We start from the raw sequence: 65975 nt of genomic DNA on the forward strand, positions 1-65975 counted from the left end.
AGCTGTTGGGACACCAAACGCGATGTGTTTGCCCTACTGCAATGCTTCCCTCCAGTATATCCTTTTCCTACACACCCCATCCTGCACGGACTTGGAGTTTAGGTTTTGCAGCCAGCTCAGTCCCCATGATTTACCCCAGCCCCGGCAAGCGCTGCGCCCGAGAACCTGCAGGTCGAAAGCACACGCTCGCATCTGTGAGACAGGCACGGCGAACTTCAGAGACAAGCACATGTCCCCGAAGCCTGTGGAGGGGATTTTTTGTGGTATTCACAGACTGTTTCATGTGTCAATACGAGAGGAGCGTAATTACCAGCTGAGAAACTGCAGGAAATAAGCCAAGGTTGAGTGAACGAAATGGAAAATAAAGAGAAGCGCAGAGGACACACACATTTTAAAACTATTACGGAGGTATGTATTCACGTGCTCGTGGGAGCCTGGGAATATATAAGAGCTCATGACTGCGAAGGAATGAATTCAAGGACCAGTCTATGGGGAGTATTTTTTTTCTCTGTGACTTCAAACTTCTCTCGGAGCTCGCAGAGTTTTAGTCAGCTGGCATGCAACAGAGGTACAACTTCCCCAAGGAAACTCTTCCTCGGTTTGCGCTGGAAAGGCTGCTGGGAGAGTCCGGGAGACAGAAGGCTGCAAGCAGAGGCGAAACCTCCTCCTCCTCCTCCTCCAGCCACAGAGCAGGTACGTGGAGAAGCGTGCGAAACCGGGAGCTTGCTGGAAAGTTGAGCTTTCGACTGCGGGAGAGACGGGGACTCCGGTGACTTAGAGCTGCAGCCTTTAAAAATAACATAGATGAGGAAGGTACTGTATAAATAAAATATATTGTGTTTATGAATAGGCTGAGGAACGGACTAAACACACGGTATAGATGGCTCTGTCCACACAGCTGTATATTTAATCCATCAGGGACTTGCACTGCAGCGAGTTAGATTCTTTACGTTAAGGAGGCACCGGTTAGTTTATAACAATACAGTTGTCATATGCCTGCTTTGTTATTATTCTCCGTGTTTATGGTAATGGAAGATGGGGAGATGGTTTTTTGTTTTTCTTTCTTCACAGGACTTTAGTCTATTTATGGTGTTACTGCATCATAGCGCTCTGAACCAGGAGTGCTGCAGAGATCAGCACTGTGTGCCAGTTAAATGCTGCTCGCCCAGCTCTCCGACACTGAATCCTAATATAGCCCTGGGCAAATCACACAGTCCCCGGGTAAAGTGGGCAAAATGCTGTTTAGCTCGTCTGCTCTTCTATCAGTGCTGACATTGAACTCTCCCTGCTGGAGCACGAGGTGTGAGATGGCAGGGTTATTTTTCTACTCTTAAGAGCATAACAGCTTGAATGTCACCTTGGGTGAATGATGACTTACTGTAGTGTTTTGCTGCATCCGGACTGTCATCACGAGGAATTAATGTTTAGACAATATTTGGAAATAGTAAAGTTTTAGAAAATCTTAGTTTATATAAAAGTCACAGATAATTTTCTAAAGCCAAACTCTGTTGTATTTTTGATATAAGTACAAATATGTTTCCCTTAAATAGAAGCCAAAGTTTGGCTTTCCTCAACAGTGGAAATCTGGTTTTTTACTAAGATGTAATCATCTCAACTTGAAAATCATCTAATTATTCTAAAATGCTGAAATTAGTTTTCAGTAACAAAAATTCACAATCAGTGATCTCTTTTTAAAGCAGATGGCTACAGCTTAGTGACTGTATCAGTGCTTGGCCTTTTACTAATACCATGATGGATGGATTAAAGGAGGGACATCAGTATTGTGCAAGTCAAATCTATCAGAAATAATTTTTCTCACTTCATTTTATCAATTGAGTACACCTTTTCTCAAACACTGACTCCACTGTCAGTAAAAGAAAAATTGCTGAATTAAAAGCCAATTTTTCTCTCTTTTTGCTGTGCTTAGATTACCACTGGTGAGAAAAGATTCTGATTTGGTTCCTGGATTTGAGTTTCTCCAGGAATTTTGTTCTCCAGGGAGAGTATTTCATGTTTGCAGAGACAGGAGTTGGACTTGATGATCCTTGTGGGTCCCTTCCAACTCAGGACATTCTGTGATTCTATGATTCTGTGTTCAGATAGTTTAATCTGCAAATGCCAGTTTACGTCAGTTTTTGCTGACGGAAGTGTTTTCATTTTCCCATCTGCTGCTGTCCCTTCGCCCAGCCCCTCGCTCACAAAGTCTCCATGCTGGTGGGTTTCGTGCAATTCTTATTCATTTACATTTTCTCTTCTGGAAAGAAGAGAGAGGAGTAGGAAAAAAGGCGAATAAAGTAAGGGAACAGGTTAAACCCTGTGTGTCCAATTAATTGGAAGGGTTAATTTTTGGTGGGGAAATGCTGTTGGCTGCACACCTGATAGAGAAGCACATGGAGAGAGAACAGAGAGAGAGAGAGAGAAAGAAGGAAGGCAGCAGCTTCAAAAGACAGGAGAAAAGCCATGCTGGGGTTACAGGAGATGTAGGAGTCCTTATTTTGATGTGTGGACTCGACACCAGAGGGGCAGGAGGCTGCATCTGCCCATGAGAGACCAAGCACAGTGCAGACAGCATGAGCAAACCAAACCAGGAGAAACAGCTCCTGGAGTTGTTTTAGGGTCTCATGAGCTGGAGTTGTGCCTCCTTCTCAAGGGCTGTGGCTGAGGATGGCATGGGCTATTTATTTTTTAATAGGGTTAATACTAATGTTGTCTCCAGCTCCCTGGTGGGATGAATCACCAAGGAGCTATTCCAGTTGAAAGGGAGCAATACTTGTCCCACTCCTGCCCTTGCAGTTCAGACCCACTTTCTAAGCCGGGAGCTTGTTTTCTTTACTTCTCTGGAGATTTTGATTCATGCAGCTCGACACAGGACTCAACCCAAAAGCAGTGCCTTAGAAAGCAGCAGCGTTATGGATGGACAGACTCCAAAAGGTCTGGAGGTTCAAGACACATAATCGTTAAGACATATTCTGTTTATCTAAAACCCTTGGGAAACTCCAGCAGATTACGGATCAGCTCGTGAGAGCCAGAGGCTGGATTTGCTTTTCCTTCTTGCTCTAGGCCAGTCTGGAAAGAGGCTTTGGAGGCTTTGGAGGAGAGGAGAGGTCTGATGAGGTGCCCACCAGCCCTAATCCCCACGCCGGATTCGGTTGATGTGGGATGAAATCTAGCTGATGTTAGCAGAAACGGAGCGGGCAGAGATTGCTGAGGAGACCACAGGAAAATCAGGAAGGGCCTGATTTCACAGAGTCATAGGTGCAAACCCTTTGGCGTCAGTGGGATGGGACAGCCCTTGCTATTTTTGCAGGTGGACAAAAGAGCTTGATTCTCCAATTTGCCCATGGAGATGACCCAATCTGTCCGATGAAGGAGACACTTTCTCTGCAGACGTGGCTACCAAGTGCATAGCATGATAATGTTTCAACACCACTTGAAGGTATAAACTGCTGGGTAGCCCAAAGCATGAAAATATTGAAAATGGGAAGTCAGCCAAATGCTTAAGGGTCTTTGAAACTATTTGCTGTCAGATACCCTTTAGGAAAGGGCAAAGATGGTAAGGACACCGCCGATCTTTCCCAGTGTGGTTGGTGTGCCTCTAAGGCTGTGGTTTTAATGAAGCAATGTCCTGAGCAGCAGAATCAGTGCATGCCCTTCCCTCCTGCTTTGGCATTTGTTTCTGTCCAGGCTCTTCTTCACAGTTCAGCTGGCACAGCTGCTTGGCCACTTGGTAAAACAGCTTGAGGAACAGAGCTGGCTTTTTAAAAAGCACCACCAACAAAAATCCTGCTATTTTTACTCCTGCAAATTCAAACTTCCCAAAGTGTTCTGAACAACCAGGTGTAGGAAAATGTGAAGCTGCAGTCATCCAGGGCACTTGCTACTCTTCATTACAGGCATGATATTTGTATTCTACCTCCAAATCAAATCAAAATATCCTATTTAAAAAAAAAAAAAAAAGTATTTTTCTTTTCTTTAAGACCTCAAATTTTTGAGGTTTTCCTTGTGAAAGTGTCTGTGTGTTGCAAGTGCTATTGCATGCTGCTGACGAGGCGAAGTCTAAACTCAGAGCATCCAAAAGGCATTTAAACCTCTGGACACCAGTGCGGTCCCCAGCTTCAACATGAGTTTCCTGCTTATCCCAAGGGGATTGCAGATGGAGGCCTTGGCTCTAGGGAGAGTGCCAAAAGGATCAAGTGAAAAGCAGCGCTGCAGCCAGGTCTGACCAAGGGAAGCTCAAGACACTTATGTGCTTGGGGGAAGGTGATCAAAACTAGTCTGAGAGCCCAGTCAAGGGGAATCTGTCCAGGGTTGTGATAATCTTCCTGGCAGACCGTTCTCCTGAGAGCTAAATGTGGATTTTTCTGTCCATTGCACATAATTATGCCCTCTCCTGCCCTCACGCATACTGCTACCTCTTCATAGCATTTATGCCTCTCATTTCAGCCTGCAACGCAAAGCAGATGAGATGTAAGAGCCCAGCTCTTTGGTGTATTATTTCAACCATGGGAAAAGAGTGTTGCAACAGTTCAGGCTTGTGAGGTTGGGAGACAGTAACGAGGAAATGTATGTAAAGGCGGGTTTTCCAGTAGCAGGTCTTAATTAGCAAAAGGAAGTGAGGAAATCAGCAATGAGACAGCTTCGCCAGCCCTAGGGGGCAGCACAAAATAATAAATAAAAAGCTGAACTCCCAAGCAATCTGAAATCATCTGCTGCAGGACAAAAACACCCCTTTTGCAATGGGAATTTTTCCTAGCAGGTCTGGTAGATTCAGCACTATGTACTTGCTGCCAAAATTTCAGCAGCTCATCTGGATGTTCGGACCCCTCTACCTTTATCAAGGTCCCTAATTCCTGCTTTGTGCCATGAAAACTCTTCAAGTCAGGTGTGTTGTAGCTGACACTGGACCCCTGTCCTGCCAGCAGACTGCTATCACACCCTGATCAGCAGGACCACTACAAAGAGAAAGAGTTATTTCTTCCAGGACAGGTTTCTAGATTCTGGGCTTTTATATTTATCAGCCATGAATTTGAAACCTTTAATCCTCAAGTACTGTTTTCCTAACGATGCAGAGAGTGATTTAGGTGGAGGGGTAGGAGGCTGCAGCCCTCCAGGAATGTAACTTGTGGACACAAAACCCTAAAGTAAACACTCTGCCTTGCACCACACACGCAGCTAAACAATGGCATCAGCAACGATAAGTCACTTATTTCCCTGAGCAAACCCGTGGCCCGATCCTGACAGTTTCTCTGGCAAAAATCTCCCTTGTTTCTCAACGCCTGCCCCGAGCAAGGGCTTCAGGATGTCGCACAGTAGCTGACTCCGTCTGGAGCACAGCGGTGGCTAGGACCCAGCAAGAGCCCGGAGAGGAGTCCGGAGGAAGACAAGCAACATAATTTAAAGCAGACGCTGTCCTAAATGAGGTTATTTCTCTGAAAATGCCTTCATTATGAAGTTACAAGTGAGCCTTTTGGCATCCCGAATGGGTGAACGTGAAGCTGAAGAACAATTTCATCGGTACCAGGACTGAGCTGGTTTTGAAGAGCTGGATATGCCTTTTAAAGACATGATAAGCTGTGTTTGGGGATGCAAGAAACCCTTGAAACAAGGTAAATGTGGAATATTCACTCTTTTTAACCCTGGAGGCTCTAACACGGCAGCAAAAAGTCTTGTGTGAAAAAGGATCAGACCCTGGGGAGTCTGGTTTGTGTTTCGTGTATTCTCTCATATTTAACCTCTCTTTGGCACAGGAGGACATATCTGTTAATTGTCTAAGCAGTAACAAAAACTACCTTTGGGGGAAATTTGGAAGGTGCTGCTGTTGTTAGCTACTAGCAACATCTATGAAGCTATTTCAGGGTTAATATTGTAATAGAGATGCAGAAAAATATTGTTCTGGAGTGGGAACTGGGCAAACTTGGATTAAACCCTGGTTCTTTCTTCCATGGTTTCGAATGTGTCTTGGGGCAAATCACAGCTCTTCTCTGCCTTTGCCCTCCCATCTGTTAAATGGACATGCTGACGTGGTTTGGGTACCGTGTTTTTTTCTAGATGCTAAATTGTTTGACCCACTTAATAAGATTTCTTGGAGCTGTTACTCAGTGAAATCAGCTGTGGATGGGGCTGGGTAATTTTGAAGTACCCTGATGGAAAGCTGTGACGCTGAATACAGTTCGGAGCTCAGTCCTGCTCTGAGGTACGCTGGGATTTTTATCACAGCTGCCAGTGGGAGCAAACTGGCACCGAGCACAAAGCTGCTTCAATTCTGGGAAAGCCTCAGAGCACTAAAAGCTCCTTTAGGTCAAGTTGCTGTTACTGCTGCTCCTGGACTGTTTTTGTAAGCTGTGGCTAGAGACATGAATGCCAGTGCCAGAAGGCAGGGTTTAGTGGTGATGCCCTCCGACACCAGGGCAATGGGCGTCCTGTGAGCCCTGAGCTCTGCACTGGGAGAGGGTGGTGGGCATCTGAGACATGTCCAGAGGGCAGAGAGGAGGGGGACCAGTGCTGTGTCACGCTAGGTGACGCTAAGTGTTGTCCAGAGTAAAGCTAGGCAGGGAAAAGCTCTTCAGCTGAACTGAATATCACCTTGGTAAGGCAATCCCCATGAGCAAGGAGGTTGTGCCGTACCATGAGGAGTGTCTTGCCCTCCTCTGGACAGAGTCCATGTGGTCTCATATTGGAAGAGACCACCACATCCTAGGGCTTCAGGGTGTGACAGCCACCTTAGAAACACTTTGAGGGACAGCGTCCTTGCTTACTACAGGTCTGTCTTACACAGCAAGCAATTAAATCAGGTTTTTGTGTTCAAATACATCAATTTCCCTGTTGCTTTATAAACTTATAATTTAGGAAGTTTCAAAGCATGTTAAGACCCCAGATTGTGTCAGGTTTATCATTCAAGACCATTTTTTGAACTGGCAGTGTGACAAGAGAAGACATCGCAGAGCACACAGGATGAACGCGGTCCATCAGGGTGGTGCCCTGTTGTGGATAATATCCATGGAGATTCTGTCGGCTTAATTAATTGTATTTAAACAGAAACAATTTCCATTTGTGGGCTCTGAGTAAAGCCTTGTAATCATTGGTATGTTTATCTTCTCTCTCCGTTCCAGCAAACTAATACCCAAACGATAAAACTCATTTTCTCCTCCTTAGAGGAGACACCCAATCCTCTAAGCCTGGGGAATGAGGAACAGAGGGGGAATGACAAAGACATTATAGATGGTGGTATCAGCAATTCCTCCTTCCATAGGAAGATTTCAGTGTATTATTTTGCAAACAATAATTAAAAGAGTTGAGAATGAACATCCTTGGTCTTGTTTTAGAGCGGGGAAACATAGTTCTGATCCTGCTGCTGAGCCCGAAAGACAAACTCCAAGCTCTTTCACCTTGGGGTCCCAGATCATCATCCATCACTAGTTGTTTCCTTGAACTGGAAGGAATGTGCAATCTGAAAACAGAGTATCTGTGGCCTAAGCCTCCCCCAGTTTCTCTCTTCCTAGTACACAACTCTTTTCTCTGGTTGGAAAGTGGAGGGATGGGCAGGTTCCCATAGTGAACCTGTTGACATTGCTCTTCAACAGTTGCCATTGCTGCATGGGAGTGTGGCCATCAGCTGCATCCATCAAACAGTGACTGAGCAGAGGGATCTCCACTAGCTGGGAGTGATCCCACCTATTTTGTTTCCAGCCTCCTGATGCTCTGCGGGTGGAAGCCGCTGAGTAATGGTACATTGATGCCGGTTTTTGGCGGCATATGTGCATGGGATTGGCGGGTGTTTGGAGCTTGCCAGATGCAGGCTTGCTCCTGGAAAGACTTAAGAACAGTGCTAGCTAAGCACTGCTGCATGGTTTCCAGTTGGGAGCTGGCGTGTGTCTCACTGGCTCTGGATGCGAGCAGGACCAGCCCAGATCTGCCTGCAAGAAGCCATACAAATATAGGCAGATTCAGCATGTTTGCAACAGAGGCTGTCATAAAGAAGTGATATCTGGCACTCACATCAGTGGTGACCGCAGCCAGAGACTTCATTAGTGTCCATCTAGAAACAAGCCGTTTGAAGGACGAATGCTTTCCCTTGGCTTCGTTTGCATTTTTCTCCCATTGCCCAGTGACAGGCCTCCCAGTGTTGTTTGCTCCTTTTGCAGTTATTTCTATGCTCTTTTTCTGGAGTGCTTTCCAAACAGTTAAACTCTGATGAATCCTTCATTTCACACAAATCCATTACATTTTATATCTGTCTCTTTGTAAGGCATCTGCTTTCAAATGTATTTAAAAGCCTGCCCATACCTGGGATTTATAAAATGGAAAACTAACATTTGGACAAAAAGTTCTCAGTCCATTCTTTAAGCTGTTTATTTTAACAAATCTGGATGAGTGTGTAAAAGCCCTTTGACACTCTGGGATGAGAGGAGTGGAAAGTGTTGTGGATGGAAACTGTTCCCAATGCTTATTGTTTCTGAGTGGCACCTGTTCTCTTTGCTCAGGACTTGGCACCCCAAAACTCCAGTCCAGTTGAAAGTACCTGAGCTGCCTCTCTGGGGAGAGTGATGGTAACTCAGTCTTCAGTGGTTGTCTTTCTCCATGATGCCAGAGACACTGCCCAGCTTGAGCATCTGGACTTCATTGGGTGGCCTGGGTATCATTTAGGCAGCAGCTGAAATCACACCGGGGCAATCCCATGAAATGCCTTGGACCTTCCTTTCAAGTCCTCATGAAAATCTCTCTTTTTCCCACCAGGCTCAAAGGGATGCAAAAGTACATAGGTAGCTCGTAAGTCGTGTAGACTCAGAGATGGGTTAATTTATCGCACTGCATGTGTGCTTCTCCATGTTAGGTGATGATCTGGCACCAGCTTTCCCATGCGTCGACCACTGGTGTCACATTTGAAATCTGACTGTAATTACTTTTACCTGCAGAACCATGAAACTGTACATCATCTTCTTCCTGGCAGTGGTGAACAGAGGGACCTCTAACTATCAGCCCACAGAGGGGATGTCCTGTGAAACGGTAAGACTGTCTCCCTACTCAGGCCCCTTGAGATCCTGGATGAGGTTGGGACCCCCTTGTTACAGGCACTGCACAAATAGCTATGGTCTCTGAGAAGGGAGATGCCCCCAGGACCAGGCTCTCTGTGATGGCAGAGGTGGGCTTTGCTGGGTTAGTGGATGCTCAGCCAGCCATTCTCAGGCTATGTCCATGTTGTAGTGAGAGCGCATAAAAAGGGGGGGGAGAAAGAAGGGTCATTATCTCTGTTTTTTTCTAAGGGGGAGCTGGTTAAAAGAAATCTGACCTGATTTCCTCAAGACTGTACAGGGGTTCTGTGGCTGAGACAGTGAAAGAACTTAGACCTGGAATCAACTACTTTATATCAGGCCCGAGTTCTTTGTGCTTTAAACAAAGCATCTTCTGTGAAATACATCTATATCAGCCCTTTTGTAAGGGAGACTGACCTCCTCTGCTCTGACACAGCATTGCTGCCAGGGGAGTTGTACCTGACTTCTGCTGGAGGTAAAAGAATTGACAAAACCTCTCGCTTCAGTACAAAATTTGGTCCTTGAATTTTTGCAAGTATCTGATACAATATTATAAATGTTATTCATAGCTGAACTTGCTCCCTTCCTTATCCAAGTGCTTTTGACTGTAACAGGCCATTTAAAAATACTTCTTTTTTTTTTTTTAACATTGAAGCTGTTCAGCACAAATCCTCAAGAATTTCCAAAATAGGGAAAAAAATAATTTGCTAGCTGTACACATTTCCCTTATGGGACTCATTCCATTCCTGCCCACCCTGCTGTATTGCTGCACTTCCTGAATTCCAGAGAAATTAAGACCTAGTATATATAAAAAGATCTTGGGAAGGTGACTGGGAAGCTCAGTTCATTGGCTGGAGAGGGAAGACTGATGAAGCCACTGTAAACATGACAGCTTGAGTCCCATGTATCATATCCACGTGAAGGCTGGGCGAGACATGCAATAATGCAAGCAGATTCACCCTGTCCTGTTTCTTGATGGGTCAGAGATCAGGCTGATTGCTGAGAAGTAAACACATGCTTTCCACCACTCCACTGTAAATTGCTTTTATCAAGCTTACAACCCAAGGATCTACACAACAAGGCTGGGATAAATTCAGCCCCGACAGAAAACACACTGCAGTCAGGGGCTGGGATGCTCATCTGGTATAAATTAACAGCTCAGCATTGCTAATGTCGATGGAGCTTTGCTCGTCTTCCTTCGCTGGACGTTTGGTCCAATGGAAGGAGGAGGGTGTAAATCCAAACACAGGGGATTACATCCAAATCTTTAAGCTTGAAGAAGAGGGAGCTACCGGATTAGCTGATGGGTCCATCAGGAGTCCCACTTACTTCACATGAAGATTTTTCATCACAGCCTCACTGTTTTACATGGTACTTGCCCTGTGGTGACACCTTTAGAATGCCAAAGGCTCAGAAATGAAATCCCAGATTTGCTGAAAGAGGAATGAATTAGAAACCTGTGCCCCTCTCTGACTCACCACTGGTGCTCCTGTTGTTGAACCAAAGTCTTGTAAAAGAGGTTTTAGGAAGTAAACAGTCCCTATCAGACCCCAACATGGGAGTGAGCTGCAGTGATTATACAAGTTACTGCACATCTGCCCATTTGAGAGACAACAAAGCATAGCTTAAATGTCAGGAGGTTCTTCCTAACTCATATTGACATCCAAGGAGAGGGGTTTCCACTTGTTCATGTTTTACCTCCCAAAGAAAGATGTTTCTGCTAATTCATAACTAGGAAAGGTGGAGCTTTCAAATAATTCATATAAGAGAAGGGTTTCCAGCAAATTATATATTACCTTGCATGGAGGTTGTGCAAGAACGCATGCGTATCTGGGTATCACAAATCAGTCGATACGTGGTAGCTGGGAAAACAATAGCTAAGATTTTGTTGTGTAGCTGAGCCTCTACCTGGGAAGCTCTTCTAGAGAATGGACATGGACATCGTGCAAGTGCAAGCTGATGCCAAGTGGCTCCAGCCCAGATTCTTTGGTTCAAACACTCATGAGTTGATACAGGACAACACAGGTAGATACTTGGATCCAGTTGCTTTCTTTGTAGGGCTCTTACTAAGGTGGGTGACAACTTCCACCCAGCACTGAGCACTGAAGAATCGGAGTCAGAATCCAAGCAATGCTCAACTTTTGAGCTGTTGGGTCATTTTTTCACCAGCACCTGAATGAGACCAGACACCAAAGGACCAAGTGCTCCCCACCCTGCAATACTTCTTGCCAATGGACTTCAAACAAATCAGTGGCAGCATCGGCAGAGGTGTTGAAGTCAGAACGTGAGACTGCCAAAAACCTCTTTTCCAGCCTCAGGCTGCCAACCAATTGGGCTACGGGGTGGGAGGAGGGGAGATACACATGCAAACAGATGCTGTTTGCTCCATCCCACCGAGACATGTTTCATCTTTTCTTCCTAGTGCCGATGAGAATAAAATTCATGCAGTTTGAGCCTTGGGGAAGAAAAGATGGTGCAGAACAGACTAGATAAGAAATTCAGCAAGGATCAAAATAGTCGGTGAAAAAGACTGAAAGTTAAAAAAAATGGGAGGGGAAATATTATAGGAACAAATGTCAGAGAGTGGGAGGCATAGATTTTATTAGTCCCTTTTATCACTGGGAGGGTTCAATGGATGCAGATTAAAGGCCCAATCCTGCAAGATACATGGTGAACTGGGACTAACCTCTCCCCCATTGACTTCAGTGAAAACCAGCCGACTGATGCCGACGTGAGTTGGATCGGGACTTTGCTACTGTGCTGGGTGCCCAGAGGGAGCGGAGGGTGCTCAACACTTGTTGAGATCTGGCTCAAAGTGTGGGAAGAAACCTGACATTTGCCTCAGGCTGCAAAGTGGCTGCTGCTTTTTCACTCTGGATTTTTGCATCCTTCTAGCTTCTCCCTCTTCCACAAAATGAAGAAGAGAATTCCTGCTCCATTCCTGAGCCTCAGAGCTAAGCCCAGCTCTGTGCACATTTTAGCTCAAAATAAGCAATTCTTTGCAGGAAAGAAATAATTTCAGGGAGAAGCCAGAAAATTCTCTTCTCTTTTTTTCTAATTTGTTTAGCTAGGGGAGATGTGAGTGATTTGGAGGGAAAAAAGGAGGGGATTCAGGCTTTAATAGGTCATTTACTTGGGATCTTTGGGAAAGATGTATCATGGGAAGGACTGAGAAGCAGCCTGTGTATATCTAGATTTTGGATGAGCACTGACCCTTCTCTGGCACATATTTGTGCAGTCTCCAAAACTCACATGATGCAAAAGAGATTCACAAAATGCTGACTATTGCCCGACTTCTCCTAAACAGACCTGCCACTACATTCACCTAAGAGGTCACATGAAACATATGGTTTTTAATATTTTTTACTTTTAATGTTTCTTTAATGTCTGAAAAGCTTTGCGTCATGGAATCTGGATTCTGCTTCTCCACAGAAGTTAAGATTCAACAGATTTTTTTTCTTTCTTTTCTTTCTGATCTTTCTACAAACAGTACATGACCCAGTCACCCAAATACATTCATAACAAGAGTTTTCCTCCAGTAAATTAAATGCTGCCTAAGCCTTTCACATTCCACTTCCTCCCGCTGCTATGTGTTCTCCTTAATAACAAAATACAGCTTGACATTTATGCAAAGATGATCATGTTCATGTTTCCAACATTCCTTATGTACACACACTCCAAATTTTGCCCTGGACGCAGATTCAGTCCTAGCTGTAATTAAACAGACATGCATCTAGAAGATGAATTTGACTTTGAAACTTGGTTTTTTTCTCTACCCTTTTGCTGAGAATTGGACTGAAAAGGCATGACCCTCACTGCACATCACAGCTTTTTTCCTCTCAAAAGCTGACTTTACATAATTTGTCTTTTCCATCTTGTATCACGGGTGTCTTGTGGAGTGCTCCTCATACAAGGGAACTGTTGCCTTAGGAAAAGGATAAACATGGATGGTAAAAGCAGGAAGAGTTTGGAGATTTGTATCAGAAATGTTTCAGTTGTTGAATGACCCATTTGGTTAAAGATGCATTGCTTAACTAAGCCATGGCTAAAGGAAGACATGATCAAATATCTGAGGGTGTGACTAAGAAGGAGAGACATGGGGTTTGTGCTATAGGATCTTTATATGTTTCTCCACCTCCTTCTTTGGGACCTATGCTGCCAACAGAGTGAAGCTCTTCTAAGTACTACTTACTACTGCAAGTAGAGTTTGCAAAATCTAATACAGCGATGAAGCTGAGAAAATTAAGCATCAGAACAAAAGTGAGGAAACGGTGCTTGATTGCAATGGAAAGAGGGCAAAACTCCTTCACTTGGGACTATTAAAATGAGCCCAGGAGAAAGGTACAAAAAGAACATTTAGTAGGTATCTCATGCAGATAAAACTCTCTACTCTTGTAAGTCAGAAATGTCTTTAAAATTAAATGAGTGCTGTTAGCTGCAAAGAAGTGTTAGGATTGTTGTTCTTGCTGTCTGAATGCTCAGAGAAAATAGTGCGATCAGTCTTTCAGAAAAAGGATCTGCCTGGATGCTGAATGTTATTTCCTTTATGTTTCACGCAAAGATGTTTTTCATTTGTCATGTGACAACCCCTTTTCTCTCTTTTTCTGGCAGACAAACTTGCAGGCATTTTGCCACAACAAAGACCTCCACCAAATCCCTCGTGAGTTCCATCCAAAGGTAAACAAAATAGATCTGTCTGGAAATCTGATTCAAAGCATCCCTGAAATGCCGTTATCATTTTACACTTCCCTCCAGTGCCTGGATTTAAGCTCTAACCAGATAAACTTCATCACGTCTGGAGTCTTTGCACACATGACAAGTTTGCTGGAAATAAATTTAGCCAACAATCACTTGTATGAGCTTGCTCAGAATGGGACAGAGGGGATTGGACTTTTACCCAAGGTGGAAATACTGGACTTGTCCCACAACAGTCTGTACAACGGGATGGCTGAGTATTTCATTAAACAAGCTCCAGCACTGCGGTACCTTTCCTTGGCAGACAACAGTATTATAATGATATCACACAAGATGTTTCAGGGATCTCCCAATCTTGTGGAGATAGATCTTCAGAGTAATATCATCATGGAAATAGAAGAAGGTGCTTTTGAGACTCTAGTGAACCTTTCCAAACTCAATCTCTCCATGAATTCAATTACTTGCATCTCTGATTTCAACCTCAGGCAGCTAGAGATACTTGACCTTAGCAGGAATAGCATTGAGACCTTCCACACCACAGAGTCAGATGATGAATATAGCTTAAGATGTTTGGACCTGAGTGAAAACAAACTGCTTCACTTCCCAGTCTTCCCCCAGGTAAATAAGCTCATAACTCTGAATTTATCAAAGAATTTAATCCAGCTCACTGCTGAATCCCTTCATAATAAAATGGACTATATGGAAAACGAATGGCTAGATGCTTCTTTTCATCTTCTTGATCAGAAGCAAAGTAGAAACAAAAGTTCTCTTTATTTATCCCAGCTTGCATATTTAGACTTAAGTTATAATGAAATCAAATCCATTCCGAATGAGTTCTTTGAATCAATGCTGTCGCTTCACACCCTTAATCTCAGTAAAAACTGTCTTCAGGAATTTGCAGTAATTTATGGCAGTGCATTGATCTCCCTAACTGTCCTCGACTTGAGCTACAATGCTTTGCAGAACCTTCTCCTAGATGCTGGCACGTTGTCAAATTTGAAGGAGCTCTATATTCAAAACAACCGACTTCAGACCCTGCAATTTGATATCTTCTCAAGTCTTCCTAGCCTCAGACTACTTAATCTACTGAGCAATAATATCAGCCTTTGCAGCATGTACTCAGGATTAGCTAAGCAAAGACTTGCCGGAGAGGAAAGTGGTTGCGTATCATTTGTTGATTCTCCTGCTCTTCAGTACTTGTACCTAGCCGACAACATGCTGAACATCCTACCAGCATACACTTTCTACAAGACTTCTCTGATTGTTTTGGATCTCTCCATGAACCCCGGACTGAAGATAGAAGTTAAAGCATTATCAGGGCTGGAAAAGTCTCTGGAATATTTGTATTTACATGGCAATAGCCTGATAGATTTAAATATTGACTTGCCTGGTTTTAGTCACCTTAAACATTTAAACCTCTCTGAAAATCAGCTGAACTGGCTGCCTAAGTGGGGTAGTGACTCTCCATTGGAAGTTCTGGACCTACGGAACAATAAGTTTAGTACATTACAGAACAGCAATATTTTAGCATTAGAAAATTCCCTTAAAAACTTGTATCTCACTGGGAACCCACTCAACTGTTGTGGAAACATCTGGCTCTCATCAATGATCCAGAACAAAAATGTCCAGATCCCCAATGTGGAGCACTTAACGTGCCAGTACACTCAGAACTTTGGGTACCAGGAAGAAATGCACATCGGGAACATTAGACCAGAAGACTGTGAAAAAGAGGATCTAAAGAAAATCAACTTCCTTATTATATTAACATTTGTTTTGGTTTTATCCGTGATCATCATTGGCGTGGGTTCATTTTTTTGCTTCCGCAGGCAAAACTTTAGCCATCAGTTTAAAGCATAGGAACACAAAATGCCTTGAAAACCGAAGAAATCAGGTGCTACACTGCCGGTGTGTAGAAATGAAGGGTAAAATTCTCATCTTTGATTTTTAACTGTGGATTTTAAGACAAGTTTCAAAGCGCCCCTGAACTGCACCACTATAGTGCTCTGGGTTGCAGGAACTGAAAGGAGAATTTGCCATGTTTTGCACTTGCTTCATTCACAAGCAGATCTGCTTAAAAAGTTTATACAGTGGTAGAAGAGGCCACTCTAAAGCCCTGCTGTTGTTTTGAGGGATGTGTCATTTAAACCAGACCAAAAGAAAAAGCCCTCTAAGGTCTTGAGACTTTTCACTAAGCTCAGAGATACTTTGTGATCTCACCGTCACAGAAAGACTTTAAGCAAATTGAGCATTGTAACTGAATCACCTTTTTATGACAGTCATTGATGACATCAGCTGAGTAGGAAAGCCCTTCTCAAAGTTATGTGCCTCCATGAGATATTTTGCTTTGAGCTATGAGGTTTGCTTTTTCCTAACTGGTTAGGAATAACAGCTCCTAACCCTTCTTAAGCTTAAATCATACAAGCCAATGCCAGGGCAGGCCAATAAACAATATTTCAGTCCTTGAAGTTGGTTGTAAATCTCTCATGAGTTCCAAAAAAAGGAGAATTTAGCGAAAAAAGGAAAACACAGTTCATGTCTGTTGTGCTCATGGCTGCCATTTAGAAAATCCATGTCTATCCATGGGAATCAAAGACCTTGGTGGTAGGAACCTCTTTGGATACCTCCCTTTCCTTGTAGCATGTTGCTCCAGCCACTGGAGCAAGGCACGAGAGGTAGATGAGGTTCATTAGTCTTGGCACTTAATACCCAAGAGGAATGTAAGAGAAATCTCAGGTGTGAAACAGCTGTGTTGTATTTTACCCAGATCTGCTCAGAAGGTCACAGGTCCACAGTTCAACTCAAAGAGGAGAAATTTGCCCCTCACGTGCAATACATATTTAACTGGGTTTAATGTGAAGAAATTCATCTCTGGGGTGAACGCTTTTTAAAAGAAAAATCTTGGAGAATGAATTTCAGCCAGCTGCCATTGGACTGAAATATTTATATTTCTAAGGAAAACTGTTGGGAATTCACTACATACAGTTGCATTTCAATGCAAAAAAATAATATGCCTATTTTTAAAGGTCATGGGAGGCTAGAGAGCAAAAAGGTGTTTTAAAGATACCAGTGTGAAACAATACACAGGGAAGCTAGTCCTGGGCCATTATTCAGATCAGAGGTCCACTGTCCCTCCCTAAAAAGTTATTATGGTCTAGAGGACTGGCTGCAAGAAGTTATGTAGAACCTCATTCTTTGATGGGTTTAACATGGCCAACCTGTTGCGTTGCTAAAAGCTGACAGTGACATATGTTATGCCCCGTACTCTGACAGCAGATTGACCCTTTTGAAGTGAAAAGAAGCTCACCAACAGTGGGAGCCTGACCTACTAACGGGGTTCAATGGCTTCGAAAGGAGCTATATCAGGTTTTCTGTTAATGCCAGGAATTGTACATGAAGGCACATAAGAGAGAGGTCAAACCAAAACCTGTCCAGGTAAATAACTCAGAGTCAAATTGCTGCTCCATTTCTGTTTCTTCCAGCTAGTGAATGTCAAAATTAACACACTAAAAAAAGGTGTATAATTCTATTTTTAAAGCAGTTATGTAAGAAACTGGCTGGTAGTTTTCATTGTGAAATTTTGTACAATAAAAACACCTTTGAATTTTGTAAAAAGCACGGGGTTGTGAATATATTAAAGCACCAGCTTGGAATGCTCCACACATAAAAAGCTATGTCTTCCTATTTTTCTATGGTGTTCAGACTCCACCTTAGACCTTTACCTTCTGGTCCTGAAGCAGGGACATCTGCTTCATATCTTAGAACACAACCAATGGAGAACAAGTAGAGCTACTGAAGATGTAGGCAAGTATTTGCACAGTCAGCAGCAATAGGGGCTGATCTAGTACCTACAAAAGCCAGTGCTACCCATTGGCTTAAGCTCTTATTCTTGTAGGAGAAAGTTTGCACAAGCAGTAATCTCAGGGATTATTTGGAAGCCCAATGCTGAAGTTGGTGAGCTTTTCCTTTGGTGTGAAAGCAAGCTGAGCTGTGCGCCCAGACGCGGGCTAATTTATCCACACACTGAGTTCGTGCCTTTTGTGTTGAGCATGGCAAGATTATATCTCCTTCTGAGAGCCAGTATTAGCTTGACTGCCATGACTGGAATTAGTTAATAACCTGATGACAGAGCCAAACCCATTTAATTAATGGTTTTAACACTGCTTTTGTTTGGCTCTACCAAAAGGAAGTACTTGTTATTACTAAACATCTGGGACTAATTAGACTTCCATTGACTTCCCTGGGAGCAGAAACAGCTTTCTCGAGGAATAAGCCTCAGAAGTAAAGTGCAGCATGGCTCATTTGGATTTCTCTGTTACCAGCGTAAACAACCAAGAAGTGACAGGAGCCCACTCTGGCCAATTCTGTTATCCTGGATGGGATGAGGAGCATGAGGGAAAGAAAATATAAATAAAAGAGCAAAGAGAGAGAAAACAGGGAGAAATGGGAGCTTTCCATGATGTTGTTCCTCAAAATAGGGGTATGCAGATGACAGCCCCAGCTCTTGCCTCCCCTTTCTGCTTCTATGCCTGCAAGAAGCCCAAACGCCAAAGTACCTGATCCTGCATCAAACATAGCCATTACTCACACATTACACATCTTTCCATCAGTTAGCCCCATTGTCCTAATAGTTGGCATGATACAGGCTGTTTTGACTGTGATTTTGCAACCAAAATTTACACCCTCATTCACTGCTTTTTCATAAAGTCCTTGCAACAGCCTCTGTTGATGCAAAGAGAGCTCATGCTGCTTATCCAGGCAATATCCTTCTGGGATTCTGGGATACGTAGTAGAGCATGTGGGTTTTATGCAGCCAATGCAAACTTTTTTTTAAAAAATTGTTGCATGCAACAAGTGGCTACCTCTCTGCAGATGTTTGCATGGGTCAGGACAATAGATCTCCTTCAAATATTTCCTACTACAGTGTGCTGTGATTTGTTCCCAAAAGTGATCCTCTGCAGTAGGATCAGGTAGATATAAGTACTGGAAGCACTAGAAACACTCCCAGAGAGAGTCCCTAAAAGTTCAGCAAGTCATGACTCATGTTGGTCATCCATGGAAAGTAAAGTCTCAGTTTCCAAAGGCGTTGGCTTTTCCTGCAAAGCCAAGACAAAACAATACCCTAGCAGAGTACCAGAGCCTCTGGTTACAGACCTCTCTGCAGGGACCCTGCTCAGCCCTGAACTAGCCATGGTGGATTAGTATCAAACCCAGTAAGTGCCTTCTAATATTTCGGGAGCCCAGAGCATTTGCTTTCCTGTTCCAATCTATTCCTCATGCCATTCAGTATGCTCTTACTTGTCTGGGAAGAAACAAACCAAAACCACAACCTGAATCCCCTGTATCTCCACATGAGAGAAAAACATGTCTTACCTTGCATGGCAAGGTATCCTCTGGCCATATCTATTATTTTCCATAAACAATTCCCTATTCTGTTTGTGCGCATATGTGCAAAGGCACAGACGCACGCAGGCTAGTATAAGAAACACATCACTTCAGGGTAGCTTTGTTTAACCTAAATTAGAACTGCCTGTACTAAATGATCTTCTGTAATAACAACCAGCCCATGGTGCTGGTGCCTGTGGATTCCTATTTCATGCTTGTCCCTGTGAAGCAGTTTGATCAAGATTTTCAAAAGCGATCATTGATTTATTTCAGATGCCTAAATTTGCAGGCTGCGTCTTGCCAATCCTGAAACAAGTCTGATTTTACAGAAAACTGGGTCCATCTCCTCTCAAAACCAAGGCTCTGTAGTATGTCTTATACAAGCCCCAGAAAAAAACGAGATTGCCCAGATGTATATATAATGCTTTCACTTACTGCTTTATAATGATAGTTGCCTGCTCTGTCAGAGCTGTGTGGAGCATCTGAAGAGCTGAAATACAGCAAAGCTACCCACCAACACCTCCTCTGCCCTGCAGTCTGCTCTCAGAAGAACCAAGTTAAATATCTCCTCACTCTCAGAGCAACCATTCACCTGCTGTTGTGGCTTAATTTGAATGAAGGAGGAAAATTATCCATAAGGAAACAGCAAAAATTAAGTCTAGGGTCTGCAGCTTTCTGACAATGCTGCAACTATCCAGCCAGAGCAGATTTTGGTCTCATGGGTCATGGATTGATGAGGGTCCAAATAGATTTTGCCAAGAAACAAGAGGAAAGGGGGATGAGAGGAGCTGAGAGCCATCGGAGAGCTCAGGGTGAGTGATGGGAAAAGGAGAAAACAAAGTGTTGGTGTAATTCCCTCCAAGCAGTGGAGAGCTGAAAATACTCCAGAGGAAAAGGCAGTAATAGGTACCTACCCACCTCTCTTCAACCCAAGAAGTTAAGAGGAGATCTGTGAAGCTTCAGCCCATCTCTTGTAGTGGAAAATTGAGAAGAGAACCTAGGAGACAGATAACAGAGGAGCTGGAATGAGGGATGACAGAAGAAGTGAAAGATGGAAGGGAAACGGAGTAGAGAAGAGGGCTTTAGTACAGTTCAGCTCTTCATGATGGGTAACCAAGAAGTGTAACTGGAAACCGAAGAGCATCCAAGAGAGAGGGGTGGGAAAGGCTTTGCAAAGAGACAGTCAGAGCCGAGCTGTGCAGAGCAGGGGAGACACGGATACCTTGGCTAGACAACATGCTAGCTGTCTGCAAATGTGATGGATGTAAACAGAGGAGGACATCAGCTCATGAGGGGTGACAAACAGAAGTATATAGTAACCAGGGAAACAGGGTGAAACCAAAACGTGAGGGAAAAGAGACTGAATAAGCACAGAACTTTCCGAGGAGGGCCTGTCGCGCTGTGCAACATTCCTTCGCAAACAAAGACATTTGGAGGCTGATGCAACATGATACTAAACAAAATTTTGGCATATATGAGGGAACAGTCCTGCAACACTGGGAGAGTCACTTTTCTCCCAAGCTATTGATCATGGCTGTTCTGTCGTGTTGCAGAGCCAAGTTAGTTCCACAGATTTCCTCCTCCTGTCCATTTCAAGCAGTCATTGCATCAAAGACACACATTTTCCAGTTCATAAGCAGTATTCTTTATGAAGAAACATTCTGGAAGGTGAAAACAGAAAGATTCCTCTCTACTGTTTCTGACTTTCCCAGAAAATGGAGTGGAGAGGGGAGTCCAGGGTGCTGGAGACAAGACCAGAGAAGGAGAGAAACCCGTTTTCAGGCAGGAAACCCACAAAGGAGAGGAAGGTTCAGAGGGACCTTCCACATCAGAGCTATGGTCTGACAGAAACTTCATGATGTTCAGCAAAGACTTGCACCTTGGACAGAACAAGCTCGTGCAACACTCTAGCCTAGGGACATGATGACTGGAGAGTAGCTTTGCAGAAGAGGACCTGAGGGTCTGGGTGGACAACAAGTTGTCCATGAATAAACATCATGCCCTAGTGCCAATGAAATCCAGCTCCATACTGAGCTGTATTTGCAAAAGCTTAGTTAGAAAGTCAAGAAATGCTGTTACTCCCCTCTATTTGGCACATCTAACACCACAGCTGGATACTGTGTCCGGCTGTGGGCCTCCCAGTGCAAGAGAGAGACTGACAAACTGGAGTGAGTCCAGCAGAGGCCACCAAGATGGTCAGGTGACTGGAGCATATGATATCTGAGAAAGAGATTGAGGGAACTAGGCTTGTTCAGCCTGGAGAAGAGAAAGTCTTGAGAGGTAAATCTTTTATCAATACTGGAAGGGCAGTTGCAAAGAAGACAGCATCAGCTCCTCCTAGGAGTATTCAGTTAAAGGACAATATGTAACCATTGAGAGTTGCAACTGGGGAAGTTCAGATTGAACATAAGGAAAAAATTCTTCATAATGAGAGAGGTCAAACTCTGGAAATTTCTTGGAGATTTTCAAAGCTCGTCAGGGCAAGGCCCTAAGCAACCACTTCCGACATTGAAGTTGGCCCTGCTTTGATCAGGGAGATGGGCTGGAGCTCTCCAGAGGCCCCTTCCTGAGTTATTCTCTGAGTCTGCAAAACAAGAAAAACAGGTCATGCATTTAGGTGAGGAGTAGAGTAGCTGAGAAACTTCTGAGCAAGGGTCTGTTAGTGGTATCTAACTCCCTGCACTGAAGCTGTGGATGGGATTTGGCAGTAGAAGTGTCTGGAGAGATGGCAAAAGTGGCTGATGTGAGATGTGGGCAGAGTTAGTCAGATCGTGGAAGACTGAGTTCACATAATGTTTCCTTTTTTTTAAATATATTTTTATAGCTTAAATTTAAAATTAATGTTTTCAAAATTTTCCATGAAAATTCCGGAAAACGTGAAGTTGGGAAAAGTTTGCTTTGTAAGGCCAGAGGTTCAGTTTGAATTCAGTTATTCCTACTGCAGCAAGCACATTCTCATGCAATGAAAAAAAAATCATTGCAACATTCAGTTTGCTTTTATTATCTTTGTTCTAGAGAAGATGAAGAAATGTTTCAATTGGCTGATACTAAATATCACTAAAACAAAACAAAATAAAATAAACATAAAATGTTAAGTTGATGAAACTGTATAAATCTTTTCATGTTTGAACACATCTAGTAATGCTGGGACACAGAAAGAATATAAAATAAAATAATGGCAGTAATCTTCTGAAATTCCATAAGAGACCTATGAGGAAAGATTTTAATTCAAAAATGTATTTTATTGTAAAACTTCCTTCCATCATGAGTCCTCATATCATAATTGGTGCTTTTTTATAATATTTACAAGTTTTATGACTCCACTGCCTTTCACTTTAAGATGTTGTAACAAAAAATTCTGGCAAGAGTCATAAACTGAAGAGTTTCAAAACCCCAGCTTCATTAATTGCTGCTTACTCTTGGAAAAATCTCTTTGTAACAGACCTTAGCATATGTTTCTTGCCTTACATATGTGATTCAAGACCGTATGTTTCCTCTAATCTGTCCCTTGTGTTTCACTACAGACATCAGGCAAGTTATTGCTTTGCTGAACTGGACCCATCACCCTTAAATCGAGCTCCTTTCCTGTTTGGGAAGAATGATGCCCAGTGAGGTGAAGGGCCAGAAAGAGATTTGGGTGCTTTAATTACCACGCTAGGTATATAAGTCCAAAATCTAAATCTTTGCAGTTCTTATTCAGCTGCTGATTCTTCCATCTGGTGCCTAAAGTCTGTAGAGGACTGTGTGTGATGTTGAAATTCCATGTGCATTTAACAGTCTGCTCCTTGGCATATTCAGAAATGCCACAGACAGCACAAAACAGTTCGTATCTGTGTAAGCTCTAACAGGGCTCTCATGTTGAGCATCCTTCTGCCAAGTCTCCTAAGCGGATAGATATTGCTGAAGCATCGCTGCTAGGTAAAGGTCTGTACAAAGTGTAGCTGGAAATAGAGCTGCCATAACTCCATGCCTATACTGACAATTCAATTCTCTTCCCTACCCAGATGGGTATTTTCTACTCCTCAAGCAGTGCCCTCCTTGCTAGTCCAAGGGGAGTGCTAGGTGGACCCTATTAATTTATCCACAATTTTGTCTCAATTTATAGAATGTTGTGCCCCTTAAGGAGCACTTAAGTAATCCCTGGAGGAGGGAACTCTGCCCTGAACACAACAAATTGGCCACTGGGACTGCAAAAGGCAGAGGGGAAGAGCCTGAACAAGACACTTGGGAAGTACCATGCTCCCATATAGTTTGATGTACTGATTAAAGCAACCCCCCTTCCTTTCCTGCAGAGGAGAAAACTGAGCCACAGTGTGCCATAGTCTACATGATGCTCTAAACACTATGCTATAGGAGAAAAGAGAAAGAAAAGCCACCACATCCTCCAGTCGCTGTATTTCATGAGGAAGGCCTAAGGATGTGAACGACCAGTAGTCAGTGCTGTCTCGCTCTATAGCCCGGATTAAGTCATTTAAGTCACAGAGGGAGGTTAAAATGCAGGTGCTATCATGAAGGGTTATGACATCTGAGGCCTCTGACAGACATCTACATTCCCCTAGGGCATCTACATCTACATGGGCTGGAGGCTGTGACTCAGGTCTTCTGGGAGACCCACAGTCCTGCTACATAGTGAGCTGAACCTCTCTTCAGCCTCCATCAACTGTATTGACTAGATCTCCATTAGTTGCAAAAGGAGCATCAATCGCCAGCTTACATGGTGATGCCTACATCTAGACAGTTACATTTAAGTATCGTAGAATCATGGAATCATTTATGTTGGAAAAGACCCTCAAGATCATCAAGTCCAACTGTTAACCTAGCACTGCCAAGTCCACCACTAAACCGTGTCCCTAAGCATCATGTCTACATGTCTTTTAAATACCTCCAGGGATGGGGACTCAACCACTTCCCTGGGCAGCCTGTGCCAGTGCCTGACAGCCCTTTCAGTGAAGGAATTTTTACTACCATCCAATTTAAACCTCCCCTGGCACAACCTGAGGCCGTTTCCTCTTGTCCTATCACTTGTTACTTGGGAAAAGACACCGACCCCCACCTCGCTACAACCTCCTTTCAGGCAGTTGTAGAGACAGATAAGGTCTCCCCTCAGCCTCCTCTTCTCCAGGCTGAGCACCCCCAGTTGTCTCAGCTGCTTCCTCATAGGATTTGCACTCTAGACCCTTCACCAGCTTCGTTGCCCTTCTTTGGATGCAGTCCAGCATCTCAATGTCTGTCTTGTACTGAGGGGTTCAAAAGCATGATTTCTGGTTTTGAGTACTGTTTAAGAGGGCAGGGGGGATGGACTAGATGACCTTTAAAGGTCCCTTCCATCCCAAAGCATTCTATGATTCTATGAAAACTCACCTTGAAAAACTCACCTCACACAGTATTCAAGGTGTGGCCTCATCAGTGCCAAGTACAGGGGGATGATCACTTCCCTAGTCTTGCTGGCCACACTATTTCTGATACAAACCAGAGCTTAATCTTAACCCAGAGCTAAAGACTTGAGTCAATTGCCTAAATACAGGCAACTGGTTCAGTCTATGGCAAGAAACTAGTACCATTTGGGATGTTCCTGGGGTTTGGGCTACATCAATGCAGAGTTTGCAGTTATGATACAGGTTAGAAAGGAGACCTAGCTCTTTTTGAGTATCAACTGGAGGCATACCCCAGGGTATCTCAAAGGCAACTGAACACCAGTTTGTGGGCATCCAGTCAAACCCACTGTTGGAGAAGATGTCTGAATTAGTTTGAAAAACAGGTGTTCTGAGTCCTTTGCTTTAACTGGTTGATGTGTTAGATCTGCTCTCTGAAGTCTAATGTCAGTTTGCCCTCTTAAACAGTACTCAAAACCAGAAATCAAGACCAGCTTTCAACCAGGAAGGTTTTGTATAACTCTGCCTGTGCACATCCAATGTCACGTTATCTGTTTTTCTTCTTTTCCCACCGTGTAATTACTTTTCCAACCTCCTGCTTCCTTAGACTGCTCATGAGGAGGCTTTTGAGTAAATGCAATAAAAGTGCAATGACATCACGTGTTTGTGCACTACAGAATGTGTCACTTCATTCGGTTAGCATCATGCACTTCCTACTGCTCTTCAGTAGACCTCTGGACTCACCCACACAAAGTATTCTCAGATGTCTCCTAGCAGAGTACCTGAGTGCTGCATGGTTAAACAAACCACTTACTGCGGTCTGTGGAGCAATGCTTTCAGCATCTCATGGCCCAAATGTTGTGTTTTTTTCTTACAACTTTTTATTTCACAACTCGCCTGTTGGGATTTTGGTCTTGTGCAAGAGTTGTTATGGGAATAAAGTCTTATCTTAAGGAAAGATCTTTCTTTATTTGGATCAAATAAGATGAGTAGATCTCCCTAACTCTCCTCCTCTAATAATAATTTAAAAAGCTTTATTCAATTAATAAAAGCCTGAAAGACATAGCTAAGACATAGCTAAGTTTTGCATACAAACATCCAAGACTCCCTTGCTTTTCCACTGCACTGTTTCAGATACCCCCAGAAATTAGAAATACAGACACAACACACTATCCACATTGGGAAGGTATGGCAATCATTTTTCTGGTTAAGTCTGTGTGGTTTTTGAGGATGTCTCAGCTGGAAATGAATGAGGTCAAGTTACAATCTGTTCACCAGCCAAGCCCTCACAACTCTCTATAACTCTCCCTGTTTGTGAAGTAGTTTAAACCATCTCCATGTTTTACTTGACAAATGGGACAGGCTAAGGCTATGTCCAGTATCATTTACATCCTGACTAAGGATAATTTATTAGGTCACAAGACTCAACTCCATGGCAGCTGCTCCTGTCCCCCTTCTCCTGTTTTGCTTTGCAGAGCTCCCAAATGCGCTCCTCAAGATCCCTGGTACTTTCTCTCAAGAATGAGGTTACAAAACCTGGCAAAGTTTTCCAGTCAGATACTGTGAGAGAGTTCAGAGGGAATGCAGCAGCAACTAGGAAAGGTGTGAAAAATGGGACCTTTGCAGAAAGGTTATGAGAATTGGTTCACAGTGGAAGGGGGAGAATTAAAGCATATAAACAGAAAGGGATGTTTTAAACATTCTGAATCAGCAGGGAAGAAGGAAGAAACACATAGAAAATGTAAGTCAAATGTTGGGTGGGTTTTTACAGTCTCGGTGGTGGCATAGACGTAAATGTATGTTGGGATCAATCCTGAACCCGGGGGACCCAGCAGAGACTGCCTCTTGGAAGGGGCTTTAGGCATGGGGAAGGAAGCGGATGCTTTCCCATCAGTTTGGACGTACAGATGTTGGAATGTGAATTATTCAGGACTTCTGAGACAACTCTAATTATCCTGGAGGGTTTTCAGATCAGCCTGAGTGCTTGAATCCTTCTTGTTCTACGAATGAAAAATGTGCTAGTTTCTCCCAGGACAATTCAACCAGCATATCCAGGTTCCTGCCTGGGAGCAACCCTTAGGTGGGATAGTTTCATTCACACCAGCGAAGGTACTGCTGCTGTTGGCGCTCATTTTTTGCTCTATAAATGGTACCAACAACACATATGGGACTGGTGATGACATTAGGTAATGCTCAGCAGATTTGATGCATCCAGCAACTTTTTGGACTGTGCTCAGAGGACAACCTAGGTGAAAGACAGTAACACCACCAAAAGTGAGGCTTTGTACAGAGTATTCATTCTTTTAACGCATTTCTTGCTTTTTCTTCCCCAGATGTTCTGTTTACTCCATCGTGACCACTGCCTTTCTCTCCCTCTGTTCTTCACTGGATTCCTCCCATCTGTTTCAAGCTGTCAGTCCCAAACAGGACATAAACTCAATAAAGTTTGATCCCAAGCTGAACTTTTGAATTTTATTATATTAGAGTGGACCAGTGATTAGGTCAAGGGAATTTATGCATCCATATTTCATCAAGAGCTGAGGCCTCTCTTCCTTGTTTATTATTCCTAAAACATTTACATTTTTAGCAATAATATTATGAATTAGGAAAAAAATCTGCTCTAATTGGAACAGCCATTTCAATGCACCAAAATATTATAATATCAGCCAAATCTGTGCTCTGAAGGATGCAGGCAAGCATGAATTATGGACTGGCACTGTGTCAAAAATGCAGCTATTGTTCTCAAAAACAGGATGCAGACCAAGGGGAAATGGTGTCTAGTCTTGACTGTTCATAGTATAGGCATAAAAAAACCACCGTAGTCCTACTGAAAAGGTAGAAGGTCAAATCTTCATGGGAGAAATTTTTTTTTTATTCTCCTGAATCTGTTGATTTCCTCCATGTAAGGGTCTGGATCACCAAGTAGAGCTAAAAGCATTTGTTTCATCCATCAGCTTGTGGAGTGTTATCCTTAGCACACGCGGAAGACTTCTAAGCAGCAACTGATACCATATAAACTTGGAAGGTTCCTTTTAAGCCAGATTTTTCATCTGAACCTACATAAAATTCACCAAAAAAACAATGCACTTTTAGGTCCTAGGTGGAGAAAGAACAATTTTTTTGCATTCCTCAGGTGAGCACTTGTCCGCATTACAGTCACACTGAGTCCTGCAGGGATCAGGACTACCCTGTGTTATGTGTGTATCAAAACATATCTGAAGAGCTTCCAGTCAAACTCAACCAAAAATGAGTGGAGAAAAGCACAACCTGGCTCCTTCCATAGATGGGGAGGACCTGCATGAGTGCCTCCAAGCACACAGAGAAAGTATGCAAGGTGACTCCGTTTGCAGCACCCTTATCCAGTAAATATCTGCTTGCACATAGCTCTCACCCTGCAGTGTGTGTCAGTAGCTCACACCCTCTTTTTGCAACAAAATGCATTTTGCATTGGCCAAGGGTGAAAATGTGCACAAGGTAGGGGCTCTGCACTAAACCCAAGGCATAAGCATCTTTGCTGAATTTCCTTGCAATGGCCATTCCCCGTCTCTCCAGATCCTGTGGGGTAGGACCTAAACTCGAGGCTCCCAGTTTAGCAACTAGACCAATCAGATCCTTGACCAAAGCTGGGCTGAATGGGGCTTCCCTGTATTGTTCTGCTGGCTGGATGGCTGCTCTCCTCCCTCACTTTGGTTAAGAAAACCCATGTGTGGCTCCCAAAAAGGAGCTGGACCCCTAGGATGTTATGAGAGAGAGAGCACCTTTCTCTGGTTTAGCAATACTCAGATAACATTTAAGAGCAGCTCTTCATTGTAATGGAGGGAAGGAGAGAGCGATGGAGCAGTGAAAACAACCCCAGGGAGCTTGACAGCAGACTTGCTGCCTCTCCAGGATGCTCTTGGATACAGCGGTAGCGAATAAATCATGTTTTCCCCAGACCCAGGCTACTCGATGCTACTGTTTTCCTTTCATGCAGTAACATGTGTCACAAATCATGTCTTTATAACTCAACCCTATATCAGGCTATGAGTACATTCCTTTATTAAGGAAAAAGTCCCCTGAGGAGGGTTGCTCCAGACAAGTCCTGTGCCAGGGAAAAATGCTTCTGGGGAAAGGCATTGGACAGCCCTCCCCAGCATCTCTGTCTTTCTCTTTGACCTCCCCAAGTGTACGTCTCCATGGATGGGTGCAGACAGATGTATATTTTCTCCACCCAAGCACTGAGCTGGTTGGCCACAAGCCAGCTCTGGCTGGAATCTGCATGGCTTCATGCGCCTGAGCTCACAGCTTCCACCAAGGAGCTTTCATGGGCACACAGCCCCCAGACAGGGTCATCTCATGCCTTACTGGTGTCTCTCTACATTGACAAGCCCAAAGTGAAGTCAAAGTCTGAAGAGCCAGGAGGTGACGTAGCTGTCCTGCAGCGCTCTCCACTATTAAATTAGGAAAACACCTAATAAAAATGGAACCAGCCAATCTCTCAGTCCACTTGGGCTGGCAGCAATGACTCAGTAGCCAGATAACTTGCTCTGATGTTTAGTGCTCCTTTTATCCAACATGAAGAAAGCCCAGAAAGGGCAGCACAGTGTGCTAGCATGGCTCACCATGTCTGATTTGGGGAAGATTCCAAAGATTGTAGCTAACATCACAAACCCACGATAGGCACCTATTCAGCCACAGTGGATTGAATCATGTTCTGGCCATGCCTTGTGCTCACAGGGAAGCTGCAGCAAGCTGAAGAGGGGTGTATCTTGGCCTGTGTGTCTGTGTTAATCTTTGGCTTTGGCCCATACTGGTTCACAAGCTGGTCCGATGGGCAGCTGGGATGTGACGGATGAGTCTTTGATATATAGCATGCATGATTAGTCAAAACGAGCAGCCCCATTTCCCTTTAGGGTCCTGGAGAAAGCTGCGGCTTTTGCAGGATAGCAACGCTCCGGTGAAGAATTAGGTTTGGTGCCTGTGGATGAAGGAGCAAGTAATGATGGAGCCAGTTTTGCAGTCAATTCACATAAATCAGTGGGTGTCCCGCCTCAGGACTGCATTGGGTGCGGTCCATTCCTTCCCAGTGAGGAAGAGCCACCCGGACCTCATCAGGCTTTTCATTGCTCTGCAATATTATGGTTACACTTCAGCAAAGCAAAGAGGTAGATGGGACAGGGCTGAGGTTTAAGTGCTCCCTGGAAGCAGACCACAGCTCTTTGCTCACTGTGATCTGGAAAGGGGAGATAGATAGGCTGGGAGGGGTGCAGAGAGGCTGTTCAGCAGCCCAGGGGAGGGTTTTTTGGCTGATTCAGCAATGTTACTCATGCAGACTCTTTGGCTGCCCGCTCTTGACTGGGGTTGCTTAACAGATAAGCAGTTCCCTGATTATCAGCTGCAGAAGTGATAGTCGATTTAACGAGCCAAATATTACATTTTTCTCACAGTGGGAGGATTGTCCCTATTGGTGACACTTGGAAAATAGCCAAAAGGGCATGAGAAATCAGCCGGGGTGCTGGCAGAGGTCATGCAAGGTAGCAGACACTCTTTTCCTGAGGTACTTTCAGGTCTTCAGCCTCCACTTGCAAAGTGCCAGGTAGTGCAGGGACAACCTGACCAGTCTGAGGTACATGCAGATGTAGGGTGCAGGACAGTGGTTTTCATTGTTTTTTCTGTTTTCACTGTTTTTCCTTTACCCAGTTATCAACGGTGATTGCAAGGCAAAACAAATAGCCTTCCTTCTGGCATAGCTTCCCTTTGGCTGTGTCCTCGCTCCCCGTTCAGGTGGCTCTCACTTGCTGCACAGCTAGCGGGATCGCTGTTGTTCACTTTTCCCATAAATTCTGGCTTGAATCACAGTTCACGTGAATTGTATCACCAGGAGGGTAAAGGTCTGGAGGAGAACAACTAACTGTCATCACTAGGTAATAATGGAAACTACAGCCAATTAATCATTATTATTCATTGATTTACAATGTTTAAATTAATTATCAGTGTGTGAATATCTAAACCCCTTTCGTCTAAGGTTGCTCAAAACATTGCACTCCTATATAATTACTGGACTCTTGTAAAATATTGAAACTGAGCCTTGGAGGAGTTAATTGAGTGTAGAAGTGTAGGTGGAAATTGAATGTAGAAGCTGTGACTCACAGTCACTTGCTCGTATCCCTGTATTGTTTGCTTTGCTTGTACTGTTTGCAGAGCTTCGATTTCTGAAAACTGGCAGCTTTAGCCAGCCCAGTAGAAATAAACAACAATCTAGAATTAACATCAGAGAAATAAATACCCTAAAGACTAACCAATACATATAAATAACAGTTACCCAACATCCCGAGTATGAAAGGTTGTGCATGTTGGAGAGGTTGCTCTTCACAATAAGGTTAATTGATGGCATAACCAAAAAAGGGCCACTTGGGGTTTTGGTTGTGTATTAAAACAGAGGGAGGCAAGACTCCAGCCAGGGCACCACTGCCAAGTCAGACAGGAAATTTGAGAACCCGTTAAGGAAGCTAAAGGAGTACGAGGGGAACTACAAATTAAAACCAGACAATAGGACACTGTTCATGCAGAAGGAAAAAAAACAGTGCTTGTACATACACTGTATTTACTTAAGATCTCTCAAGCCACTCATGCTGCTATGGCATGAAAATATACAACAAGCTGTTACAGGGACCAGGGAACACAGATAGATATTTTTAGCCCGTTCCACCTGAGACAGAAAAATCCTGTTTCAAAACAATATCAGCCTGAATTCGTACTGCAGAAGGTAATTTTCAGTGGGACAACCATGGTTATTGTATAGAGGGTTTTTGAACAAGATGTCATATACAATTGAGTTGCATATGGCCTTCGTTGAGCATCTTGCATACGGGTGAAATACCATCAGTTTGTGAGAGGTTACCATGGAAATGAGGAGAAATAACAGCCTCAGTCATCAGGCCTACTGACTTAACTCAACCCGACGTGCCAACATGATCCCAAAACTACGTATGTGGCTCTATCTTATCTCATTCAGCAAAATCAAGGGAAGGGTCACTGTGCAATATCCTACTCAGCTGGGACAAGAGGAAGCAGAATGGAGCTTTGATCGTACACCCTTGCTGACTTGAGAGGCCTCACTGCACAGACACATGGCTCTAACAAGGCTGAGGAGATCTTATTTCTTCTTTCTAAAAAAACACATCAAGCTGACCTGAAATCATGGCTGCACCTGGGCTGCTGTGTGTCCTGCCAAATTTCAACATAAAAATTTGCATGAATAACCATAGAAAGCCAGCATGAAGCTGCTGACATCACTGATGACTGACGATGACACATGTCACAGGTCCTCTGATGCCACTGACGGAGGTGCTGTCATGGAGCAGCCTGGTCCAGGGGTCCAGATCCCATGCCAAGGGAGAGCATAGGAAGGCAGACATAGCACCTCAGTGTCCATCTCCCACCTCCAAGCATGAACCCAGACTGCTGTGCTACCAGGCACTCTTGAAAGGAGAAGAAAAATGAGGAGAAGGAGGCTCCTGAAGGAGAGGTCTCTGAAGGAGAAACAATCTTCCATGCCCCACATAATATTTTAAACAATTTAAGCAAAACTTGGAGATGTACTCACATTCCAGAGCCACCTAACCTATGAACCTCTTAACCATGGTTATCTGATGGGGAAGAGGATGTGATGCTGCCCAGGTCCTCCATCCAGCTCAGCACAGAACGGCACTTACCACTGAGGACACCCCTGAAACTTCGGAGTGGGGCTCCCTTCATTAGAAGAGACTTGAAAGGATTTGAATCCTTGATCTCTATTCCAAGGACATTCTTTTTCCCTGGAATTGATATTGAGCTGTTCCTGATCTTCCATTTCATGAATGGCATGTAAACCTAGCCTTGGTTTCCACTGATTTTTGGTCCAAATACATCAAATTGTATAGCTCAACCCAACCATTTTATTTAACCACCCCAAGAGAAAATGGCTTGAAAATTTCATTTCAAGTTGATCCAACCTATCTGTTTAGTTTCTTATTTGGTATCTGAACCAGCAATATGTATGACAGATTTAATCTTCACCAACCATAGCTCCACTAGCTCTATTCTAGACAGAGGCAGTTACCGTTCAGAGTAGCACATGCAGCCCTAGTCGGGCCCACAAACTGTTCATTTGCTAGTAAGCTGCCACTTATGTCTTTCATTTTCTGAAAAAAAGTCACTGTAAATTTATAGCTGAAAGCAATTTTTCAGTAGTCCCAGTGAAATACAAAGCAGATGCCTTCAAGAAGCAGAAACAGAGCAGAGCTGACTGACGCCTCCTGTGGCACAGACAACTTTGATCTGTATTTCAAAGACTGAACTGAGAGTGGATCTGCGCTTCCAAACTTGGTTTGTGCTTCTTTCTTAAAGGAGTTATCCAAAACATTGTATTTGGCATTTGTTTTCTCATAACCAATGTAAAAAAACCTACTCATTGTTCCTTATAATCTCTTCCCTGTATTTGGCCTATTGTCTGTGTTTAGAAATGTTTGTTCCCAGTTTTGACTCCTAGTAGATATGTCTTCAATATTTTGCTGAGTGACTTCAGATTTATTACATTCTAGTTTTGGGATTCCAGTCTCAAGATATGCCATTTTACACTTGAAATATTTCATTTACTTCTATAGCATTACTTGAGATTGGAAGGAGATCTGCAACCCGCTTAACTCCAGATAAAGCTTAAGTGCAACTGGTTGAGCACATCAAAAGTACTAAGAAACAGTCTTAAAAGGATCCAGTGTAAATCATTGCACCATTGCTATTGGAAAATGTGAAGTTTAGGTCTCAGAATTTCCAGAACATGTAGACTGCATTCTAACACCACGAGAGATTACAAACATGTGTTCAGGCTTTGACAGAAAATGGGAAAGTATAAGGAAAAAGTTATTGGGAAAATTAGTTTGATTCTCAAAATTATACTTCCCATTACAGCAAAGCGTTGCCTGTTTCATGATGTGTTGAGCTGGGAAAAACATCAAAAAGGAAAGAACTTCATAGATCATTAATGAGTGCAATAACAGCAAAAGTAACAATGCACTGACACTGGTAATTAGAAACATCACCGAGTATAATAAGATGGACTATCATCAAAGGAATCTTATATTAGAAAAATATGCAGATTACAAAGGGAGACTGTTAATGATATATAGAAATTGCATAATAATGTAATGATTAACAGTCATCTGAATCCTGTCTTAGACACTTAAGTAATTCCCTTATTTAGGTAATGGTTGTCCTCTTATTCCTTTCCACAATATTGACTTTCCTACTTTCTTATGCGCTTTGCAAAGTTAGTGACATAACTTTGAGGGTTTGGACTGTATGTGCACCTCTATTATTAAAAAATTGTGTAAAAAAGAGGTGTGGTTTGATCTGGGAGCTCTGACAGGATCAGAATGGGCCATTTACATCACCGGGACTGAGAAAACAATCACAACAATTTCTAGGAAGTGCCTTCCACTATTTCATTTATGTAGGAAATTATTTTTTGTTGGCTTTTTTCCCCAGTTGCATTTTTTTACCAGAACTCAGAAATGCTTTTCGAATGTAGAGAATTCAACCTACCCAAGTAGTCCCTTTAAATGCTCATTAAAGGCTGTGATATGACAGTAGCAGCACTTGAGCACCTAGAAAATACTCTGGTGTCAACTGCAAATGACAGACACACTCTTCTTATTGCCATCAGAGTGGAGTGCTGAATTATTAAGATGTGCTTTATCCATCGGGCCCTGACAGCAGGATAATAACAGCAGGTGGGAGAGAAGACTGATGGTCTTCTGGTCATTTATCTCTTCCCATTTCATTTCAGCTTTGCAATAATTTTCATGTCACCTTTGAATCAAATAATGCATTTAAGGAGGTCAGATTGCCACTGGCAGATATTTTTGTTATATATAGCTGGTCTCTTCCACCTAAGCTGTGTGGGCTCACATTTTTCTGAAACATTTTTTAAAGGCCTATTAAGTCTTCATTTTGGTAGAGGCTACTTTCTCTCCTTTTTTTTTTTTTTTTTTCTTTTGTTTCGCCTGGCACCAATTTTGTCTGGAATCTGAACACTTTCAAGTTCATCTCATGAAAATCTTTTTTCATATCTGGGCTCTGAGTCCTGGCCTGATGATGGTCAGATTCATCCCATCTCACTCCATCACACTTAAAGCTGGGCAGATAATTTGAGGTGTTGGTCTATAGCCAACAGAGAGACAGAGACACCTCCAGAGGAGTCACATCACCAAGACATGATTTTACATATTTTGGGGCTGGAAGGATGTTCTTCAGAGATTCTTTTCTCTCTCCACAGCCAATAGAAGAGTAACTTAAAGCAGGTACATAACTTTTCAGAAGCTGAAATAAAAAGTGTGAGATCCAACCATTAATGCTTCATCAGTTAGCATAGGATTAAGCCATCTGTGCATGTCTTTTCTACTGAAGTCAACATGATACCTGGTCTTTCCCTTTTATTAGAAACAGCTCAGACAAACACTTGCTAAGGAGGGTCCCTAAGTGCTTGATCCACCCTAGGAGACTGAGTGGGGACAGAGGTGACCTCTTCAGGACCTTCCCAACCTGTATCTCTATAAGATTGTATGGAATCAAGATCAGTTGCTGGATCAGGCTCTTTTACAGTCTCTAATAGTGCCTCTTTCCCTCCACTGGCAAAAAAGGGAGCTCAGATGTACACATCTACATCACATAAATCTATATTTAATCTGGCAAATCCCACCAATATGGTTCAAATAGAAAGCACATCTTGTGCAATTTAGTCTCAAATATTTGCAGTTTTGATAGTGCAGCTGGGTATCTCCTACTTACTGGCAAAGGAGAAAGATCTCCAAAGCCATTGCAATGCACATGATGTTTATTAGAAGTAAAGTGTCTCTGATATCTGCTATTGAGTGATAACGTGTAAGGTTGAAGAGCCACCTCACAGTTTATAATTCAATACACTTTATGGTTGTCTAAAGACCAGATGTTTCAGCAAGAAGATGATGAGCACTGAGTAGGCGGAAGTTTTGAGGACAGGATGATAATGTAGAACTGAAAATTGCACATTCTCCAGAATCTTATGTGACGGTAAATCACGGTGGGCTTCTTCAAACTTCATCAGGAGCCAAATTCCATGTTCGTCCTCCATCAAAATGAAAATTTATAACAGTGAGAATAGTTACAGTCTGGCTTTGAACAAGAAGGAGTTAATCAATTAGTGGGATGAAAGTAAATGTGTTTGCATTTTGAGGTAGGATGAATTAGAAAAATTAACTGAAGGTCACTTTCTACCATATTGTTACAATGAAGTTGAATGGATAAACGAGTGCAGCACATAATAGTCAAAGCAATTCATAGAATTAGTCTTTGGAGAAGGCAAAGATTTCTTCCTGTGTGTATGGAAAAAGAATTAAAACTCTGACTACCCATTCATCAAAATGCCAAATCAGGAATTAATACAGAGATCCTGTTCTCCCTCTGTCCTCTGCAGTGTTACGCGTAATGGGCCTCTCCAACAGGACCAGGGATGGGACAGATGAGTCTCTTCAGAAAACAGGTGACCATTCTCACAGTTTCAGGTGGATGGTACCTCTTGGGTTACAAATCTCAGCCATTTCTGGGGACAGCACCCTACACGTCAACGTAGTTCAACAGAAATATCCTCTGTCGTCCAGCAGTGTTCGCGTCCTGCACCAGCAGTAATATCATTGGCCAATAGCAAAATGATGTGATGAGTTTTTCATAGAAGCTGGATTTAGGGACCATAGATTATTTTCCTTTAGAGATATGAAAGATATAAACAAGATCAAAGCTTCCTTCTTGCAAACATTTACATATGTGTTATGCTTCATTTACCAGAGTGGGCTAATTGACATCAGACACTTGTGTACATAAAGTTAAATATGTGTATAAACACTATCATCACAGGGGGTCGAAAAGTAAAAGAAAGCCCTTAGGCAAACAGTTATATATAATCAAGTGGGTGGTTAAGAAGTTACGGCTTGTCAGCTCAGCTCTGGTACTTGGCTTGCGCACGTTCTCCATGTGCAAGAGCACAACTCTGCTTTGACACGAGGGATGGAGGAGAGATTTAAGCAAGAGCATTTTGCCGTGCAGCCGATGTAGACTGAGAGCAGGAACGTGCACAGTGACGGCAGCTCAGCATTTTTTTTACCATTTTGGTAAAGGTCAGTAGAAATTTGCTGCCAAACCTCTGAGCCACCCTTCTTCAAACCCACTTTTCAAAGGTCATTCCTACAAGCGATAGGAGGGGTCATGCAGGGGATGAGGAGTGTGTTTCCATTTTAGCTCAGGGAGCTGCACAAATCTTGCTGTAAGTCTGGGGAAAGGTCCTGTAACCCCCTTGAAGAATAAATCTTTACTTTATCTCAACACTGTCTCTTTCGAGAAGGAGAAACACTCAAAAGATTTGCGCAGCCGAAGTGATTACTGACATTGCTCAAAAGCTTTTAGCCCAAACACAGTGATTCTTTACTAGCAGGAAAAAATCTAAAAGAAACATTTTAAGAACTTCTTCTTTATAAATCACTTTTTTGTTGCCTCTCTGCAGTCCCAAAAGTGAGAAATGGCATGCAAACTATCAAATCTGACTGCAGGACACGTTACAAAAATGTGTCAGCTTGTCTGGGTCTACTTCATCTGTGTGGGTAAAGCCAGTTAGCTTCAGAAATGAGAGTACGCCATGTGGATTTTTATCAGACAAGCTATCGTGCAGAGGAAGGAGAAGTGTGTTACTCAGCAGTTTGTTGATATGAGAGGTGTACGCAGTGAAATAACGGCTTTCTGTGATTTCCTATAAAAGGCCTGGAAGGACATAAAACCAATAAACAAGTCTGACAGCACGCCAGGTCTGACAGCATGCTGAATAAACCTGAGTCATGTGAATTACAATAGCTTGTTCATCAGAAACATGGGATTGTGCTGGGAGAAAGGAAACGAATTACACTTAACAGTTCTTGGCACCATCAGGGAGCGCACACCAGTCCATGTCAGGATCAATCTCATAACATCTGTAAAAGAGCATTGCAAAGGACAGGGGATTTAAAAAGAAATATTGCTCCAAAACACTTATTATGGGTCTTGGGAAGGACTTACCTTGGTCTGGAGCTCCACAAGAGGATGTGATGCTCTAAGCGTCACATCTAACTGAACAAGAGGATGTGATGCTCTGAGCTTGGATCTGGTTTCTTGGTTTAGATTTACACTCAAGCTTGCCAGGATCAGTTCTCTGATCTGACATCCTTCCCTAAAGCTGCAAAATCGTGAATGGCTGAGCACCCTCAAAACCCCACAAAATAGAGTTCAGCACCCCAACTGCACTTGGCTGCAGCAGGATTGTGACATACCAGAGATCCCACAGGGTTCAGCCCCAAACCAACATCTTAACAAATTGCCAAATATAAGTGGGAACCTGCACTTTCTCATTGATCATTCTTAGAAAAACCCTTGCTTTGAGAGCTGAAGGGTTCTGGCGAGGAGGGTAAAAGTACCTGCCAAGAATGAGTTCATCGAAGTGTGTAACCTCCAGGAAGAGGCTGGTACTTTGACGTTGAATTGAAGGGAACAGGATTTCCTCTTCCTTGAGTGGTTTCACAATGATAAAGCTCAAAAGATCTTGGTTCTAATCCTGAATTCTGCTCCTCTTATTGAAGAATTCATTTCACCCTGTCTGTGTTCTCAGCCTCTATATTCCTTACTAACACAGGGTGTGAGGTTTTCAGAGAAAGTCTTATTGTACATATGAATAGTGCCTGGAGGCAAATTATGATTTTGTTATAGAAATAGTGAACCAGTGCTCAACCTACTGGGTAACTTCTGCCTGTTCATCAAAGATTTGAGGGTTGGATTGTTCAGCAAGAGGTTGCAGATTAAACCCTATGCCTTTTTTTTTGCACATGCTGCCAATGATGTTCACTGCCTATCTATTTTTACTGTTGGCCACCACAATATGAAGCTCAAATCTAAAATAATCCAAACTTACTTCAAATTCAGGCTTGTTAGCTCTTGTGCTCTGGTTTTGTTAAATTACAAAGCCTTCACAACAGAAAGCTGAGGTCTTATTAACCAAAATAGTCCAGCAGTTATTGTTTACAGACTGGGATGAACGAATAGGGATTACATTCCTTTGTCTGTGACTTTGGACCAGCTAGTTGTGGTCACACCTAAAAAGGCTCTTAGAAACTCTCTAAGAAAGTCTCTACTGCTTCAGAGGACTGAGGCACCTGACTTCTTTTCTGCATGTGGTCCATAGTCCCTCTTCTCTTTACATGTAAAATAACACCTCTCTCCTGAGTTCAGTGGTCTCTTGTGCTGTCGTATGGAGTGACGATAATGTTTTGCTCAATACTATAGTAAAGATTGGCTGTATATTTACAAAACTTTGCCCTCCCCTTTTTTTTCAGTATTTCCTGAATTGAGTATATTATATTGTATATATATAGTGTGTATATATATATATACACACTACAGTCTCTTCTGCAAGGCTGATATTACATGCTTCATTAAACACTGTAAAGCAATGACATTTTTTAATCAGAATAAATGCTGTTGTCCCAAATAAATATTTTTCCCCTTAAAAATAATTTTGATTAGTCACAGCTTGGATATATGAGAGTGAGATGTTATCTTTGGCTGATTGCAAGTGATACTATGAGATATCTTAATATTTGAAAAGTGACTCAGAAGCCCTGACGCTCATCTTTGAACCTTTGACACAGTTCAGAGGCCAATGTTATCCCCTCAGCGAGCATCACTGGGCTGTACATAGCTCATTTTCTATGAAAGAAAGTCTGCGGATGAGAAGAGGAGCAACACAGGTCTTCTGAATCAGCAACAGGTTATCTTTCCATGGGGCCCAAAGCACCACACAGCACGTTGCATCAGACATGGAAGCATGCAATGCCTCTCCTGTGCTCAGTGGTTTCCTACAGCTCAATGTCGTAACCCTGCTCCTTAAGGGTTCAGTGGCATTGGCAAAGATCATCCACAGCTCCAGGACTGGGAACATCTCAGTCCTCTGCAACACTTTCCAATAGAAGAGGGATGAAATACAGAGCATTCTCAGGGTCCAGGATGGGACAAGCTCCCACAAAGAACCCCTACATACATTGCAACTTTCTATTCCAACTACAACACACATTTTTGACCTCTGTCCTCTAAAATAAGTACAGTACACTAAAAAATCCCAATAATCCTTCCAAAACAAAACAGCCCACTGCATCTCCTTCTCCCCGAGAGAGAATGAGAGAACAAACACATGATACATTAGTCATAGGCTGTAAGATCAGAGGACACCATGCTGATTGTCTTGTCTGACTTCTTGCGTAAGAGGCCATTAGGCTTCTGGCAGTTAATTCATGCTTGAAATGGAGAAAAATGTACTGTGGTGATTTGGAGAATTGCTAGCAATGGAAATTCAACCACATTCCCTGTTCCAAACTTTTCCAATGACTTGTTAAACGCCTTTATTTTAAATATCATTTTGTCTAAGTCCAACCTCCAGCCTTTAGGCTTCTACTTTTGTCTCTAAGACTGAAAATTCTCCTAAATCATCTTCCAAAGTAAATACCATGAGAATCTGATCCAGACACTTTTTTTCCTCTAGCTTTGACAGCTACACAGTCTGAGCACCTTGTGACTTTTGCTACAAAGCAAATTTTTCAACACCTTTATTATCCTTGGTTCTTTTGCCTGAATGTTTCCAAGCTTGGTTGTTTGGTTTGGGTTTTTTGTAAATAGACACTGAAAATTAGTACCTCATTCTGGAGACAGTCATTGTTGAATGGAAATAGAAGAAAGCTTACAGTTCCCCAATTAAGCACTCTGAGATGCCATCAGATGATTATGTTCATCTGAGCAGCAACGTCCCAAGTCTCTTCCAGCCTTGCTGCTTTCCATAATCTTCTTCATCTTGTAAGTGTGCCTTTCATTTTTCATCCTGTATACATGATTTTACGTTTTCTTACATTATAAATTTTCCCCTTCATCCTTTGCCTTTTTCCTAGTGTTTGTGTCATCTGTAAATAACTGATTAAGATTTTTAGTGACACCGAGGCTTTGATAGGATTATCAAACTGCATGTGGTCAAGAACATCTCTCCCCAAGACCCGGTGCTCACTAAGGACATGAGTATGGAGCGAGAACAGAAGTAGCAGAATATGGCAAGGCTTGCTTCTATTAAGCTTACTTGTTTATGAATATTATCTCTGGAAACTGATGCTATTCTTTAAATGCAGACAGAAGTTCTTTGCTTAACTTTGTGTTACATGGAACATAAATGCTGTCTGGTGTCATTACATTTTCATATCAAGTTTGCATCAAGAGTACCTTATTTCAGTCTTGGATAGATCACCACTTGAAACATGACATGTTTCCTTCTCTGGGAAAAAGCCCAATGGTTTGTTCACAGTCCCCTCTTTGCACAAGGATTGTCCCTAGTCCAGTGGTTTTTCTTACCTACAGGGAAGGCACTCAGTTTGGCTCTTCTGCTGGCTGTGCAGAGATGTTGGAGACAATACAGTGCTGCCCCTTCATTCCCTGCTTATTCTTGATCTCTCCTCAGCTGCACAAGAGTTTATGAGCTAATCTGAAGTTGGGCATGAGCCTGAGGTTGCCTAAACCAGACTTGTCATCTGCAAAGTGGAAGAGGATGTTTACCAAGGGTGTGTGTTCCCAGGGGCACAGCCATTGTGGGACACTACTGCAGGCCCCCGAGCAATGGCGACAGGCCCCACAGCCCCACTGGTAACCTTGGTCCACACTGCCCCAGGTGGGCAACTTCAGCACCCCATCAACAGTGGGAGGAGGCAGCCTTTTTGATGCATAACCCCCTCCTCCAGGGTCTTGGCCACTTGGTAGCAGAAGCCAGGCCTTCTCCAGGTTCCTGAAGCATTAGTGTTTACTACGTTCCCAAATCCGCCTCACTCCTCTTTCAACCATCAACCACACCAGCAGCTGTTAGCTCCACCCAAAGCAAAACAGGGACCTCTCCTTCTGCTATGGGACCTGACTCAGCTATTCCAGACACACAGCTTTATCATCCCACAGCCTTCTTTAGCAAGTTTATCAAGTTCAGCTGGCACAAAGCAAGCCATTAACACTTGTCAAATACAAGAGCCTCATATTCCTCACAAGCTCATTTCCAGCAAATGTTGTCCACGGATCTTTCTCCAAGTTATTACGAACAACACCATTTTCTTTGATCCCAAACCACTAGAGGTTTTGATATGAGTTGGCTTACCACAAAGCCCTCTTGCACACACATAACTTTGACCTCAGAAACAACCCACTGGTTTGGTCATTGAAGAGACAACTAATGTCAACCCCTTCAAGTAGACAATCACGTGGGAATGTCCCAAAACAAAGACTTTCATACTCTCAGTCTGGGGTCTGACCCAGCAATGAAGCAGAACAGAACCCAAATTACCAACCTCCCTGAAGTACACTAAAAAAAAACCCTCTTAATTTAAGAACAATGTCACAGATTTCAGAAAAGGACAAACTTTGTTAAAAAAATCAGCTCCAAGTGCAAATAGTGGCATGCTGCTCTTTGCATTCCTTAGTGGCTATAAATTAGTTAACCGAGGATCTGGTACACATGTGTATGCATATAAATAATGCAGGCAGATAGCTGAGTTCTGATAAAAACTTAAAGGCAGTTGCCAGCTGAAAAAAAAATTGCAGGGAGCTTGAATGGTGGCCCTGAGGGTTTAGTACGTGAATTGCTTCTGTGAGCCAAAGTGGAGGCAGTGTTTTTGCATTTGGAAACCAGACGGTTGTAGAACTTGGTCAGAATATTTAATTATTCTTGGCTTTAATTCCTGATTTTCCTCATTACAAGGAGAGACATCTAAGAAACAAGCAGGTCACGTTTTACTCTCATTTATACCAGTTCAACCCCAAGAGGTCAGCAGGACCTTCCAGAAGCTCCTCCATGGGCTTGCCAGGAATGGAGGTGTTGAGCATAACTGACCCCTACAGCCCAGACTCATCTGACTCATCTGCCTCTTCAGTTTCTTGAAATCCCAGACACTGTGCCTAATGCCAAGAGGAAGCCCATTGTGTAGTGCTTTTCCTCAGCTCTACTTGTCTTTGCTATCACAGTTTGTTCTCCTCTGTTTCTTATAGGACAGTGGGTTCCTGTGGGAGTTATACTTGGAAAACACCCACTGTTAGACCATGGACTTCCCTGGCAATGCCAGGAATTGAGGTTTCTACAGGATTTCACCTTTGAATCATTGCCCTATTTTTTGTGAATGTTTTATTAGCTGTGTTAAGCAATGGTTGAAAGCAACTGGGCCACCTCTACTTTGCTTGGAAGAGTGTGTCTCCGCCTACTCATCCAAGAGGACTACTCTAATGGGTTGCAGAAAAAGACAGATATCTGCTTATGGTCTAGTGATGATTGCTGTCTAGATATGACTTCTTTCTCAGTCACACTAGTAAAATTGAATTTGATTCACAGGTTATAAGACCAGAGTGGATCAGTTTGAATTTTCAGTTTGATCGTCTCTATAATGCAGGGAATGGGCTCCTTTGGGCAAGTTTCTATTTGCACAAAAGACCATTTGTTAGAAAAACATTCAGTTCTGGCATAAACATGGCCCTGATTAAACATGTTAAAATAGATATGTTTTTTCCTGTTTTTTTTTTTTTTTCCTGCATGCTGTTAATAATGTGTACTTTAATTAGTGTTATCACTGATAAAAAAAAAGGATTAATAAGTAATGTTCAGATCTAAGATTACAACTTACAGTTGTTCCTTCTGGGGAAAAAACATGCTGCAAGCTCATGATCTGGGCCAAAATGTTTATCCTGTTTGAAACACTAGAGGATTCAAGAATTTCAGAAGCAAGGACATATCATCCTTGAGTTTGTAGTGACCTTCCTCCAGGATCAGGAGCAAGGATCAGAATGGGTGCACAATTCCCCTTTCCTGATTTATGAACATGATTCCTGACATAAGATGCTTGTCTTGCATCTTAGCAGCTATTCATGGAAATATCTCATATCATATATGTTTTTCTGTCCTAGCAGTCATTCCTAGGTCAATGTGAGCCAACCAGTGTATTTTGAAGTCAGCAGGATAAAGGAATTGGGAGGGGTTTGTGCTGTTTTCATTAGCTTCAAACATTTCCTTAGTACTTTATATCATGAATATTATCATCTGGCAGTGAATACGCTATAATTCTAACTGCCATGAAAGGGTAAAAAAGTAAATAAATTTGTCGCAACGAAGTTCACAGAGATGGGGGAGGATATTCCCTCAAAAGGCTGGAGCACCCAGGGTCAGTACTGGCAGAAAATGCTGCTGTGTCAGAAGAGCCTGAGGGGATCTGATGCCCTTGGTCAAAGCAAAGACTGAGTCTCCATTCTCACATCCAGACTAAACCACTGGACAGTCTTGGGCAAGACTGTTGTGGTATTGCCTCCTTGTCATTCCCTTCATCCCCTGCCCCAAATCTTCCCGCTGAAACTATCTGTCAAATTCTGCCAAAATTTAGGGTGAGTTTGGAGATGAACAAAATAATTTTGTCTGGTGCTTAAAATTATTGATAATATTAATTACCCAGCTTCAGTGCTTGCAGTGCATAATAAGCACTCCACCCATGGCTTGCCAGCAGGACCCTAGCTCAGGACTTGGACTCTGGTTTCCAGTATTCAGTCTAAGGGACAGCTTTCTTACAGACCACCAAGAACCACATTTAGCCTTGAACGGCCTTTCAGCAGATGATATAACATACACTATTATATTTGCTGGTCATATTATCTCCTCTCACTCCATAATATACTTATTTATTTGTCTCATTGGTCTGTTATATGATTTGTAATCTTGCTGAGAAAAAGGCTGCCACTGCTTACATCTTCCTATGGCACCTAGTGTATCAGGATCCAATTTCAGTACATCTATACAATGTGGTGGCCAATGCTATTGCAGCTCTGCCAGCAGGTTACATGCACACGCATGCACACATCAAAGGGAACGTGACCTTCTGTCCTCTCTGCCATTTAAAGACTGAAAAAATTCAGGAACAACATATGCGGGGGAGAAATTCAGACCATGGAGACTGCATGCAAAGAGTTTACATGAAAGCCTACAAATATTGTTTAAAAGAAACATCATAGTTGGGGGAGTTTTTATCTCTGCTTTGAACTGCGGAGCCAATGGTATTTCCCCTTCACGTTCCCTATTCTCTGGGGATTATTGGGATTTTCTGCCAGACTCGAGACTGTCTCAGCTTCATTTCCCAAAGACAAAATATTTCATGTGAATTGCGGTTACCCAAAAATGCTACTCTGAAAGCTCCTTTGGAGAAAAAAAGAAAGGAGCTGTTTCTTTGCCAGATGAGGTCCTGCTCTTATCTGTTGGAGATCATTAGCTTGGAAGAGCTTCACCTGCTTGGTCTCTGCCAGGCAACATCCCAGCAGGCATTTTGAAGGCAAAATTCCCAGCAGAGGACTATTGCTGTGAGAGGGAAAAAAAGTACTGTTGTATTTATTGCTACTATCACATCCTGCTCTTGTTTCAGTTTTGATTTGTTTCTAAAATTTCTCAATTCACGGGGAATTTTCTTTTAACATGCTGGAAGGTGTTATCCTGTTAGGTCTCAAGAAATTGGAGAAGGAAGCTTTCAAAGTTTAAATGCTAAATTCCACCAAAAGAATAAGTATCTATTTGTTACTTCTGGCACCAGTGTTATGACAAAAACATTCAATTAGCTGCTCGCTAACCCTAAAGATCCCTAAAATCCCATTTGCCTGTGTTCCCAGTAGCAACACTCCATAGTGACCTTTGGTAGTCTTTTGGTGGTATGAAAAGGACTGCCTAAGTCATGGCATCAGCCTTTCAATATCCAGCTTACTCCTAAAATCCAATGGAGCTCATAAAGCAGAAGTTTTTGTGTCTCCTTGTCAAGGTTTGGTTTGGTACAGACACCCAGATGTTGCCCTGCCCCACAAAACAACAGTGGGGAAATGTGGGGCTGGGGTGTCCTTTAGCATGCTGAAGGGCACTCTTGTTTTGGGGAAGGAGCTTTGTCTTCAAGTCACCTGAGGGAGAGGAGAGACTTGGATCCAGCATGTCATGTCTTCCATGAATGCTTTAAGACCACCTTGCGTTAAAAGGGAGAAGCTTTATTCCTTGAACATATTGCATGAGAAACAATTTAGGTAGCCCAAGAAGAAAGCTAATGAATCCTGAGAAGTGCCTTCCACCAGGTCAGCACTTGTCAACTTTGGAGCCTGAAGATAAAGCCCTGTCCTCTCATTACATTTTCTGTTTGCTATCTTAGGTAGCTCTCTGCTCAGCAGCATAAACCTTGTCCTTGCTGCACAACATCTTATGGTAAATCCAAATCCAGCATGAGCTACCCAGGAGAGGCTAGGCACCTAAAACACCACTACATTGAGCAATCCTCCCTGTCAATCTGGCCCTGGTGAAGACTACTTACTTATACTATTAAAACAGCACCCAGAAAAGAGTTCCCTTGGGGTAGCTGTTGTAAAATAAACTGAAAACAAGTCCCAAAAGTCTTTTCCCAAAGCGATTACAGCTTAATGAGACAACAAGTGAAGGCAAGAAGCAGGTTTCCCAAGGTTGGCAAACAGATGAAAAACCCAGGGAGAGGGACACTGGCTCCCAGCTGCCAGGTTGGGGCTCTCTTCCATGTTTTGTTATGATTATCTCTCATGATTCAGCATCTTATCTCATAATGCACTGCTCCTTTAATCCTCACTCCAGGCATCCTAAAAATGCATCCAGTTTCCTGAAAGCCAGGCTGACATTTTCTTTTGGGCCTCATCCCATTTGTGCTATTTCCTCTCCGTAAAGCTCAGTGAATAATCCCTCGGTTCCTTTTATGTTCACAGCCTTCACATGTCAGCTGACTCCTGTCCTGTGATCCTCCTCAGTCATCTCCGTGCCAAGCTTTACGTATCAACCTCTTTAATCCTTTCTCACACGTCTCTAGCTATCCAGGAACATGGTTCCCAGAAATGAATGACGTGCTCACGTGGAGACCTACCACAGCTGTGGAGCACACCCATATCTGCAGCTGGGGAAAGGGGTGTGAGTGAAGATCTGCTTAAACCATTTTCATCCAGTCCCCCCTGAACCACATGAAACATGAAGGACACCTGATAAGCCTCCTTCCAGCCATCTTTTGGAGGCTGGAACAGACTAAGGTCTTTTGGACAAACTTTCCTTGAAGTTTCAAGCAGATTTTGGAGTAATTTCATAACAGTAGTGGCATGAAGGTTGTACCTCTGCCTTCAGGTAGGGTAGTTGTAATTCAAAATAGTGGTTGTGATTGCTGAAAACAGAATAGGTCCTTTAGCTGGAGTGAACAAGGAATGGGAGGACAAATGGGGGACCACTATATGGTCCTCAAAGGGAGGAGAGGACGTCACTTCTGCCTGACTTAATGCATTTGAACTTTGCATTGAATGTGAATCGAATTTTTCACAGAGGCAGAAAGGGTGAAATTCAGCTGACCCAATGCAGATATTTGAGTTTTCGGCTCAGCTGATGATATCCATCTAAAGAGAAATACGCAATGATATGGTGAAAACCACCTCTTCCTCAAGAACATACGTAAAATAAGACAGATGAGTCTCCAAAGTGCCCATTTCTCTCCATCGACTGTAAAATGAACCTGGGCAACCAGAACTCCTGGGCATGTGTCCACTACACGCAAGTCAAAATTAGGGGAGGTGAGTCTCACCTAAAATGCTGCAGCAACACCAAAAGGTTAACTGTTTCTGAGAAGCAGTGTGATAGCAATCGCTAACCAGAGAGCAGAATGCTAACCTTAAACCAGAGCTGTAAATATGCTCTTAAGTTAAAATCCAGCTTTTGGTTCCCTTTGACTGGCGAGGTCTTGTTTTTGGTTATTGGAGGATTATGAGAATGAGTCTGGGAATCCTGAAAGGAACTGCAACATTTATTAACTTAAAAATTATGACTGAAACTGTATTTTGGAGCTGTCATCCTCCTATTTAAGTTGTGTGCAACCAAGGAGCTTAAATGATACCATATGAGCTATATGTAAGAAAAACCCCAAAACAAAAACAGAAGCAGAGACCAGTACAGACCTGAATGAACAGTATAAAAACAACCAAGCATCCAGCAGTAGCTCCCAACTGAGAGGTCAATGAAGTTATGAACAGGGTTATGAGACTGGTGGAAATTCAATTATTTTTGAACTGAGGACACCAGGCTGATCAAAATGGTGTTAAATTTCAGGACTGGAGCCACAAGAGGAGAAATTGGGAACTCTTGCCACAGACGAAAAATTCTCAGTTAAACCCTTTTCTTACAAATAATAATGGAGTATCAGAAATTTCAACTGATTAAGGAGCAATATTTTCATGAACCAAGGATTAATTTGTACCAACTATATTTGATGTAAGTGCACAGATCCTATTAGAAATAGCTAAATCCTCTTTTGGCAACATTTTGAGAGAAGCCTCCATATTTTCTATGAGCTATATGAGTTAAATTGGAGTCTTCCTAAGAGTCAGACAGTGAACATCTGGTTTGCATCACTGAGATCTAAAGTGTGTGTTTGCATGTGTGCAAAATAGCTTCATTACTAACCTCCCGCTTTGCCGCTTGTCTTCTCTCTCTGCTTTGAGACCAGAAGAAAAAAAAAAAGGGGGGGGGGGGGGGGGGGAAATCACATGCCCTGTGATCTCAACACTTCACTGAGAACAAGAGCTAAGTTTCTCCCAGGTTCCCTCTGAAAAAACATCGTAACAGAATCAGCAAGGAGGAAAAACGAACTAGTCATGAAATTAGTCATAGCTGTACATTTTCCATCCCTGGAAGATGTCAAGTTTGGATTGTATTTTCCAGCTGAAGATTTGTTTCAGAGGGTTAAAAAATCTTATCTGAACTAGGACTGTCCCTGTCTCCCAGACTCTCCAGCTGTATCCAGCTAAGTTTGTCTCAGAGGTCTCCAGGCTGGCTGGGCTGTTTTCTAGTAGACGCCCCTTTGCTTCAGATGTTTATCTGCTTTATCAAGAGAGTCTGTGAACTTAGTACTGGGAAGAAAAAGCTTTCAAGTCTCAGAAACTTTGAAAATAAATGTCCAGGCATGGCTGACAATAAAAATGAGGAGGGGGAATCAAATCAGAAGACAGAACTGGAAATAAAAACTGGCAAGGAGATGTTGCTGGTTGCATATATGGCACTTATATATGCATGTATATCACATGTACTTTATATCCCTGATTCTGAATTCACTCCAGATATATATATATATATAAAGTCAGTTGGACGAATCACAACTGTCCTGCAGGCAACGTCTTCAGATCAACCACCAACACCTTTGCAATCACCTTCTTGAGGGTTTATCGCTGTAGGTGTGATGTTTGTGTTGCATGAGTGCTGGCTTAACCTTTTCTGATAGCTTGCCCTGGAACTGGACCTTTTCCTCAGGCAGCTGAATTGAAAACACTGTCTTCATAACAGAATATTCAACTCAGCCAAGAGAGAAAACTTCACATAAAAAGAGGAATGGGACACAAAATCCAAATGTCCTGACACCACTTATTATCCCATTTATTATGCTCTGAGGAACTAACTGAAGAAAATGGGAGCATTTATGAAAAATCACCTGCACGTTGCTTTTCTCTCTGTTTTGGCTGCTCCACACTGGGTCAGGTCATAGCTCAAGGTTGAGACACCAGGAGCACTGAGACCTGCTCTCCAAGTGTGAGCTGATGACCATGGATGCATGTAAAACATCACAATTTCTCACGCAGAACCTGTGGTCTTTCCTTTAATCCCAGACCTGCCTCTCCACCTCTCTGGGCCAAGGATTTCAAAGGGGCAATCAACCTGCCTCTGATGGGGAGTGCCCAGTCTCAAGCATGATAAACCCTTGCTTTGAAGATGACAGCTAGGCTCTTCCTGTGGACAATATCTCTGTCCAGGTACGTAAAGCCTGTGGCATCTGAAATTAGCATTGCCTACCATGACTTTCACACACACTTGGGACCATCATCCAGCTGCATGAATAAAGCAATCTCACCATCTGTCTGCTCAAAGGTTGGTGCCATTCGGAAAATTGCATTGGAAAAGAAAGGGCATTTGTAAGGACAAGCCTGAAGTAGCACTTCATTTTTTTCAATAGTGTATATTCATCATTTATTTCTTTGCCAGTAGTAGTACAAATAATCCAGGAGATAAACAGTTCTGCTTTGACTTTCAGTTCTGTGGAGATACATATGTTTCCAATTCATCTGCCCCAAATATTAGAATATTTTTCTGAATATGTGTCCTGGTATGCATAGTTATCAGTCTTGCTTCTCCTGCCACACCCATGGGGTGATCAGCTAACCCCATGTGGCGGAAAAGTGAAAGGGAAAAAAACCCGTAGTTTCTGAGCAAGGCCATATCTTTCTCCTAATGGAGTCCCACTGAAGCCTGGAAAAGTAAGACCCTTCACTGGCCTGGAGACCATGATAGTGAAAATATAATGTGTCAAAAATAGCATCCTACTTTGCCTTCTCTTCTGATCTGGACAATGGCAACAAGGATTTTTCGAAACAAGAAGCTATCAGATAATTAGCTATCTGCCAATTGCTGGGATTGAGTACCACCACTGTCCTGCTCAGCAACCCAGTCTCTCTCTCTGTTTGCTCTGCTCCTTGTGCAATGAGATAAGCAAAGCAGAACTGGGACTTGAACAACCAACAAAAGTAATGGTATTAACTAGGCAATAAACATATGACTTGCATCAGATCCACCCAGGTGAGCCACACAAGCCTTTGACATGACGAACAGTCAGGTAGGGAAACAAATGTGGTACCATAGTGTCCTCCCAGTCTAAGACCCAAGAGGCATTTCCCCCCCAACAAAATATTTCATCAAAGCAAAGGCTGGAGGAATCCTCTGTCCTTGTGGATGACAGATTGAGAACCTGGCAGAGCTTTCTTTAGCGTGGGTGGTGTCCCATTCCTGGCAGTTTTGTTGTTGTCATGGCTGTTTGGTTTTGCTTCATGAAATAAAGATGATCTTTCCTCCATAGCATCAGCATCTGATGGCATTTATCTGAAGTTGCTTACGTGAAACCAACAGCTCACTCTACATGCCTCTTCGAGACAAAAATGTGGAGGGAGTAAACGATCTTCACTGATTTAAAACTATTTTCTGTTGATCAGCCTAACCTTTCTGGCTCCATTAATTGAGTATTATTCTTTTGTCCTTTAACTCAGCTTGAATCCTAGGAACTTCTACAGGCTTCATTGCTTGAGACATTTTAGCTAAGAATTACTACATTTATTCTGTGCCCCTACACGAGGCCAAGCTTGCTCAAAGAAATACAGGCAGAGGCTGCAGTTACTTTGAAGTTGTCTCATTCAGCCCTGTGGGCTTTTGGATAAGAAATTCCTTGCAAAAAAATTTATCAAACTCCCAGGGTCCACAATTTTCCAAGCAACAAGGAGCTATGTTGGGGTTCGCAGCTACCCCGTCTGCTCGAATAACAGTGATGTGATTTTGACAGTCATAGTCACAACAAATATCTGGGACAGCTTTTTGAATTTTTAGCATGTGGGTTTTTTCAGGGCACAGTTCCTTGCAGTTTGGTGAGGAGGAGAATCTTTACTCTGAGTTAATCCTCCAGGTACCTAAAAATATTGTGAGACATTCAGGATCTGGTTCAACACGCATTCCCTTTGACAACCACTGTGAGGGGAAAAAGTCACATATTTTTCCAGTATTCAGCCTGTCTAATAAGGCTTGCTGGTCTTGCTATTTTGATGATGTGTGTCCCTCCCTGCACGCCCTTGCACGGCAACTTGTGATGCTGAAATAGGTCTGTTGGTCTAGGCTTGGACTACCTTCAAATTTCTTACCATTATTGTTGTTTTGGTTTAGAAGGCAATTTTCTTTTCCAAAAAACAAACCGATGTAATAACTGCCATCAAGATTTGTGTTGGTACAAAAGTGCTATATGCCACATCAGATCATCTCCTTTCATATGCGGTAAATATGCTGTCCTAAAATAAACCCGAGTGCTCCTCTAGCTCGAAGAGGAGGCTCTGCTGTTTCATTACCTCCACGGCAGCACCATTTATGTGTATGCTGAAGTCTCAGGTAGAAAAACTTCACACTAAATAACAAGTAATTCTAAATTTCTAAACAAAGATGATATAAAGGAGATGTCTCAAACCTCTGGAGGTTTGCAGGATCAAACTCCTGGCATTCCAGCATACAGAGGGGGTAACGTAAAGCACTTTGGCCCACAAGCAAAATTCTTGTTAATCCAAATGTTTCCCCAAAAGACTGAATAGGTCTCTAGGAAACAAACACCAAGAAACCAGACAGACCACATCACCTTTTACTCATTTCTCCCAAGAACCCACCCTGGTGTGTACATGCTGCAAGAGCCCTTTCACTTTTCAGCTGCGGCCGACAGAGCTACCAACAGTTTCTTCATTTTTATCACAGACATGACATTGTTCATTCCCATTGATGAACATCTGGGTGCAACCACTAATGTATCCTCCAAGGAGTGCAGATCGTGAATCAGCAGGCTGCTTGACAAGAAGTCCAGCCCATCAAAACTGCCAGGTCTAGAGCATGATCCACCAATATGTTATCTTCTTTGATTCTTTTTCTCCAATTAATCTTACTTTCTATCATCCAGTTTTTGTCTCTATGGACATGACATTAAAACATGGCTTGTTATTTTCTGCCAGGGATAAAGAATTATTTCCTTTCTTACACTTGGCGAGTCCAACAGGGCAGGCTAACCACAGCAGGATGAGTTTATTGAAGCCTAATGGAAGAAATCATGTAAGAATTTGAAGTATCTAGGAACACAACTTACTAACAAGTGTGTGAGAAAGGAGGCTCTGGTAGTATAAGCACAGGTTTAGCTCCCATGAGGCTCCCATGTGAGTGCTCCTCTTCTCCTGGGGCACAGCAATCAGCCTCCCTTTGCCACACTGTCCTAATAGGATGTAAGACCTTCCCTACGCCACACTTGTGCTGGCAGGGTGACCATGTGAGTCATCAGAAAGGGATGAGATGAGGTGATGACAGAAACTATGCTGATATGTAGGAAAATAACCACTAAATCACGTGTATAATTTGTTGCCATCATAGCTATGAATGTGAACAGATGTCCTCGGACATCAAGTCTTAGAGCATCTATCTGGAGGTGTATCAATGCACTCCTAAATAAATGCTTACTGCATACTAGACTGAATAAAAGTATGTCAGAGACAGGCTTGAGCCCTCAATTCTGGCTTGTCCACCCTTGTTCATTGTTTCTTAGCTCCCTGGCTCTGTTCAGGCCTGAGCTCAGTCCAGGAGAAGAACAAGTCATTAAGTCTTCCAACACTGGTTCAGCAAGCTTTGCACCTTCAGATACCCCCCAATGCTCTGATCCACAACCCAGAGCACTGAACACCTTTGTGGTTTCATCTCATCGTCACACCATGCGGGTGCAATTAGCACTGCCTATGTTATTTCAGATACTTTGAATGGAAACATACATAGAATCACAGAATCATAGAATCATACAATGGTTTGGGTTGGAAGGGACCTTAAAGATCATCTAATTCCAACCTCCCTGCCATGGGCAGGGACACCTTCCACTAATCAGGTTGCTCAAAGCCTCATACAATCTGGTTTTGAACACTTCCAGCAATGGGGCATGCACAACTTCTCTGGGAAACCTGTTCCAGTGCCTCACCACCCTCAGAGTGAAGAATTTCTTCCTTATATCTAATCTAAATCTACCCTCTTTCAGTTTAAAACTACCACCCCTCGTCCTGTCACTACACTCCCTGATAAAGAGCCCCTCCTCATCTGTCCTGTAGGCCCCCTTTAAGTACTGGAAGGCTGCTATGAGGTCTCCCCAGAGCCTTCTCTTCTCTATGCTAAACAACCCCAACTCTCTCAGCCTGTCCTCATATGGGAGGTGCTCCAGCCCACTGATCACCTTCGTGGCCTCCTCTGGACCCGCTCCAACAGGTCCATGACTTTTCTGTGCTCGGGACCCCAGAGCTGGACACAGTGCTCCAGGTGGGGTCTCACCAGAGTGGAGTAGAGGGGGAGAATCCCGTCCCTCGACCTGCTGGCCACGCTGCTTTTGATGCAGTCCAGGATGCAATTGGCTTTTTGGGCTCATTAGGTCTTGGAGCCACAAAGTCCAGAGCAGAGTCAAGGCTGTGTAAATTCAATGCAAAATATTGACTCTAGAGAGTGATAACTGTAAACAATGAAGATCAGCCTTAGACCAGGTCTCAGTCACTGTTCCTCTGGCTTAGTGGCGTAGAAAGTATACACTTTCTATTAATTACAGAGGGAGCCTACAGTGACGTGCTTGTAACGTGGAAAGCACAGCTCATTGCCTATATTTAGGTAGGATGAATCCAGGCCCTTCTAAAATGTTTACAGTGCCTTTTATTTGTGGCTTGAACCGGAAGATAGCAATTATACATATCCCAGATGGAGAAAGATGTTTAAAGGGAGGTTTGGTTATACCAGGAACCCTGTTACTTGCTTTTTCTGTTTGACTGTTTGTTCATTTCTCTTACAGAAGGAGCAGGAAATCTTTAGGGACTGGCTTTCCCTCCCCCGCTGTTTCCAAGAAACTGCATCTCTTTGATCTTTTTTAGTCTTGCGAAACCTGGGCCTGCCCTTGTTCCAACCAAAGCAAGTGGCAAACTCACAGGATCAGATCCTTATCTGGGTGTAAATTGGCACAACCTCTGCACATCAAAGAAATTCCCTTGATTTACACCTCTTGCAGACCACAGTCCTCAAGGTCTTCATGGGAGGCAGGACCCCATGCTGCCGACCTTGGTCAGTAAATTACTTAATTAAAAACAGTCATTAAATAATCTTTAGTCTAATGTTTATTTCTCCAGGCTGATCTGTTTACAGTGCTTGTTGCTGCTCTGCATCGTGCCAGAGCGACAGGAGGCCCAGCAAGTCTGCTCCTGCAACGTGGTGGATTTCAGTGCCCGTGACGCAGCTGGGAGTCTTGGCTGTCTTCGCTTTCAAGAAAAAGTGCAGTCTAATGATTAGATGGGGAAAGGGAAGCCAAAAAACACTGCAAGGCATAAAGGTTGAAATCTCTGGTGAGCAGACTCGACTCTTCTGCTCTCCTCCCTCCTTCCCAATGAGCAAGTTTTACTTTGAAACTAGGATTCAAAAAAGAAGCCCGTGATCTCCTTCCGAGTGAGGTTATGCAGGTGATTCCTGCTGTCAAAGAAAGTCTGGGCTCACGTTACACCTTTCCCCTCAGCTGGAGCCCTTATTGGGACTTTCTCTGAGAAGTCCATTTTCATGACACTGTCTTGAAGCCCCCTGGATGACATTGACTATTGGATTTATAAAGAAGGGTCTGAAAAACAGACCCTTCCTACTGCAGATAGATGCCAACTCACAGGGACACACTGTCCTAGGAAACAGCCCGAAACCCAATGCTGACCACGCTGCATTGCTCACTCACAGCGAAGAGAGGGCATTCCCACTGCAGAGTTTGGAGGGGCAGGACTGTGAGGTCCTTAGCGAGCTTTTCCAGGGCTTCTACCATGAATTTGGGGGTCTGATTTTCTCAGGCAACTCCATTTCTGAGCTCTCCAGGACCAACGACTTGCAGAGGACTCCTTCCTATGACCACTGACCTTAACGGCCCAGGATCAGGGCCAGATCCTCCAGAGCATTTCATCCAAAGCTCAGCTCTTTGCTTGCAATTCACTGTCCCAGGAGCAGCCCCACACCTCTCTGGGCCCTTCTTCACCTCTGAAGAGGGGAATGACAGGAGGTTGGTCTCCTTAGCACATGCCATTTCAACTTTCACCTTTTTCCCCTTAAAACTATGTTTATGATGTTAAATCCCAACTCCTCCCATGAAGGCATCCCTCCAACCTCCTTATTACACATTGGAGGAAAAAGACATGGTTCATTCTCCCCTGTATGAACAACTCCCTGTCAATTCACAAGAATGGGATTATTGATATGTGCTTTTAGATATATTTTAGAAGACCCACTTAAAAATGCAGTTTGCGATGTAGTTCTGCCAGGGATGGGTTCTCAAATATTGAAGCTATTCTTTCAGGAAGGTCATGCTGTCATAACAAACATTTTACCAAAATAGAAACAATACCCTGGGAATCTGAACGTCAGAGTGGAAAGTCAGCTTCCTGGCAGATATTTCTAAAGTGCTTTGAAGATGTGAAGAACGACACTGCTGCTAAGAAGTATTTATTCCCCTTTTTTGTACTATGATGTTGATGAGATTATTTTTTTTTTCAGTGTGTAATATGACAGAAACGACATCTTCTCCACACATGGGGATTAAAAAAAAAAAAAAAAACCAAGAAAAACTCTGTGATATCTCTGCTATCAGCACAAATATAAATAGTGCTGATTTATGTATAGATTTTTCCATGGCTCTCACCACTGTGGTATCTGAATGACTTTACATTTAACAGCTACAATAATTTTGTGAAACAGTGAGGTATTGTTGTTTATATTTTGCCCAGAAGGAATTGAAGCACTGAATTAATTAAGCAAGACAAAGTGAAACAGGAGATTAGATACTGAATGCTGATCTCTCAAATCCCAGTTTACTGTTTCTTCTATAAGATGATGACTGTTAGCTAAAAAAAAAAAAAAAAAAAAAAGATAAGGGCTTTATGCAGAGGACATTTAGTGCAGTTCTTTGGCCTGAGTTGTACAACCCAGATAAGATTATCTCAAAGGTCCCAGCTAGCCCCAAAGCCTTGGAAATTATTAACTTTCTCTAATTCCTTTGTATTTGGTTGTAAGCCATTTTGTCTATGTATAATCCCCCCAAAGAAGGCTTTTGTGGGTAATGAGTGGGTGTTTGTGTCTATCCCATGTCTCAGCTGTGTTGCGTTCCCATCAGCTGGGCAGGACACAGACCCTACAAATGCTCATCTGAGAAATTACATGGGGGGAGAGAACAAGAGAGAGAGACTTTATAAATGACCCTGCAGCAAGAAAAATATGTTAGAGCTCACAGGGTTTTCAGGCACCAAAGGCAAATAACCAAGTGCCACGTCTTGGTACTGGTGAGGCTGCACCTCAAGGACTGTGTTCAGTGTTGGGCCCCTCACTCCAAGAAGGACATCGAGGTGCTGGAGTGTGTCCAGAGAAGGGCAACGAAGTTGGTGAAGGGTCTGGGGCACAAGTCTTATGAGGAGCGGCTGAGGGAGCTGGGGTTGTTTAGTCTGGAGAAGAGGAGACTGAGGGGAGACCTTATTGCTCTCTGCAACTGCCTGAAAGGAGGTTGTAGCGAGGTGGGGGTCGGCCTCTTCTCCCAAGTAACAAGCGATAGGACGAGAGGAAATGGCCTCAAGCTGCGCCAGGGGAAGTTTAGGTTGGATATTAAGAAAAACTTCTTCAATGAAAGGGTAGTCAGGCACTGGAACTGGCTGCCCAGGGAAGTGGTTGAGTCTCCATCCTGGAGGTATTTAAAAGACAGGTAGACGTGGTGCTTGAGGACATGGTTTAGTGGTGGACTTGGCAGTGATAGGATAATGGTTGGACTCGATGATCTTAAGGGTCTTTTCCAACCTCAACGATTCTATGACCTCAGTAGGAAACTGGGCTTTATCATTTCTGGTGTCCACAGGACTCCTGGGGTTTCAAAAAGTTTCAGATGCACCTTTTACACTGCAAACCATTTCTCCCCCGGAGAGGTGATTATCACACTATTCATTTTTAGCATCAGTGGAGTATGATAGCAGAATCTGGCTGTAGATGAGACACCATCTGATGTTCAGTCAAGACTCAGCCCAATTAGTCATTGAGAAAGCAGATTCGGGGCTGGTTTATGTTCTTCAGCTCGGATATTGCTTCCAGCTACTCTGAGACAGCCCTCCCACAGCCAGAGCTTTGCCTCTCTTGAGTCGTACATCCCACATAATCCAGCTGCCTGTTGGACTTTTTATCAGGATGGGGGCAGCCATGCCCTGGTATCTGCTGGGGTTCATGAGAAGGCCCATACCTCTGAGAGGGTGGGTGGGTTAGTTGTCCCCATGTCCTAACACAGCCCACCCCACTGCTCTGGGGTGATTGGCACCCTGCAAAGTTCAAAGACTAGCCCTGGTGCAGGAAAATATTATCAGACCCTTGATGCCACTTGAACTGTGTGTCTTAAGGTGCCTTCATGTTGATGAAGCAGTTCCTCTGACTATGGTGAATAAAGCTCATATTGCTCAAAAACTTAACTGGAAGTGAGATATCCACATCATACACACTGGAGAGAGGATGGGAATGATAAATTATATCCGTGGATATATAGAATCATAGAATCATAGAATCGTTAAGGTTGGAAAAGACCCTTAAGATCATTGAGTCCAACCGTTAACCTAACACTGCCAAGTCCATCACTATACCATGTCCTTGAGCACCACATCTATCCGTCCTTTAAATACCTCCAGGGATGGAGACTCAACCACTTCCCTGGGCAGCCTGGGCCAGTGCCTGGCTACCCTTTCATTGAAGAAGTTTTTCCTAATATCCAACCTAAACTTCCCCTGGCGCAGCTTGAGGCCGTTTCCTCTCATTCTGTCACTCGTTACTAGGGAGAAGAGGCCGACCCCCACCTCACTACAACCTCCTTTCAGGTAATTCCAGAGAGCAATAAGGTCTCCCCTCAGCCTCCTCTTCTCCAGACTAAACAACCCCAGCTCCCTCAGCCGCTCCTCATAAGACTTGTGCCCCAGAGCCTTCACCAACTTTGTTGCCCTTCTCTGGACACGCTCCAGCCCCTCCATGACCTTCTTGGAGTGAGGGGCCCAACACTGAACACAGGATTTGAGGGGCGGCCTCACCAGTGCCCAGTACAGGGGCACCATCACCTCCCTGCTGCTGCTGGCCACACCATTCCTGATACAAGCCAGGATGCCATTGGCCCTCTTGGCCACCTGGGCACACTGCTGGCTCATGTTCAGGCGGCTGTCAGCCAACATCCCCAGGTCCTTTTCCGCCAGACAGCTCTCCAGCCGCTCCTCCCCACGCCTGCAGCGTTGCCTGGGGTTGTTGTGCCCCAAGTGCAGGACCCGGCACTGAGCCTTGTTGAATCTCATACAGTATGCTTCAGGCCAAATCAAAAAATAATTTTTTTGCTTTGGGCCCTTTTGCTAGAAAAGGAAGAGTAATAAATTAACCTATCAAGATACCTAGAATGAGGTCTCCCAGCTCCATTTAGATAATGAGGGTTTCTATGAAGAACAGAGAGGGGAGCAGCTTTCTTACCCAGTGTTCCCTTTGTTTGCTGTCTGTTTACATGGTGGCTATCATCAGGAGCACTCTTGTTTTCAGCTGTTATTCACTTTCTGCGAAGGAGGATGGGCTGACCATAAATTGGTGTCTCCTAACAAGCTGCTCCCAGCTGTTCCACATAGGAGAATGGACAAGAAGAGACAGAGGAATAGTTATGGATGGCTGGGCTGTTGGGTTTTTTTGGCTTGTTTGTTTTTCTGAGACTTTTAAGAAGCTTTCATGTTTAGGAGGGCTAAAACAAGGTACTTTTTTTGTTTTAATCCTACCTAGCAGGAAGACAATTTTCTTGGTCTGTAAGTCAAGGCATGGTAGGAGGTTCTTAACCTCTGGAGCAACCCGCGCAAAGTGTTTATTTCGACACTTAGGAAATTATTATAATTGAACTCTTCCCAGAGATGCAATTAAGAAATGATCAGGCTCCCTGCCTGCCAGGAAAAGCTTTCTTTGTGATTTGCCTGGAGGGCCGTGGTTCATAGTAGTCATAAAGGGGATGAGATTTCTTCTGGTGCATGCAAAGAAAAGGTGGATTAAGTCCTGGGCAGGGCAGAAAAGCATGATTAAAAAGTGCTATGCCTCTGCTTCAGTCCATTACAATTGTGGAATTGCCCTAGTCCCACTACCTGCTCATCTGCTTGCCAAGCCAGACGTTGCTAGCAAAGAAGAGTTTGGTGGGGAAGAAAGCCTTTACACTCCCCTTCTCTAAGCGATCACTGCTGACCACTGCCAGAGGCAGGAAAATGCAATGGAGGGAACGTCAGGTATCACATAAACTGGGATTTCTACTAACTAAAGGAAACTGCCACACACCTGGATTGGATTTATCCAGTTATCCACCAAATTCACCTTCTTTTCTTTCTTGAAACTATAGACCCAGAAACACTGATGACTACACAGATATTGTGCCCTTTTTACAGTGCCTTTGAATCCCAGCTCACAGAAGCCAAAGAAAATCCCTGTAACACTCGCAGGTTTTTTTTCCAGGCTGGATGACTGAACCTAATCTTGGGTTAATTTCATATTTGAAGGCTACAGATCTATTAATGAAAATTATAGGCCTTCCAACATCTTGCCTGCAGCCCTTGGCTCTGATATAATATCCTTCAATATACTCCTTAATTTTCCTGTATTCATCTGCTGCTACTTCAAAATCTAGTGTCTCTTGTAGAAAAATTTTATGAGTCATCTTATGGTATGAATAATTCCAATGCATGTTTCATTTCACATTGCACAGACATGACTAGAAATAAAAACTCTGGAGGGATACTTTACAGACTGACATGTAAAGAGGACAGTAAGTTCAGTGAGAAAAATACAGCGCAATGTGCATTCCTCATCAATGTTGTGTGCATCGCTGTACAAAGACAGGGCTTGAAATTGTGTTCTCACTGTCCGTGAGGAATAAAGCTGATTTTACAGTCAGCAATTAGTTTTCCCCTAACACAGAAGAGAAAGCTTAAAGTCAGTAGGAGACTTCAAAGGCAGATGACTGATCCTTGGTGAAAAATACCCTAACAGAAGTAAATGAAGTGAATAGCAAAGACCTAGAAGACTATTGACTACAACAGGAGCAGATGCAGAGTTTGTCATGAACCTCCACTTTTACATGCTTTAAGAGGGATAATGTACAAGTCCAGAAATTCAGGCACTGAATTTTTTTCATGTTTTCATGCTTGTTCATCTGGGTGCCAATACACTGTGGCAGTGGAGGAAGATGAAACAGTCTTAGTGCTGGTACCAGTGGAGTGAAATCACCTCTGTTCTTGCTCGTGAAAACATAGAATGACTTTGATGAAATTTCAGTGGAAACACTGAAGGTTTGTAGTGCTGCAGGTGTGAATGGAGTTTGGCCCCTGATGCCAAACCTGTATCATGGAAGGAAGACTCTTTATAGCCCATAAGAAAGAGGGTACAAGACAGGAGCTAGGACTAAACCAGGGGTCTGTCACTCTCAGTAGAGCAGGGAAGAGCTGGGACATACTTCTTGATTCTCCCTTCCAGGAGAAGTATCTCCAGATGTTTGTTAGCTCTGCTCAGCTCTGAGGCTGCTGGCAGAGGGAGCAGCATTGCCAGAGCTGAGGCAATGCCAAGTAGGGGCAGTGAGAAGGACCACGGCACCACCTCCACACCCTCTTTCGCCCTTCTGCTGGAGAAGAGAGCTAGATAAGTAGTAGCTCCCCAGTTTTGGATGAGGTAGCAAGACAGAGGCATAGGAAAGCCTGGGAGAACAGAGCAAGTCTTGGCCAGCATGCTGACAATTGCTTAGAAAGGGTCACATGACCAGTATGGTTTGCTCATACAGCAGCCATACCAAGCCAAAAAAAAATTGGTGTTATCTGGTACTGCATACTTGTAGAATTTCATCACTAGCCTGGTACCAGGGCATTTCTTCCCATAAACAGGCACTTGTACACAGAAATGGCCAAATACAGCTGTATCAGCAGAAGACCTGAAAAGACCCCTCAGCGGACCTACGAAGATTTGAAGGTTGCGTTCAACTGAATGTTTGCCCAAGCATATCTAAATTATACATAACTCCCATGATGGCTACACTGGGTCTAATGGGATTTCCTGCTGGATAAGAAAGACCACATGAATGATGTTTTTCTGGAGTCTTTTCTTAAGAAGGTGGGAAGAGAGGAAAGAATAGAAGATTTTAATTCATACAAGCTTTTAGTTTGACACTAGTTTTGGATGAAGAAGTTAATGAAACGAGAGAAGTCTCAGGGATTGATATTGCTTGAGGAGTAGAAATAAATGACTTGTATTCACAGTGGAGGTATATCACTAGAGGACGTCCACAGGATATAGAATACAGTCTGTACCATGCCATACATCCATAAATCATCTTAAAAAGGGAGTGAAAAGTGAGGGGACATTGTACGTGAAGGACACTCAGTTATTAGGAATCCTAAAGAGGAAAGTAAATGTGAAAAGTTGTAGAAAGAGTGGTTGAGGGGTGGAAGTCAGAGGCACTAAATGCTTCATTGTGCGGACCGACATAAACAACCCTTTTTTCCTACACAGTGTAAGGTCTCTGAACTACCCTTTAGCATTCATTAAGGAGATGTTGGTGTCATAAGAGCAAGTTGTATGAAAATGTCAACTGAACACTCAGTTGTGACTAAGGAACATTTAGGAAAAGCTATTACGGGGAAGCCATTACTTGAGAAGGGATAGAGAACTACAGGGTGATGTCACTTAAACCACAGAGTACCTAAATCTCAAAAGCTCTTTTGCTCTCTGAGCTTTTCCTCAGTAAGGATATAGCAGAATTTGAAAAGCTTTTAAAGGATCAGAGGTGTAAAATGGTTTTTGCACAAGAAGTGTATGAAAAGAATATGACTGTTCAGCCTCATAAGAGATTACACAAGAGAGACGTAATAAATATCTCTAGAAACAAGTGCACCATGGCAAAGAGAATAATTATTAATTGTTTCCAATAATGGCAGAATTAGGGTTATCAGATGATGTTATTGGGCAGTAGGCTTAGAAAAAAAACCTCAAGATTCTGCCTTTAGAATCATAGAATCATTTAGGTTGGAAAAGACCCTTAAGGTCATCAAGTCCAACTGTTAACCTAACACTATCAAGTCCACCACTAAACCATGTCCCTAAGCACCACTTCTACATGCCTTTTAAATACTTCCAGGGATGGGGACTCAACCACTTCCCTGAGTAGCCTGTGCCAGTGCTTGACAACCCTTTCAGTGACGAAATTTTTCCTAATACCCAAAGTAAACCTCTCCTGGTGCAGCTTAAGGCCATTTCATCTTGTCCTATTGCTTGTTACTTGGGAGAAGAGACCGACCCCCACCTCACTACAACCCCCTTTCAGGCAGTTGTAGAGAGCAATAAGGTCTCCCCTCAGCCTCCTCTTCTCCAGACTAAACAACCCCAGCTCCCTCAGCCGTTCCTCATAAGACTTGTGCTCTAGACCCTTCACCAGCTTCGTTGATCTTCTTTGGATGTGAGTCTAGAGTTCAGTTATAGACCTCCTTGTTGGCAGGCATTAATGTCAAACATTTATACAGATCCCAAAGGCAATTGCATAACTAAGGGAAGAACTGTTCTTCAGAGGCTCTTCAACACAAATGTATAACCTGTGTCTTGGCAAGTCCCTAAGACACAACTCTGTAGGGACAGAGGAGGTATTGGGGCAGTATCACTACCCTCTGGCATTGTTTTTATGTTCCTTTCCTAAGCTTCTGCCCCAGGAGGGATCGAGAACAGTTACAAACCTGGTCTGTCTCAGCACAGTCACTCTTATGCCCTTACTTGCTTGTAAAACAACTTGGAAAGGTCTCTGGCCAACTCCAAGCCAGCAGAATCATCTGCTCAGTGACCCAAACCTCTGGTTTCTTTCAGCACCTTTACCCCTGGCAAACTCAACTGCTTCCCAGGAAGGCCAGAGAGCTGGGGGAACCCAAGGCACTCTTTCAGTCATGTTGGCATGAAGAGTTCATATCTTTGCAGACAAGACAGGCCAGGAGAGATTTTAATCTCTGTTGCAGAGAAGCGAAGTCCCACACCCAGTCAAGCAGTCTGGCCAAAAGCCTTACAAGGCGGGACGGTGCAGGAAGGAGTTTGGTGCCAGTTTCCCAGGTTTTGATCCCATGCCTTGCTGTCTGCAGCTCTGTGATACATCTGTGGTGCTCTGCAAGTAATTAGTGCCAATTCAACACTAAACTGAAACTAGGAGTGACTGAACAATGAAGATTCAGTAAGGAAATGCCTATTCATTGACCTTCCAATTCACTTGCATGTAAAACCCAGAGCAGACAGTGAAACAAATTCTGCTTCAACCCCTCTTACTCTGTGTCATTGTCCTCTTGCTCTAAGTTAATATTCATCTCTGCTACCCGGGAGATTTCTGGTTGTTTACATGTTGAAATATTCTCCCTTTTATCCCCTGTGGTGGCTTAATGTCTCATTCCCTCTTGGCTTCGCTGCATTTCTGATTCAAACTTTCTCTATATGGGGCCATTCAAATATGAAACAGCCCTGATCAAGGCAGCTGCTGCCTTGACAGCCTTCATTTCTACAGACGATGACTAACGCTTCAGCTTATGATTTTGGTGGATTTTTGTACTCTACCCTGGCGCTTGGATCACTGGTGTGGGATTTGCAGTCTACAAAGTTCTCAACATATTGGTCCCATTAGGACTTCATCTGTGACTGATGCCATCTCTGGAAATGGCTCTCCTCGCAACCACCCAGCTTAATTCATGTCATTGACTTCTGTTAACATGCCCTTGGTTTACCCTGAGCGAACGGCTGGGATCGGCATCATACCCTCCAGTCTTTTTGTGGGAACAGGCTACTGTCTGTCCTCTGGGATCTCCCCCAGTCCCACCCTTTTTCTCCTTTTATATCCTACAGTCATCTCTGCAGCCGCCAAATGAGCATATTTTTCTGTGGTCCAGGAATGTTAGTGATAGCTCCCCAGAAATACTCATCATGGTGTGTGTGAAAGTCGCTGTTAGGAAAAAAACTCTCCTCCTGCCACTGACTTCATAGACCCTCACACACAGGAAAAAGCTTCAAGGCAAGTGAAGACCCCACCTTTACATCCAGATAGCTCTCAGGGCAAGAATACTCATTAGAAATCTGAATGGGAGAGATGAAAATGATATGGGGGTTACCCTGCCAAGCCATTCACAGAGCACCTTTGATCGCTCCGACAGCTCTCTAAGGGCTTGTGGCACTCGCATACAGACTCCTGGCAATGTCATCAGCTGCATTACCAAGAGATGCAAGGTGGTACCACAGTAGCCTGCTCCAAACACTGAATAAGAGATTCCCCTTTTCCAAAGAGCATCCCATATACACCAGCCAAAGGAGGCATGCGTTGTCACCTCCACTTTACAGCTGAAGAGCTAAGCAAGTTTAATGCGGCACCCAAATCCTATGGCAATCTGTAGGACCTGGGCAGCTGTGTACTTCTGAGAACTTCAGGCTCTACTTTAAGAACAATTTGGTGACTGTTGTAGAATATGAGGGTTTTTTTGCCTTGCCACATGATGAAAGCCTCAGGTCTGCAAGCTGCAAGGTGCCTCCTTCCTAGAGAGCGTATATGCAGTGAAGAGATCTCCAGATGCAGGGGAATGGAGACCTTCCTCCACTAGCCAGGTTGGAAAAAGGGATCATGCCTTAAGGACATCTAGCCAAGACATGAGTCTCCTTCTGCTTCAGCACCAGTCTTTGTATCCTTGCTGCTAGATTCAATTGCCCAATATTTCTGTTCAGAGAACATTTCCCATCCCGTAACAGTAAGGAGATTGGCAGCTTGTGTCCTAGGGAAGAGCAATATGTGGGGGACTGAAGTCAAGTCTCTTCTTCATATCCAGTGGAGCAAGAATGAGATCCTGAGTCACCTGTGTGAAGAAGGACCTATGCAAACATGCATGTTGTCACCTGGCTGTCTCTTGTGCGGGATGTGTTAAGCTCAGGCTCAGAGCTCTGTAGGATCAGGTAGCAGAAAGGACCAACCTAAGACTCCTCTTTAGGGCTTTGGCATAAAGTCTAACCAAATCGTTGGCTGCAAAAGATATTAACATGTTGGTGCCAGCTAGCAGAAATGTAGCAACCTCAGGTCTAGACAGTGGTTGAGTAGCAGTTCTGTCTGCCATGTCCACCACAACAGTGACAGACAATTACTAATGTCTTTAGTCCAGATCTGGCAAAGCATCTTAGTCAAGATCACAGACTACTCCGTGGCAGAACTAGGAACAAGATCTGACCCTTTGAGGTTCAGTCTAGTTCTTTAACCACACGAATACATTTGTTGTGTTATCTGCTCCCCCTTATCATGAACTCTATTTTACTGTATTTTTCATACCTAATTTGTTCCTGATCATAAGGAAAAAAATACCCCCTTTCAAATGCATATTGCAATGAACAAAAAGCAGATTCGTGGACCTTTAAGCCTTTCCTGTTATAAGGCTCTCTAAAATATGTTCTTTGGGTATTCATTAATTACAAAGATTGTGAGATGGGAATTTTAAGTACAGTAATAAATCTATTCAGTTAAACCACGGTGCTTGGGATTTCATCCAAGAAGGATTTTATGCCATTAGATTCTAGCAAAAGGTTTCTGAGACATGAGGAACAAGTCAATCTTCGGGGGCTTCAGCGATAAGGCTATGAATGTGCTGATCCCTTGCGCAATGTGTTTTCACTTCAGAAGAAGAGGTAAGTGGTCCAGAAACACTGCAA

General features: G+C 43.3%; 1 protein-coding gene across 3 annotated transcripts; it reads left to right on the top strand.

The window, feature by feature from the left end:
* Positions 1 to 450: 450 nt before the first annotated feature.
* LRRC32 (leucine rich repeat containing 32) lies at positions 451 to 18317 on the top strand. 3 transcript variants are annotated; one of them, XM_087757417.1, is made up of 3 exons: positions 451 to 693; positions 8913 to 9003; positions 13641 to 18317. In XM_087757417.1, the coding sequence occupies exons 2-3, from the start codon at positions 8917 to 8919 to the stop codon at positions 15579 to 15581; spliced, it is 2028 nt and encodes a 675-aa protein (XP_087613543.1). In that variant the 5' UTR covers positions 451 to 693; positions 8913 to 8916; the 3' UTR covers positions 15582 to 18317. The 3 variants fall into 3 exon arrangements, with proteins under 3 accessions (XP_087613543.1, XP_087613544.1, XP_009474753.1); XM_087757418.1 differs by lacking the exon at positions 451 to 693 and adding an exon at positions 700 to 813; XM_009476478.2 differs by lacking the exon at positions 451 to 693 and adding an exon at positions 5058 to 5606.
* The last annotated feature ends 47658 nt before the right edge of the window (positions 18318 to 65975 follow it).

Source organism: Nipponia nippon, unplaced genomic scaffold, assembly GCF_047370975.1.
Source record: "Nipponia nippon isolate SJK-2023a ecotype South Korea unplaced genomic scaffold, ASM4737097v1 scaffold_2, whole genome shotgun sequence".
Classification (NCBI taxonomy): Eukaryota; Metazoa; Chordata; class Aves; order Pelecaniformes; family Threskiornithidae; genus Nipponia; species Nipponia nippon.

Coding starts and splice junctions, on each gene's coding strand:
- LRRC32 (XM_009476478.2), top strand. CDS start 5,584: ATGCAAGAAACCCTTGAAACAAG. Junction 5,607..8,912: donor CAAGAAACCCTTGAAACAAG/GTAAATGTGGAA, acceptor TTTTACCTGCAG/AACCATGAAACTGTACATCA. Junction 9,004..13,640: donor AGGGGATGTCCTGTGAAACG/GTAAGACTGTCT, acceptor TTTTTCTGGCAG/ACAAACTTGCAGGCATTTTG.